Source organism: Myotis myotis, unplaced genomic scaffold, assembly GCF_014108235.1.
Source record: "Myotis myotis isolate mMyoMyo1 unplaced genomic scaffold, mMyoMyo1.p scaffold_m19_p_4, whole genome shotgun sequence".
NCBI lineage: Eukaryota > Metazoa > Chordata > Mammalia > Chiroptera > Vespertilionidae > Myotis > Myotis myotis.
Genome location: NW_023416346.1, coordinates 84,328,336 through 84,400,424, shown reverse-complemented (window position 1 = coordinate 84,400,424; position 72,089 = coordinate 84,328,336). Strand labels below are relative to the sequence as shown.

Below are 72,089 nucleotides of genomic sequence, written 5' to 3'. Positions count from 1 at the left end.
GAATCAGGGGCATAGAAAGGGAGTGGAATGACTATTCTTCGGGGGGAAAGGAGTGAGGGAGATGTGGGAAGAGACTGGACAAAAATCGTGCACCTATTGATGAGGACAGTGGGTGAGGAGTGAGGGAGGATGGTGGGGTAGGAACTGGGTGAAGGGGAGTTATGGGGGTAAAAAGAGGAACAAATGTAATAATCTGAACAATAAAGATTTAATTAATCAAAAAAATAAAAGTTAAAAAAAAGAATTTATAGATTCCTTTGCATAGTATGGTCATTTTAATGATGTTGATTCCACCAATCCATGAACATGGTATATTCTTGAATTTGTTAATGTCTTCCTCTATCTCTTTTTTCAGCATTCTGAAATTTTCTGAGAACATGTACTTTATCTGCTTAATTAAATTTGTTCCTTGGTATCTTAAATTTGTTTTTGTTGCAATGGTAAATGGGATTGATTTTTTAGTTTCTTTTTCTGTGAGTTAATTACTGGTGTATAGAAAAGTCATAGACTTCTGGGTGTTAATTTTGTATCCTTTTACATTACCAAATCTATTTATTAAATCTAGTAGTTTTTCGATGGAGTCATTGGGGCTTTCTATGTACAATATCATGTCATCAGCTTAACAATAACCCACAACCGTCGGACAGCCTAAGTGCCCATCAGCAGATGAGTGGATTAGAAAACTGTGGTACATATACACAATGGAATACTATGCTGCGGTAAAAAAAAAAAAGGAACTCTTGCCTTTTGCAACAGCATGGATGGAACTGGAGAGCATTATGCTAAGTGAAATAAGCCAGTCAGAGAAAGATAAATACCACATGATCTCACTCATTGGTGGATTATAGAGAACAACATAGACTGATGAAAAGGGACAGACCCAAAGACTGAGAAACAGCGATCAGGCTATCAATCCCCAGAAGGAAAGTAGGGGAGGGCGGGGGTAAGGGGAAGAGATCAACCGAAGGACTTGTATACATGTATATAAGCCAAACCAATGGACATGGACAACAGGGGGATGGGAGCATGAGTTTGTGTGGGGCGGGGGGGCGGTTGGGGGTTAATAGGGGGGATGAGGACACATTTGTAATACCTTAACTAATAATAATAAAAAAAAATATCATGTCATCTGCGAATAAGGACAGTTTTACATCTTCTTTTCCAATTTGGATGCCTTTTATTTCTTCTTCTTGTCTGATCACAATGGCTAGTGCCTCCAGTACTATGTCAAACAGGAGTGGTGAGAATGGGCATCCCTGTCTTGTTCCTGTTCTTAAAGGAAATGGTTTTTCATTTTTGCCTATTGAGTATGATGTTGGCTTTGGGTTTGTCATATATGGCTTTGTTATGTTGAGGTATGATCCTTCTATTCCCACCTTGCTGAGAGTTTTTATGAAGAGAGGATGTTGGAGTTTTTCAAATGCTTTTTCTGCATCAATGGATATGATTATATGGTTTTTGTCTCTCAGTTTGTTTATGTGGTGTATCACATTTATTGATTTGTGTATATTGCACCATCTTTGCATCCCCAGAGTAAATCCCACTTGGTCATGGTGTATGATCTTTCTAGTGTAATTCTGGATTCAATTTTCTAGAATTTTGTTGAGAAATTTGGTGTCTATGTTCATGAGGGATATTGGCCTATAATTCTCTTTCTTTGTGTTGTCTTTATCTGGTTTGGGGGTTAGGGCAATGCTAACTTTGTAGAAAGAGCATGGAAGTGTTCCTTCCTCTTGAATTTTTTTGAATAGTCTGAGGAAGATAAGTTTTATTTCTTCTTTGAATGTTTTACAAAACTCCCCTGTAAAGCTGTCTGGTCCAGGGCTTTTGTTTGTTAGATTTTTTTATTATTATTACAGCTTAATTTCCTCTAAAGTTATCAGCCTATTCAGATTTTTTGATTCCTCCTGGTTGAGTTTTGGAAGGTTGCATTTTTCTTTTCTTTCTTTTTTTTTTAAAATATATTTTATTGATTTTTTTACAGAGAGGAAGGGAGAGGGATAGAGAGTTAGAAATATCGATGACAGAGAAACATCGATCAGCTGCCTCCTGCACACCCCTACTGGGGATGTGCTCGAAACCAAGGTACATACCCTTGACCAGAATCGAACCTGGGACCTTTCAGTCCACAGGCTGACGATCTATCCACTGAGCCAAACCGGTTACGGCGTGGAAGGTTGTATTTTTCTAGGAATATGTCCATTTCTTCTAGGTCAGTGGTCGGCAAACTCATTAGTCAACAGAGCCAAATATCAACAGTAGAACGATTGAAATTTCTTTTGAGAGCCAAATTTTTTAAACTTAAACTATATAGGTAGGTACATTGTTATTAACTTAATTAGGGTACTCCTAAGCTGGCCTTTGCTAAAACGTACTCATTTTATAATAATAAAGCCACCAACACAAAATAATTACAATTCTTAAACTGATTACAAAAATACCTGTAGGATTTGAGCTGGTTGGAAAAATACAGGTAACTTTATGCTTCAAGTAGGTACTTTTGTCACCCGCGCGGGATTTGCAGACGCGACTAGCACTAACCACTACACAATGAGACTGCTGACTGACTGGCTCACTCAACTCGTGCATGAATCACGGAGCCTCCCGGGAGCTGCGTATCCTGCAGCCCACCTGCGCTGCGTCTCCGGTCGCCCGACCAACCGACACCCCCCACTTCTTCTAACGCCACTTCTTCAAAATAGACTGGCCCAGGCCGAAAACCAACTTCTGCGCATGGGCCATGAAGTTTCAATCGCACTGTACGTGTGTGCCCGCACATGGTATTTTGTGGAAGAGCCACACTCAAGGGGCCAAAGAGCTGCATGTGGCTTGCGAGCTGCGGTTTGCCTACCACTGTCCTAGGTTGTAGGTCTTAAAATGGGGCCCTCTAGCTCTCTGCCCCATCTGTGCCAACTCCCCTACCACAGCCAAACAATCAAGCAAGCTGCAAATTCTATTTGGTTTAAATCCAGGCAATTATACAGAATCACTAACCTCTTCTGAGTGGAGGTAAAGAGAGCATGAACTCTTGTGTTCAAATTCTGCTTCTGCCACTTGCTAACTGTGTGACCTTAGATAAGTGACTTAACCTGTCTGTCCCTTAATTTCTTCATCTGGAAAATGGAGACAACAATAGTTCCTACCTCATAGAATTATTGTCATGGAATATTAAGTGACTTAATGTATTTAAATGCTTAGAACAGTACACGGTACATACTAACAACTATATAAGTGATTGTTTTTATTGTTATTAATTCACTGTCCCATCCTTCTACTTAATCACTTGATACTACCTGCTTGCTGAAATCCTAACATGAATAACTGCTTTTGATCCTCTTCCTGTGGGGGCTCTTCCCTGTTTACCTCTAGACCAAATAAGTCCAGGTCATTGAACTGTTCCTCATATGATTTGGCTGCTCATGTACCAGTCTAGTGACTCACATTTGGACACTTTGCACTCTGTCATTGTATCCTTGTTTAAATGGAGCACAATGCTCTCTGAGTGGTATTTGACAAGTGTAGAGAAGGGTAGAACCATCTTTTCTCTTGTTCTGGTTCTATACTTCTATTAATGCAGTCTAAAATCTAATTACCTGTTTTGGCATCATCAACACTCTGTTGGCTCGTATTGACTTTACAATCAAATCAAGGTCTTTTTCATATATGTTGTTGTTAAACCAGGCAGGTCTATTCTATCCTGCACTAGAAGAACAAACCAGCTGGTTACTGGGAGAAAGTCAGTTCAGCAGTCAAAGTGCAGTAACTGAGGGGTTTAGTAAGAAAGGAAATGTGGTCTAAACAAGCAGTTGGTGGTTGGGTTCATGGCAGATGCTACCAGTTCCTTTCCCAATAAGTATTTCCCTCTTCCTCCTTACTTTCAGAATCCCAACTTTGTTCAGAGCAACAATGTGCTCAGCTAAAAGCATTAGTTTTCCCAGCTTCCTTTGCATCTAGAAGTGTCCGTATGGCACAATTCTAATCAGAGATGAAGGTGGGTGACACTGGGGAGAGTGTTCCATTCTGGACAAAAGGCAAAGCCTCTCTAGAAGATCCTTTTCCTTAGCCTTTCTGTCCTGTAGCTGTTTCCCTATCTATAATACAGACATGAGGCCTGGAGCTGCAGCACATGTCTTGTGACCACGAGACAAAAAGCAAATAGATAAAAGTCTTCCCTCAGGATGGTGGAGATGAAAAGCCAGGGTCTTGATGACATTGTTGAACTGTCTCATCAGCTCTGGACCATGCCAGGGAATTTCTGTTGATTAAGACAAATAAACCTCTATCGATGTAAGCCACTATTGCAGAGTTGCCTGTTTTTTGTTTGTTTGTTTGCTTTGTTTTTGTGGCTAAAAGTACATTAACTGAAATAGGGCTACAATATAGGAAAACTGGGGATCCAATCAGAGGGTAAACATGACTACAGGAATTTAGCCATTAAGAAATACAAGTGGGCCCTAACTGGTTTGGCTCAGTGGATAGAGCATCGACCTGCGGACTGAAGGGTCCCAGGTTCGATTCCGGTCAAAGGCATGTACCTTGGTTGCAGACACATCCCCAGTGGGGAGTGTGCAGGAGGCAGCTGCTCAATGTTTCTCTCTCATTGATGTTTCTAACTCTGTATCCCTCTCCCTTCCTCTCTGTAAAAGATCAATAAAATATATTTAAAAGAAAAAAAGAAATACAAGTCGGTATTTAGGATCAGAGAAGTCACTAGACTATCAGGCCTCAGTCACTGGGTAAGGGTCAGGGTCAGGACTCTCTCCCTAGATGATAGAGCAAAAGAGCATGACTGGGTCTAGGCATTGACAGGGAACCAGTCAGCATCTCTGACTGGGGGACTCAGACATAGGACATGAGACAGATGGCCAGTGATCAGAAATGAGCAATATGGTAGAGGCTCCTCTCTCTGCCACTTGCTGCTGTGCCAGTAAGGGGGGGGCAGAGGAGCCAAACCTAGGTTTGAAATAAATGACTCTTTGCTTTTGCATCGGAAAAAAAAAAAATATGGTAGAGGCTCATTGGAAACTTGAGGTCAGACTCAGAGGGCAAAAGAATTACTTGATGCCGAGTTCCAGTATGTAGGGTGGGGTTATCTCAATCCTTCGTGTCTTAGGACAGGTGAAGCCTGCAGGTGGGGGAAAATTACTCCAACTATGGAGGGAGGAGGGGAACAGAGAGTGGGATCCAGGGAAAGCTCAATAAGCATCAGCTCAAGCTGTGCTTTAGCAATCCTGACACTCTTTTTACAGGTTCTTAAATTCACCCTTAATTTCTTGTTTCCATCTTTTGCCCATGACCTTTTAAGATCTGAGCTTAACAGAAAGTTAACAAATGTGTAACCATGTTGGTCTCTCTAAATGGCTACCACTTTTTCTTCCTCCTAATTGTCAGAATTTCTCTGTGGAAAACCTTCCCTTCTACCCTCTACTCAAAGGAGTCTTCCCCCTGCCTGGATTGAGAGCACTCTGGGTGCCTTGGGAAGTGACCCACTTTTATCCTCTGCCTTTAGCCTCTGCTGACCTGGAAGTGGGTGGAGAGAAAGGGCTGGTAAGAAAGCTGGCCAGGACCCACCAGTTCTGGGGAGCAGCAATCCCATTCCTACCTGATTATTTTGCTTCAGAAGCCTGGGGCAAATGCCTTCCCTTCCCCCATCCCAATTTCTTGTGTCATCTAGAGTGAGAGAATGAGAGCTTCTCCTGACCACTGGTGTGCTACCTCTTTTCTTTTGTGTGCAGCAAGTACTGTGTAGGTAAGTTATTGTTATATTGTGCTCCTATGAGAAATTGAACTTTGCTGAGACACTTTTTGCCCTGTGTGTGCTGGGGAGAAGGAAGAGGTCTTGCCTGAGTAACTTCTCACAGAAAGCTTCAGAAGTGCTCAGAGCTGATAGCTTAGGCCTGTCAGGCTGCTCTTTCATTGGCACTCAAGGGTGTCAATCACTGTGGCTGTGCCCATCAGCTCTGAACTAGGTATCTCTAAGCCAGTGGTTCTCAACCTACTTAATGCTACAACCCTTTAATACAGTTCCTCATGTTGTGGTGACCCCAACCATAAAATTATTTTCCTTGTTACTTCATAACTATAATTTTGCTACTGTTATGAATCACAATGTAAATATCTGATATGCAGGATGTATTTTTTCATTGTTACAAATTCAACATAATTAAAGCATAGTGATTAATCACAAAAACAATATGTAATTATATATTGTGAAATATTTATTTCTAATTACAAATAAATGAAATTTTGTCTTGAAGCATGGTGTAGCATGGATAACAGTCTTAATATAACAACAGTAAACTACATTGCTACATTTTGCGACAGTATGCGTAAAAAGCCAACGTCAGTGCAAAGGTTGAGATTGCTTCTTTCTCACCAAATCAGAAATTCTCGGGGCAGTCTTTGCAAGAGCACAATGAAGATCATCTTCCACAACAAGTCTACTTCTGTATTTAGACTTGATAACCAACAAGCTGGAAAACCCTGTTTCACAAAGATATGTTGTTGGAAATGGAAGAAGAAGGCACAACACAGTCTCAGACAGAACAGGATATGACTGCAAACACTTGATCCAGAATTTTGTAACTGGTGTCGTAGAGAAATCAGTTCTCGCTGCATCGTTGTTAATAATAAGTTCAATGAACTCCTCTTGTGCTGTCTCAGGAATATCTTCTACTTTGACTGTGAATGGGCTTCTGGCAAGTGCAAATGGGGTGTCAGGTAGATTTTAAAAGTAAAATGAACATTCGTCTTTACCTGCCTGGAATGGTCTCCCCACAACCTTTGCCTAGACAACTCCCACTTACCTTCAGGTTTTATTTTAAATGTCTACAAGGAGAGGGGGAAAAATGGCGGAGGTATAGACGGAGGTGTCCCATGCAGTGTCCCAGAGCAGATAGGTGAGCAGCTGAAGCAGGTAACATACAGCCCCAATAAGCAGAGGATATTCAGCTGAGATACAGTTTGCAGCCGGGCAACGCAGAGGACTCCAGGAGAAAGGAAACAGTTGGAGACTGCAGCTGGAATCTCTCCAGGAGCGCCAGCTCAGCTGCGGAAACCACGCCATCTTGAGTGGCTCTTATTGGAAGCGTATACATCCAAAGACCCGGCATCCAGAGATTGGCTGCTAACCCAGAAACACCTGATCTGGGACAATGCGACTACGTGGAGCCCTGCTTCTCCTCAAGGAAAGCAGAGAGAGAACTACATAACCAAACACCGGGAGAAGAGAGAACATGGGGAGACCAAGAACCAGCCCGCATATGAAAGAAAAACAGCCATCACCAGAAAAGGAAGTAAACAAAACGGAGGCAATGGAGGCAAGAAACCTGCCAGAGAAAGAATTCAGAGAAATGGTCATAAGGTGGATGAAAAGAATGGAAGACAAATTCAACAATATGTGTAAGAACCAAGAGGAAATTAAGAAAAACCAAGAAGAAATGAAAAATGACATCACTGCTATAAAGAACACAATAGAAAGCATCAACAGTAGACTAGAAGAAGCAGAGGACCGCATCAGTGAGCTAGAAGACAAGGTAGAAAAAAATACCCAAGCAGAGCAGCTTCTAGAAAAAAAAAATTAAAAAGCAGGAAGAGAGCCTAAGAGAACTCTGGGACAACACGAAACGAAACAACATCCGAATAATAGGGGTGCCAGAAGGAGAGGAAACTGAGCAAGGAATAGAAAACCTGTTTGAAAAAATAATGACAGAAAACTTCCCTGATATAGGGAAGAAAAAACTCACACAAATCCAAGAAGCTCACAGAGTCCCAAACAAAATGAACCCCAAAAGACTGACAACAAGACACATTATAATTAAATTGCAAACACCAATGACAAAACAAGAATCTTAAAAGCAGCCAGAGAGAGACAGAAAGTCACCTACAAAGGATCCCCCATCAGACTAACGACTGATTTTTCAACAGAAACACATCAGGCAAGAAGGGAATGGAATGAAATATATAAAGTCAGTCCCAGCAATGACAACAACAACAACAAAATCACAGACATTCCAGAAAACTGGGAACTTAAGCAAGCAAAAGGAATGACATTTCAATTTTTCATTTTTATTTTTTTATTATTATTTTGTTAGGTTTTGGGGGGGTTTTTTTGTTTTTGTTTTTGTTTTTGCTTTTTTCTTTGTTCTCCTTTTTTTTGTTCCTTAATTTCCTACTTCTTTTCACATTATTTTTTCAATCACATGAGCAGCAGACACGTGAGTGGCACGCTCTTGTCCAGGGAGCATCAGACCTGTGAGCAGCCTGCTTCGAGCCTAAGAGCAGCAACCTCATGTTGCCTGCCCCTGTCCAAGGAGCAGCAGCTGTGTAGCAGCCCACTTCCCCATCCGAGGAGGAGCAACCATGCGAGCAGTCCGACCTGTCTGAGGAGCAGCAGCCACATGAGCAGTCTTCCTACGTTTGAGGAGCGGCAGCCCTGTGCAGCCTGCCCCCATTCGAGGAGCAGCAGCTGCGCACACCCTGCACTAGTCCAAAGATCAGCAGCTGCACAAGCATCTTGCCCTCATCCAAGCAGCAGCAGCCGCATGAGCAGCCTGCTGAATCTGAGGAGCAGCAGTTCTGCGAGCGGCCCACCCCCATTTGAGGAGCAGCAGCAGCCCACCCCAGTCTGAGGAAGCAGCCACACGAGCAGACTGCCCATGTCCGAGGAGCGGCAGCACTGCGCAGCACACATTGGTCTGAGAAGCAGAGCCACAAGAGTCTGCACCTGTCCGAGGAGCAGCAACCAGTCCTAGGAACAGTAGCCCCACAAGCAGCCCACCACATCAGAGAAACAACAGCAGCGTGCATCCAGGCCCCATCCAAGGATCAGCAGCCACATGAGCAGTCCCCCCCAGTTCAAGGAGTAGCAGCTGTGTGTGTAGCCTGCCCTCATCCAAGGAACAGCAGCCTCGTGATCAGCACACCCTCTATCTGAGGAACAGCAGCTGTGTGTGAAGCCTCCCCCGACCAGCCAGAGGAACCACCACAGCTGTGAACAGCACCCACCAGAGGAGCTGTTATCAACTGAGGAGCAGCAGCTACCACAACCACCCATGGACCAACCACAGCCCGAGAAGCCACTGCCACCCAAGGAGCAGCCACTGAACAACTCTACATCCAGATATGTTGGTGAGATCAAACATGGGTAGACAAAGAAACCCCCAAAGGAAAGAAAAGGAGGACTCACCAGAAAAGCAGCTAAGTGAAACAGATGCATTCAGTATGACAGAAAAATAATTCAGATTAAGGGTCCTAGAATGCATAAACCGGATGGAGGAAAATATCAACAACTTATGCAAGAAGCAAGAGGAAACGGATGAAAAAATCAACAACTCATGTAAGAATCAAAAAGAAACAGATGGAAAAAGTCAACAAATTATGTAAGAACCAAGAAGAAATGAAGAGTGATATAGCTGCAATAAAAAACACCATTGAAAGTTTCAACAGTAGACTAGGAGGAGTGGAGGACCGAATTAGCGAATTAGAAGACAGGGAAGCAAAACACACCCAAACTGAACTGCAATTGGAGAAAAAAATTAAAAGACAGGAGGACAGCCTAAGGGAGCTATGGGACAACATGAAACGAAACAACATACAAATAATAGGGGTGCCAGAACAACAAAAAGAGGAACAAGGGTTAGAAAACCTATTCGAAGAAATAATATCAGAAAACTTCCCTGAGGTGGGGAAAAAAAAGTCACAAAAGCACAGAGTCCCAAACAAGGTGAACCCGAAAAGACCCACACCAAGACACATCATAATTACCATGGCAAATGTTTAGGACAAAGAGAGAATCTTAAAGGCTGCAAGAGAGAGACATAAAGTTACATACAAAGGATCTCCCATTAGATTATCAAATGATTTCTCAACAGAAACACATCAGGCCAGAAAAGAATGGAAGGAAATTTACAAAGTGATGCAAAGCAAAGGACTTAATCCAAAAATATTCTATCCAGCAAGGCTATCATTCAAAATTGAAGGGGAAATAAGAAGCTTCACAGACAAAAGAAGGATAAGGGAGTTTATCACCACCAAGCCAGCACTGCAAGAAATGCGAAAGGGACTGGTGTAAAAAGATGAAATAAAAAGCTAAGAAAGAAAACAGGCACGAAAAACAGAAATGGCTACAAACAAGTACCTGTCAGTAATAACTTTAAATGTAAATGGATTAAATGCTCCAATCAAAAGACATCAAGTGGCTGAATGGATAAAAAAACATGACCTATATATTTGCTGTCTACAAGAGACCCACCTCAGAATAAGGGACTCACACAGACTGAAAGTGAAGGGAAAAATATCTTTCAGGCAAATGGAAATGAAAAAAAAAGCTGGGGTAGCAATATTTATATCAGACAAAATAGACCTCAAAGTGAAGGCCATAAAAAGAGATAAGGAAGGCCACTTCATAATTCTAAAGAGATCAATACAACAAGAGGATATAACCCTGATAAACATATATGCAACCAATGCAGGAGCACCCAAATACATAAAAAAAAAAACTCCTGGAAGATATCAAGGGAGAAATCAACAACAATACAATCATAGTAGGGGACTTTAATACGCCACTGAAATCACTGGATAAATCCTCTAGACAAAAAATCGGCAAAGAAACAACAGTCCTAAATGAGTCACTAGATCAGATGGACTTAATTGACATCTTCAGAACATTTCACCCCAAAGCCACAGAATATACGTTCTTCTCAAGTGCTCATGGGACATTATCAAAAATAGACCACATATTGGGTCACAAACAAAGTCTCCCCAAATACAAGAAGATTGAAATCATAACAAGCATCTTCTCAGACCACAATGGCATAATATTAGAAATAAACCACAATAAAAACACCCCAAATACTCAAACACTTGGAAGCTGAATAGCATGTTATTAAATATTGATTGGGTTACCAATGAGATCAAGAAAGAAATTAAAAACATGCTGGAAACTAATGACAATGAAAACACAACAATCCAAAACCTATGGGACACAACGAAAGCGGTCCTGAGAGGGAAGTTTATAGCTCTACAGACCTATCTCAAAACAAAAACAAACAAACAAACAAAAAAAACAAGAAAAAATGGTAGTAAATCATCTAACTCTACATCTCAAAGAACTAGAAAGAGAGCAACAAGAAAAGCCCAGAGTGAGCAGAAGGAAGGAGATAATAAAGATTAGAGCAGAAATAAATGACATAGAGACCAAAAAAACAATACAGAAAATCAATGAAACTAAGAGCTGGTTCTTTGAAAGGATAAACAAGATTGATGAACCTCTAGCCAGGCTCACCAAGAAGCAAAAGAGAGGACACAAATAAACAAAATCAGAAATGATAGAGGCGAAATAACAACAGACCCCACAGAAATACAAATGACTGATAAAAAATACTATGGACAACTCTACTCCAACAAACTAGACAACCTAGAGGAAATGGACATATTCCTAGAAAAATACAATATTCCAAAACTCAATCAGGAAGAATCTAAAAATCTCAATAGGCCAATAACTGGAAGAAACTAAAGCAGTCATCAAAAAGCTTCCAGAAAACAAAACCCAGGACCAGATGGCTTCACAGGGGAGTTTTACCAAACATTCAAGGAAGAACTAAAACCTATCCTCCTCAGACTACTACAAAAAATTCAAGAGGAAGGAACACGTCCAAGCTCATTCTATGAAGCCAGAATCACCCTAACACCAAAACCAGATATTGACAACACAATGAAAGAGACTTACAGACCAATATCCCTCATGAACATAGATGTCAAAATCCTAGCAAATTGGATCCAGCAGTACATCAGAAAGATCATACACCATGACCAAGTAGGATTTATCCCAGGGATGCAAGGATGGTACAACATCCGCAAATCAATAAATGTGATACATCACATAAACAAATTGAAAGAAAAAAACACACATGGTCATATCAATTGATGCAGAAAAAGCATTTGACAAAATCCAACACCCTTTCTTGATAAAAACTCTCAGCAAGGTGGGAATACAAGGATCATACTTCAACATAATAAAAGCCATATATGACAAACCCACAGCCAACATCATACTCAATGGACAAAAACTAACACCATTTCCCCTAAGAACAGGAACAAGACAGGGATGTCCACTCTCACCACTACAGTTCGACAAAGTACTGGAAGTATTAGCCATTGCAATTAGCCAATAAGAAGAATTAAAAGGCATTCAAATTGGAAAAGAAGAAGTAAAACTGTCTTTATTTGCAGATGACATGATATTATACATAAAAAACCCTAAAGACTCCATCAGAAAATTATTAGACTTAATAAATGAATTTGGCAATGTAGCAGGATACAAAATTATTGCCAAGAAGTCTATGGCATTTCTATACACCAATAGTGAACTTACAGAAAGACAGACTAAAAAAACAATCACATTTACCTTCGCACCAAAAACATTAAGATACCTAGGAATAAACTTAACTAAAGAGGTAAAAGACCTCTACTCAGAAAACTACAGGTCGTTGAAAAAAGAGATAGAGGAAGACATAAATAGATGGAAGAACATAAAGTGTTCATGGATTGGTAGAATCAACATCATTAAAATGCCATACTACCCAAAGCAATCTATAAATTCAACGCATTTCCCATTAAAATCCCAACGACATATTTCACAGACCTAGAACGAAATCTCCAAAAATTCATCTGGAATAAAAAAAAAAAGACCCCGAATAGCTGCAGCAATCCTGAGAAAGAAGAACAAAGTAGGTGAGATCTCAATACCAGATATCAAGCTGTATTACAAAGCCACTGTACTTAAAACAGCTTGGTACTGGCACAAGAGCAGACATATAGATCAATGGAATAGAATAGAGAGCCCAGAAATCAACCTGAACCAATATGCTCAATTAATATTTGACAAAGGAGGCAAGAACATAAACTGGAGTCAAGATAGTCTCTTCAATAAATGGTGTTGGGAAAATTGGACAGGTACATGCAAAAAAAAAAATGAAACTAGACCACCAACTTACACCATACAGAAAAATAAACTCAAAATGGATAAAGGACTTAAATGTACGATGGGAAACCATAAAAATACTAGAAGAATCCAAAGGCAACAAAATCTCAGACATACACTGAAGCAATTTCTTCACCGATACAGCTCCTAGGTCATTGGAAACTAAAGAGAAAATAAACAAAAGGGACTACATCAACATAAAAAGGTTCTGCACAGCAAAAGAAACCATCAACAAAACAACAAGAAAGCCCACTGCATGGGAGAACATATTTGCCAATGTTATCACCAATAAGGGTTTAATCGCCAACATTTATAGGGAACTCATACAACTTAACAAAAGGAAGGTAAACAATCCAATAAAATAATGGGCAAAGGACCTAAATAGACACTTTTCAAAAGAAGACATTCAGAAAGCCAAGAGACATATGAAAACATGCTCAAAGTCACTAATCATCTGAGAGATGCAAATCAAAACAACAATGAGGTACCATCTCACACCTGTCAGAATGGCTATCATCAACAAATCAACAAACGACAAGTGCTGGAGAGGATGTGGAGAAAAAGGAACACTCGTGCACTGCTGGTGGGAATGCAGACTGGTGCAGCCACTATGGAAGACAGTATGGAGTTTCCTCAAAAAACTAAAAATGGAACTCCCATTTGACCCAGTGATCCCACTTGTAGTAATATATCCCAAGAAAACAGAAACACCAATCAGAAAGGATATATGCATCCCTATATTCATAGCAGCACAATTCACCGTAGCTAAGATCTGGAAACAGCCTAAGTGCTCATCAGTAGATGAATGGATTAGAAAACTGTGGTACATCTACACGATGGAATACTATGCTGCTATAAAAAAGAAGGAATTCTTACCATTTGCAACAGCATGGATGGAACTGGAGAGCATTATGCTAAGTGAAATAAGCCAGTCAATGAAGGAAAAATACCACATGATCTCACTCATTTATGGATACTAAAGACCATTATAAACTTTTGGGAAAAAAAGGATACAGAAGCAGAGCAGCCTTGAACAGACTGTCAAACTACAGCAGGAAGGCCGGGGAGGGTTGGAGGGCAGGAGGGGAGGGTAAGAGATCAACCGAAGGACTTGTATGCATGCATATAAGCATAACCAATGGACATAAGACACTGGGGGGTAGAGGAGGCCAGAGGATTGTCAAGGGCGGGATAAAAATGAGACATATGTAATACTCTTTGTAATCCTTTAAGCAATCAAACAATAAAAAAAGAAATATATAAAGTCATGCAAAGGAAGGGTCTGAATCAAAGAATACTGTACTCAGCAAGGCTATCAATCAAAATTGAGGGTGAAATCAGGTGCTTCACAGACAAAAAAGGACTTCGAGAGTTTATTACCACCAAACCAGCTATGCAAGAAATGCTAAAGGGTCTGCTGTAAAAAGAAAAAAAATAGGAAAAAAAGAAGGAACACAGGGGTAAAGAATAAAAACGGCGACTAACAAGTATCTATCAATAATAACTTTAAATGTAAATGGATTAAATGCCCCAATCAAAAGACATAGGGTAACTGAGTCGATAAGAAAACATGACCCACACATCTGCTGTCTACAGGAAACACACCTCAGAAAAAAAGACTCACACAGGCTGATGGTGAAGGGATGGAAAAAGGTTTTTCAGGAGAATGACAATGAAAAAAAAAAAAAAAAGCCAGGGTAGCAATACTTACATCTGACAAATTAGATGTCAAATTGAAGGACATAAGAAGAGATAAAGAAGGCCATTTCATAATACTAAAGGGAGCAATACAACAAGAAGAAATAACTCTGGTAAACATATACGCACCCAATATAGGAGCACCCAAATACATAAGAATTCTTCTGGAGGTGATCAAGGGAGAGAATGACAGCAATACAATCATAGTAGGGGACTTTAACACCATTGGACAAATCCTCTAAACAAAAAATCAGCAAAGAAACATCAATCCTAAATGACTCACTAGATCAGATGGAATTAATTGACATCTTCAGAACATTTCACCCCAAAACCACAGAATATACCTTCTTTTCAAGTGCACAGGGGTCATTTTCAAAGATAGACCATATATTGGGTCACAGACAAAGTCTCTTAAAATTCAAGAAAATTGAAATCATATCAAGCATCTTCTCAGACCACAAAGGCATAAAACTGGAAATCAACTACAATAAAAACAATCCAAAAATATCAAACACATGGAGACTAAATAGCATGCTATTAAACAATGACTGGGTTACCAGAGAGATCAAAGAAGAAATAAAAAACATCATGGCAACAAACGACAATGAAAACACAAGAATCCAAAACTTATGGGACACAGCGAAAGCAGTCTTGAGAAGGAAGTTCATAGCTCTACAAGCCTACTGCAAGAAACAATAAACAATGAGAATAAATTACTTAACCCTACAACTCAAAACGTTAGAAAGAGAGCTACAAGAAAAGCCCAGTGTAAGCAGAAGGAAGGAAATAATAAAGATCAGAGCAGAGATAAAAACATAGAGACCAAAAAACAATACAAAAGATCAACAAAACCAAGAGCTGGTTCTTTGAAAGGATAAACAAGATTGATGAACCTCTAGCCACGCTCACCAAGAAACAAAGAGAGAGGACCCAAATAAACAAAATCAGAAATGAAAGAAGAGAACAATTCTTCTCCAACAAACTAGACAACCTGGAGGAAATGGACATATTCCTAGAAAAATACAACCTTCCAAAGCTTAATCAGGAAGATTCTAAAAATCTCAATAGGCCAATAACTATGGAAGAAATTGAAGCAGTCATCAAAAAGCTCCCAGCAAACAAAAGCCCGGGGCCAGACGGCTTCACAGGGGAGTTTTACCAAACATTCAAGGAAGAACTAAAACTTATCCTCCTCAGACTATTCCAAAAATTCAAGGGAAGGAACACTTCCAAGCTCATTCTATGAAGCCAACATCACCCTAATACCAAAACCTGATAAAGACAACACAATGAAAGAGAATTGCAGGCCAATATCCCTCATGAACATAGATGCCAAAATCCTCAACAAAAGCCTAGCAAATCGGATCCAGCAGTACATCAGAAAGATCATACACCATGACCAAATAGGATTTATCCCAGGGATGCAAGGATGGTACAATATCCGCAAATCAATAAACGTACTACATCACATAAACAAATTGAGAGATAAAAACCACATAGCCATATCAATTGATACAGAAAAAGCATTTGACAAAATCCAACACCCTTTCTTGATAAAAACTCTCAGCAAGATAGGAATATAAGGATCATACCTCAACATAATAAAAGCCATATATGACAAACCCACAGCCAACATCATACTCAATGGACAAAAACTAACATCATTTCCCCTTAGAACAGGAACAAGACAGGGATGCCCACTCTCACCACTCCTGTTCAGCATGGTACTGGATGTACTAGCCGTTGCAATCAGACAAGAAGAAGAAATAAAAGGCATCCAAATTGGAAAAGAAGTAAAACTGTCCTTATTTGCAGTTGACATGATACTGTACATAGAAAACCCTAAAGAGTCCATCAAACAATTATTAGACTTAAATGAATTCAGCAATGTAGCACGATACAAAATTAATACCAAGAAAATGCCGAAACCAGTTTGGCTCAGTGGATAGAGCGTCGGCTTGCGGACTGAAGGGTCCCAGGTTCGATTCTGGTCAAGGGCATGTATCTGGGTTGCGGGCACATACCCAGTGAGAGATGTGCAGGAGGCAGCTGATCGATGTTTCTAACTCTCTATCTCTCTCCCTTCCTTTCTGTAAAAAATCAATAAAATATATTTTTAAAAAATACCAAGAAATCTATGGCATTTCTTTACACGAATAATGAACTTACAGAAAGTAAGACTAAAAAAGCAATCCCATTTACCATCGCATCAAAAAAATTAAGATACCTAGGAATAAACTTACCCAAGGAGGTAAAAGACTTATATGCAAAAAACTACAGGACACTGAAAATAGAGATAGAGGAAGACATAAACAGATGGAAGAACATACCGTGTTCATGGATTGGTAGAATCAACATCATCAAAATGTCCATACTACCCAAAGCAATCTATAGATTCAATACAATCCCCATTAAATTACCAACGGCATATTTCACAGATCTAGAACGAACGTCCCAAAAATTCATCTGGAATAAAAAAAGACCTCGAATAGCTGCAGCAATCCTGAGAAAGAAGAACAAAGTAGGTGAGATCTCAATACCAGATATCAAACTGTATTACAAAGCCACTGTACTTAAAACAGCTTGGTACTGGCACAAGAGCAGACATATAGATCAATGGAATAGAATAGAGAACCCAGAAATCTACCCAAACCACTATGCCCAATTAATATTCGACAAAGGAGGCAAGAGCATACAATGGAGTCAAGACAGTCTCTTCAATAAATAGTGTTGGGAAAATTGGACAGATACATGCAAAAGGATGAAACTAGACCACCAACTCATACCATACACAAAAATAAACTCAAAATGGATAAAAGACTTAAACGTAAGACGGGAAACCATAAAAATACTAGAGAAATACGCAGGCAGTGAAATCGCAAACATATGCCGAAGGAATTTCTTCTCTGATAATGCTCCTAGGGCAAGAGAGAATAAACAAATGGGACTACATTAAAAAAAAGCTTTTGCACAGCAAAGGAAACCATCAACAAGAAAATAAGAAGACCCACTGCATGGGAGAACATATTTGCCAATGATATCACCGATAAGGGTTTAATCTCCAACATTTACAGGGAACTCATGAAACTTAACAATAGAGAGATAAACAGTCCAATCAAAAAAATGGGCAATGAACCTAGATAGACACTTTTCGAAAGAGGACATACAGAAGGCCGAAAGACATATGAAAACATGCTCAAAGTCACTAATTATATAAGAGATGCAAATCAAAACGACAATGCGGTATCATCTCACATCTGTCAGAATGGCTATCATGAACAAATCAACAAACAACAAGTGTTGGAGAGGATGTGGAGAAAAAGGAACCCTTCTGCACTGCTGGTGGGAATGCAGACTGGTGCAGCCACTGTGGAGAACAGTATGGAGTTTCCTCAAAAAACTAAAGATGGAACTCCCATTTGACCCAGTGATCCCACTTGTAGGAATATATCCCAAGAAGCCAGAAACACCAATCAGAAAGGATATATGCACTCCTATGTTCATAGCAGCACAATTCACCATAGCTAAGATTTGGAAACAACCTAAGTGCCCATCAGCAGATGAGTGGATTTAAAAACAGTGGTACATCTACACAGTGGAATACTATGCTGCAGTAAAAAAGAAGGAACTCTTTCCTTTTGCAACAGCATGGATGGAACTGGAGAGCATTATGCTAAGTGAAATAAGCCAGTCAGGGAAAGATAAATATCGCATGATTTCACTCATTTGTGGAATATAGAGAACAACATAGACTGATGAACAGGGACAGATCCAAAGACAGAGAAATAGCGATCAGACTAGTAATCCCCAGAGGGAAAGTAGGGGAGGGAGGGGGCAAGAGGAAGAGATCAACCAAAGGACTTGTATGCATGCATATAAGCCAAACCAATGGACAGGGACAACAGGGTGATGAGAGCATGAGTGGCGGAGTGGGAAGGATGGGGGTTTAATGGGGGGAGGGGGGTAATGAGGACACATTTGTAATACCTTAACTAATAAAGAATTTAAAATAAAATAAAATAAAAGTACATTGAAATTTCGTCTGCAAGCATGTGCAAGTGTTCTTTCATAGAAATTATCATCGTAATCCTTTTTCTGGTTCAATGTCATGTTCCTCAAAGAAAGCAGATAAGGTAGGCAACATGTAAATTGGATTTTCATCCAATTTTTTTTTTTTTTTTTTTTGCCAAAGCTGAAGTTTCATTTGGAATGATTGGATCTTTTCAAACAAATCGAGGCATGTTACTTTTGGTCCTTGCAGTGATAAATTTAACTCATTCAAGATGGCAAAGATGTCAACCAAGTAAGCTATTTTCAGCAGTTCACTTTTATCACCGAAAAGTGCTTTGAACTGTGGTCTTGCTTTCTGATTAAAAATCTTCCTTTCGACAACCATCTCACTTCAGTGTGAAATAGCAGAGCATTGTTTGGTGCATCCAACTGGTTGCACAGTTGCGAAAACAGTCGACTATTTAAAGTGCTCGCCTTTACAAAATTGACACAACTTATGACGTTTTTCATTACTTCTTGTAACTCTTGTGGCAGCATCTTCATTGCTAATATTTGCCAATGAATCATACAGTGAGTTCCAATGACTTTTGGTGACTCATTCAGTACCAAACGTTGAAATCCAGATCGACATCCTAGCATAGCTGGAGCACCATCTGTGCAAACACCACAAACCTTTTCCCAAGAGATCTTATGCTCTTTCAGAAATGAACCAACTGTGTCAAATACATCACGTGCAGTAGTTGTCGTTTCAAGAGGTTTGCAAAAAAGAAACTCATCTTTAAAGTCGCCATCATTAATATACCTCACATAAACCAGTAACTGTGAACAGTTTGCAACGTCTGTAGATTCATCGAGCTGGATACTAAATATTGGAAGTGGAGCAGATTTAATTTCCTGGATTACCTGATCAAGAATATCAGCAGACATGTCATCTATTCTTCTGCAGACAGTGTCGTTAGAGAAGGAAATTGCACTCAATTTTGTAACAAATTCGTCTCCGATCATAACTCGAACAATGTGTTTGGCCGCTGGCAACAGTAAACCCTCAGCAATGGTGTGAGGTTTCATAGCTCTGGTGATTCTGAGTGCCACCAAATATGAAGCTTCAATGGCTGCTATGTTTTGTTTGTGGTACTTGCCACCAGTGTCAAGTCTGGCTTTCTTGAGTCCATTAGCTTTGCTTCTAAAATAGTTGGTATCCTTGCCAGCAAAGCTCGGATGCTTGCTATCAAAATGGCATTTTAGTTTGTTCGCCTTCATAGATTCGGCTGATAGAACTTCACAACAAATAACACATTGCGGTTTCCCAATTCCTGCTGTAATTATTGAGGTAAAACCATACTGTAAAAAATCATCACTATATTTTCTTTTCTTAACATTCTTCTCTACACGATCCATTGTCGTGGGATGGTTTGCTAATGAAAATAATATATATCAATAGCTTTAATAATACAAAAGAAGATACATGGCATAGTTCAGTCAATACAATTCATTAAAGTTCCCTATGATTTACCATTCTCTGTGTTGTTTTTTTTTACATACCTGCTACTATCACAAGAGGGCAGTATTCACATCAACCACAGCTGAAAAGACTAATCAGCATTCAGATTAAGTTCCCATGGTACAGATTTTTATTTTTTTTTGCAGTAGTTGATGATTTTACATTTACCCAGTAATTATAATTCACGAAGTGTCGTTTTACCTCCAATACTGCTGCTTTCAACACAGTAGCTGCTTTTAACAGAGTAGCTGCTTTCAACACAGCAGCTGCTTTCTACACAGTAGCTGCTGGTCTGCATAAGTACATTATGGCGCTAACCCTGTCACATACATCTGTATTTGTACCGGGTGTATGTGATGGGGTTGGCGCGATGATGTCATCACGCCGGGTACTCGTATGTGGGCGTATCTGCATGTGGGCGGACCCGCCTGGAGACAGATAGAGGAGTGGTGTCTCTGTTCCTAAGACCATCGAAAATATGTGTTTTCCGATGGTCTTAGGCGACCCCTGTGAAAGGGTCGTTGGACCCCCAAAGGGGTCGCGATCCACAGGTTGAGAACCGCTGCTCTAAGCGATTTTCATTCTTTGTTATACAGAACACTGAACCCTCCAAGGACTGAACAAAGAATCATTCTAGAAAGAAACAGTTGCTAAGTGGGCAGGGGCAGTCGTGCCAATGTCACTAAATCAAACCCTTTGGTTTCATCCTCCTTCTTCAGGCCCTGTCTCTACTTTATGCCTTACATTTAGGCCAGTCCCAGGTCCTTTCCATTCTACCTCTGTCATTTCCCTCCCATGTGCATTTCCTCCCCCTACCCCTATGCCGGAAGCCAATTCCAGCATGTCAGCAGGGCTGAATCATCTGGAAATGTCTGAGGGCATTTCCCCAATCCTGAAAAGGATGCATAAATGATTGCTTGCTGCCAGACAGCTGAGGGCATTTCAATCTACATGTTATTGCCTCCTGCTGGCCAAACACCTGAACAGCTGTAGGCAGTTTCCCCCCAATCTAATAATGGATTCTGTATACTAAACCTTGTCTTTGATATCTATATCTACCTTGCCTTAGGACAATTTGTGTTAATAAAAAGCAAGGAGTCCAGAGAGACAGAAGAACTTGGTTTCTTTAGCTAAGTTTTCTCTCGCTCCCCAAAATGCCTTCCAAAATTATGTTTTGGCTCTGGACTCTTGATTAATTTACACACAGCACCTTCTCCAGATTCCTGAACCCTTTCTGGACGCTGGATTAAGACCACCAGCACCCCTAATGCTGCATTCTTTGTTCAGTTCTTAACACCTCTCACCTGGACTACCCTAACCAGTCTCCTAACCAGTTTCCTTGCCTCAAGTCTCCTCTCACCCCCCACTCCAATCCATTCTCCATCCTGCAGCCAAATCAACCTTCTAGAAATACAAATCTGCTGAAAATCTTTCAACCTCTTCTGTGGCTCTTAGTACCCTTGGGATAAAGTCCAAACTGCTTAGCATGGCACCCAGGGCCTTTCATGATTGGTTCCTGCTAAATCCTCATCCTCATTTTTTAAAGTGCTTCCCTTTCACAACTAGTCACAATGAATTACTTTGCAGGTTTCTGAACATGCCATTCTTGACTTGGCTTCTGGGCCTTTACACATGACATTCCCTCTGCTTGGGACATCCTTCACACACCACCTTCTCTCTTGTCTAGGCAATTCTTACTCAGTCCTTAAGACTTCAACTAAACTCCTTCAGCCCAAGACAGGTATTTCACTCAATTCTATATCTTGGATGCCTAATACAGCATCTGGACCATAACATATCGTCAATAGACATTTGCTGAATAAATAAATGAATGGATCCCTCCCCCCAACTCAAGTGGCTGTGTGCAAAATGATCTCTGAGGGAAGCTGACAGAGTTGATCAGTGCCCACCTCTATGAGAGGAAGCCCTCTCCTCCCTTACATTCATATCATTCTTATTTCAATGGATTGCAATGCCTCCTTTAAAATGTCTGCATCCCTAATTCACCACTGATCTTTAGAGAGAGTGGGAGGGAGGAGGAGAGACACACACAGAGAAACATAGATGTGAGAGAGACACATCGATTAGTTGCCTCCTGAACGCACCCTGACCAGGGCTAGGGATCGAGCCTGCAACCAAGGTACATGCCCTTGACTGGAATTGAATCCGTGAACCCACCAGTCTACAGGCCAATGCTCTATCCACTGAGCAAAACCCGCTAGGGTGAATCCCACTACTTCTTTAGGAACCAGCTCAAACTCTCCCTCCTCCAGAAACTTTTCCTGCATCCGCCCCAGCCCACCCTGGCCCACCTCTGAATAGTACTAATGATTCACATCCATCTTATTTAGCCATTGGCATTTCCTCATGTTACTCAGGGGAAAACCAAGACTCAGTGAGAGAAATGACTCTCTCTAGGGCACATAGCATGTTCAGTGGTAGAACTATTACCTGAACCCAAGTCTCTAGTCCAGGGGTGGGCAAACTTTTTGACTCGAGGGCCACAATGGGTTCTTAAACTGGACCAGAGGGCCGGAACAAAAGCATGGATGGAGTGTTTGTGTGAACTAATACAAATTCAAAGTAAACATCATTACATAAAAGGGTACGGTCTTTTTTTTTTTTTTTTAGTTTTATTCATTTCAAACAGGCCGGATACGGCCCGTGGGCCGTAGTTTGCCCACGGCTGCTCTAGTCCATGAATCCTCGCCCTAGCCAACATATATGCCTTGTTTCGTCATATAGACTATAATTTCCTGTAAGGCAGGAAGGACTGTGTCTTCCATCCCTTCATTCCCCCCCCCCCACCCCCCAGGGTTTACTGGAGTGTTAAGAGAGCTCTAGAACCAGACTGCCTGGGTTTCTATCTTGGCTTCATTGGTTACTAGCTGTGTAACCTGAGGCAACTTAACCACTCTAAACCTCAGCTTCCTCATATGTAAATAAAGATAACAGTAGTGCCTACTTCATAAGATTGTTGTGAAGATTAAATGAAATAATGTGTGTAAAGTGCCTAGAGCAGTAATCAAACACCTAGTATATATGCAATAAAGAGTATTTTATTGTTTTTATTCTCAATATTAGCAAATCCTTACTGGTAATGGTTGATTAAAAATTAGAATGTGGGAGTTACTGGGAGTGGGAGGGAGTGAGAAAAGGAAGTAGACAACCAGACCACTCTGAGATTTGGTGAAATCCAAACAAGGTTAGTGGCACAGCAGGACGTTTGTTCATCAGAGTTCTTAGTGCCATGTGACTCTGAGGGCCCCAAGCACATGGATCCATCTGGGCGGCACTGCTTCCCTAACTATTGCTCAGCTATTCTCAGCAGCCTATAGGGGGAGCCAGGAAGCTAAGACGGGGAAGAGGCTGCTGGAAATCTTACTAAGGGCAGAAAAGACACCCCATCACTAATAACCATCTTAGCCCACTGTCTTGCCCCCTCAAGGACGCTCTCCAAGCTCTGTCCTGCACAGCTGCTAAGCTGGGAGCTATCCTTCAGCATCAGGGGCCGCCTTGGCCTCGGGCAGGACAGGGGAGTTAGGGACAAGGGACTGGTCCCATCCGCAGCCAGCTCCAGCTCCGCCTAATCACGGTGACTGGAGAGGCAGCGAGACGCTAGGGAGATGCCTCCTGCCTCCAAGAATCACCCCCAGAAAGCCCCCGAACCCTCGGGAGCAGTGAGCAGCCCCCGCGGGGAGGAAAGGGTGCTTGGATTGGTGAGGGTAGGGGAGCGCTAGGACCTGGGACTCAGCGTGTGGCGGGTGCACGCGGGTGGATGAACGGAGGCACTGAAGTGAATGGAGTTGGGGGTGGACTGGAAACATCCCCAAACAGCACAGACTGTGGCCAGCGGGAGCTGGGGGGCGAGGGGGGGGGGGGAGAGAAGAGTCCTAAGGCGCAGGCGCAGTCGGGGCCCCAGTCCCGTTCCCTCCTCCTCTTCGTGCCTCTTTCTCCGCCCCGTTCCCCACCAAACACACTCGCACACAGGCTCTCAAGGTGTTCTCCTCACAGCGGAAGATGGCGACAGACTGAGGGGGCATGGCCAGCGGGAACCAGGGGCCGTGCCGCTTGGCGGCCACCTCAGCGGTTCGAACGAGAGGCGGAAGCGAGAAGCGCTCTAAGTAAAGCCCGGCGTCCGCGTCCGCGTCTGCGTCCGCGTCCGGCGCCTGTGGCGCTGCTGGGAGCCAGGTGGCCCGCCGGAGCCGGAACTCCGGGAGCAGCCTGCAAGGAGCCAGAGCAGAGCCGGCCCAGGACCGGCACCGGCGAACGGCCAGAGCGACAGCGAAGCCCGAAGGGCCGGGCAGCGGGCCGACCGGCGGGCCTAGGAGGGCGGGAGAGAGGCAGGGAGCGGAGCGGAGCAGCGCGGGCGGACGGGCGGGAGCAGAGCAGCGCGGGGAGAGCGAGCGGAGCGAAACGCGGCGACCGGGCCCGCACGGCGGCGCTGAGGGGCGCAGAGGTGCGCCAAGCCCAGCCGAGACGGCCAGAACGGAGAGTGAGGAGGGCTGCCGCCGGCCCCGAGTGGAGTGTCGCGGAGCAGAAGGCAGCTGAGGGGCCCGACACTATGAAGAGCGCGGCGCTGCCGCCGCAGCCGCCACCGCCTCAGTGCCCCGCACCGCCCCCCGCCGGGACGCCGGGCAGCGCCTAGCGGGCCGGGCGGCCGCGCCCGGGCTACGAGCGAGCGAGCGCGGGAGGGGCGCGGGGACGACACAAGAGCGCTCCGCGACTCCGGCCTGAGTGGGGCCCCGGGCTGGCCGGCCTGCCTCACCATGCAGCCCCCGAGGTAGAACCTGGACGGCGCCGAGGAACGCGGAGCGGCGGGCAGTCCGCTCGCTCGCCCGAGACGGCCGTCCGGCCTCGTGCCTGCCTGCTTTCTCCAGCCCGGACCCCCCTGAAATATGTTCAGGGGCGCTTGGATGTGGCCCGGAAAAGACGCCGCCGCGCTGACTATCTGCTGCTGCTGCTGCTGCTGCTGGGCTCCCAGGCCGAGCGACAAACCTTGCGCCGATTCCGAGCGGGCGCAGCGATGGCGACTGTCCCTGGCGTCCCTGCTCTTCTTCACCGTGCTGCTCGCTGACCATCTGTGGCTGTGCGCGGGGGCCCGGCCCCGGGCCAGGGAGCTGAGCAGCGCCATGCGGCCACCCTGGGGGACCAACCGTGAGCGGCAGCCAGTCCCTCCTCGTGCGGTGCTGCCACTGCTGCCGCCGCCCGGCGAGCCCAGTGCGCCCCCAGGCACCTGCGGTCCCCGATACAGCAACCTGACCAAAGCCGCCCCCGCCGCTGGTCCCGGGTTGGACTGCAGCGGCATCCCAGAGCCCACGGGGCTGGACGCAGCTTGCACCAAATTTCAATCTTTGCAGAGATTTTTCGAACCGACTACCCCAGCCCCACCTCTGCGGCCCCCTGACTCCCCTTCCCGTGCTCCGGCCGAGTTCCCCTCCGCCCAAAAAAACTTGCTCAAAGGCCACTTTCGGAACTTCACTCTCTCCTTTTGCGACACCTACACGGTCTGGGACTTGCTGCTGGGCATGGACCGCCCCGACAGCCTGGACTGCAGCCTGGACACCCTGCTGGGAGACCTGCTGGCCATAGTGGCCAGCCCGGGCTCCGGGGCCTGGGAGGTGTGTAGCAACTGTATCGAGGCGTACCAGCGGCTTGACCGACATGCTCAGGAAAAATATGACGAGTTCGACCTCGTGCTGCATAAATACTTACAGGCGGAAGAGTACTCAATTCGGTCCTGCACAAAAGGCTGTAAGGTAGGGACTGGCATCCGTGGCCACGAGGCGGGAGCAGTGGGGGTGGGCCCGAGAAAAAGAAAAAAAGGAGGTCTCCCCCTCTGCCCACCACACCTCCTCCCAATACCCCTACCTTTCAAGCTCTGCTTTGGAACCCGCCCTGGAGGAGCCTCAGGGATTCAGGTCAGGTCACCACCTGGCCAACTTCTATTAATTCCAGGTTTGGGCAAGGTCTGACTGGGGCCTCCTGGCGCCCCGCCCCGCTTGAGGAGGGAGGGGTCTTGGGGCCCTTGTCTGGCAAAGGGGTGGAAGAGGGATCTGGCCTCCATCTTCAGCCATAGGTACCCTCTTTCCTGGGCTGGAATTGAAAGTCTTGGGAGTGGCTGGTGCAGGGGGAAGGCCAAAGGTGGAAGGAAGAATATTTGGCAACCTAGCCCTCATCCTTTGGGCCCTGGGAATGGGCTAGAGGAGGGGCACCCCTGCTGGTGGGGCACAACACACTGTTGACCTTATGTGACCTGAGGTGGCCTGTCAGAACCTAGGTAGGCGGAGCCTGTCTTCTCCCAAGGAGAATCTCCTTGCCAACTCCTCTTCCCTGACAAAAGGAGCTGGAAACAGAGCACAGCGACTTGTGGGAGGGACACTGAAGGTTGGTGCATTACCAAGCTCCCAGTGCTTTCCCAGCGCCCTGGGGTGGCAGAGGGGGGACAGCTGGCTTTCTGGCTTATGGGAACAGGAATCCAGAGGAGAGGCGACGCTGCTGCAGAATGGGCCTGCCTAGGGCAGAGCTGAGTTGAGAAACTTCTTGACCCTCAGCAGGGTAGTTCTGGGCAGTAGGTGTATGGGGGCTGGAAACATTGGTGACATCATGCTACTGCTTTGTTGGCTCAACCTGGCCAGGTGGTCTGCCTTTGGGAGGAAAGAGAACAGCAAGGTCAAAGGGTCAAGTGAAAAGGAGATAGGGTGGGGTGGTTGCCTCACCCATCCTCAAGCAAGGACTGGGGGGAGTGGGAGAGAGACTGGGAGCTGTAAAGGGAGATGGTTGCCTCTTAGTCTAGCTTGTCTCCTACCAAGGCTTTAGAGAGGGTCAGAAAGTGCCCCTTTCCATCCAATGTGACCCCTGTGGACTTCAGTAGGATTCCATGCTCTTGGTGGGCTCCTTCTATGGTTGGGTAGGAAAGGGGTAGCTCCTTGCTTCTGACTTCACTTTCTCATTCTCCTTTTCCGTTTTCTCGTAACCTACCTATCTTTCTCCCGCCTCCCTCAGCCTCAGCTGACTCACTGTCTCACTCACACTACCAAATGAGATATTTCATTTCTTAAAGGTGTACACACACACACACACACACACACACACACACACACACACACAGAGTCATACACCACCATCACTACCCCAGGCAAAGTCACACAGATATAGAGAGTTTGTCACACCAAACAGTGCCATAGAAGCAGACACCCACACGTACATCTCCCCACCATGTTAGAAACACAAAGGCAGAAGTCCTATCACATGAAGGACACATTTTGTCATAAAGAGATAGAGACATACATACACTCAGTGGGAATAGATGGATATGATCTAATAGTAGAAGGAATATAGAATGTGTGTCTTTTGTGGCCCTCAGTTCAACCCCGTGGCCCCAACCTTTCCTTTTTTTCAATCACCAGGATGAATGAGAGACCATGCCACAACTTTCTCATGGGTTATCCCCATGTTATAGTTGGCTTCAAGCTGTGTCTGATCCCACAGTATATAATAATCACTCATGTTGATTATTTTTACCAGGCAGTTTGGTATAGGAGAAAGACCACCGATCTCCAGGATTTAGGCCTTATCAGCCTCTACCACTTGTTAACAGAGTGACCTTAGGCATGTCACTTCACTTTAAGCTTTCATTTGCTCAGTTGTAAAACAGGGATAATCCTTGCTCTGCCCACATTCTGAGTCTTTTGTGTGAGATTCAAGTAGGAAGAGAGGTAGCTGATCATATTTTAAAATAATAATATAACATCCAACATTGTTCTCCCATATATTATGAGATCACAACTGCCCAAGGAGACTGTTAATACCAGCACCATTATCCCATTTCACAGATGAGGAAACTGAGGTGCAGGGGGATCAAGCAGCTTGCCCTAAGGTTTCTCAGCTAATGAGCAGGAGTGCCAGGCCTCCAACTCACATGCTCTGTTGCTAAGCCCATGTTTTTTCCAGTGTCTCCCATCAAGTTCCCAGTGGCCAGGGTGCTCCCTCCTCTGCTATTTCTCCTTGTCTGTCACTGTTGCTCTCCCTCTCTCGCTCTCCCTCTCAAGCGAACTCTGCCTGCTCTCTTGCTGCCTGCTGTGCCAGGAGGGCAGTGCCAGCTCTATAGCTTTCTTCCTGTCTTTCCCACCCCTTTCCAATCCTCTCCCCCTCAACTGAGGCCTAGACCTAAAGGGCTCTTGATTCCGGCTGTATTATGGGCACTCCTTTTTCCTGCAGCCCCTCTCTCTTCACCTTATCACACCACTTGTATCCCAGGCCTTTTCTGCCGATCCCTGATCCTACCCCCAGGCTCCAAGCCTACCTGTTCAGCTCCTACCCCAAACGGGATCCCTTGGAAATGATGACCATCCTTAAAGCTTCTCCGGGGTGGAGGGCCCACAGCCCCAGGCCAGGATGAGGGGGCTTCCTCTACTTCTGGAAGCCAAGTCTGAACCTGTTTCAGGGCCAGGTGACCCCCATCCCTGGGACCCTGACTTAAGTGTCTCAGTCAGATCTTTCCTGGGAAGCCCTCAGAAAGCCTCTTCTCTCCCTTTGCAATGTCTGCCCCTGTTTTGGGCCCCACAGCGCCCCACAAATCATACCTGTCCTCACTGCTGCTGCTTGTGACACCTCCAAATTTAGTACCAGTTGCAACATTCCTTAATGTGAGACTTACTTCCTCTCACACAGCAGGGCAATGTTAACTGAGGCAGGCCATGCCTATCTCCACCCTGGCCTCTCCCAACCCCAGGGGCCATGCTCCACCCCCTAATCTCCTTATGCACACCCCAAAACACTTACCTCTCCATCTCCTTGGCCCTTCTGGCCCTGCCTAGGGTTACTGGACAGCCACCTCACTTCCCACAGCTCTCCATCCCCCCAGCCCTGCCATGCCCCTGCCTGGTTCTGATTGCCTCTTCCCCCACCTCTGTCCTTCCCTTCTCTAATTCAGGGGTTGAGGGGAGTGGTGGAGATAGGAAAAATATCTGTCTTCTTCTGTCATAGCTCTGATCCGAGAGGGGAAACTCAAGAGAAGAATAGTTCTCAGCTTTCTTACCAGTCATTTGACGACAACAGTAAAGGTTAGTGCCAAGGAAGGATGTGATAGTTCTACTCTGTTCTGAACTGGCCCAAACACACCTGGAAGACCATGTGTTTGGTTCTGGGTCATACACTGAGCAGGTCTAGAGGAGGCTGGAACCCATGTTCTCCTGGACAAAGTTGAAGAAGCTGTTTTACCTGGAGAAGAGGACACTCAGAAGGCTGTGGTTTCTGCTTTCAAACCTCTGAAGAATTGTCATGGTGCAAAAGAAGAGGCATGTCCTACTTAGCCCCAGGGGCACTTCATAGTTAGAAAGTCCTGGGTTCAGACCCTGCTCTTTCATTTATTATCTATGTGACCTTGAGCTAGGGACTTTTTTCCTCAAAGCCTCACTTTTCTCATCTGTAAAATGAATCTCAACCCTGTGAGGTCATTATTAATGAGAAGTCCACAACGGTACCTAGGCACAGCAGAGTTACTCAGTTAACAGGTATTTTTTCTTCAAAGAGGGACCAGACTGTGTTAGGGGGAGGTGAGCTCCTATTCTCTAGGAAATGTCTAGCCTAATTCAGTCAGACCCCTGGAAGAAATGCTGTGGAAATAACTCTAATTCCAGATTATGGAGATAGTTGGACTAAGTGACCTCTGAGGTCTGTTTCAGCTGAGTTAAGGCCCATGAGCTGAGCCTGCTCCATGAACACCAGCACTGAATGGGAAGGGCTGGGGCAGGAAGCCTAACACCCACACACAGTAGGGAGGGTCTGCCAGATCCAGTGCCTTGCCTTCTGTCCATACCCTTTGGGGTCCTGCTCTTCCTCCACTCTGGCTGGCAGCTGTTTCTGCCTCACAGCCTTCCTCTCTTTTCTGATGTGCCATAGCTTTCCTGCCAAGCAGGACTTCTGGGCTAATGCTGGTGCTGAGAGCAGGGGGCTCAGGGTGCTGGGCAAAGAGCAGGTGTCCCAAGTTGGCCAGTGGTCCCTCTTGTCACCCAAGCTCACAGGAGGGGACTAGTGCTCACAGTAAGCCTCCCCAACCCAGGGTTCTTGTGGGCAGAGAAGGTGCCCTGGTCCCTGTTTTGGGGTGGAGGAAGGGGGCGGCAGTCAAGAAGCTGCCTCCTGGGGACCATGGCAAAGCCTCCTGTGGGGAGGGGCCTCCAGATTCACAGAAGCCTACTGCCCAGGAATTTGAGCCTTGGGTTTTCTAGAAGGTGCAAGGACAGAAAAGAGGCAATGTTTATAGCTCAGACAAGGATACAGTGGGTCAAACAAGGGACTGGGAAAGTGGCCCCATGCTACCCATGCCTCTCCAGGCATCTGACCCAATCGTGACCCCCCACTATTACCCCTCATATTCCTCTTAAATTTTCACCCACACTCAATACCTCCCATCCACATACCAGTGACCCCACAACCTTCCCAATCTTCTACTCAAAGATCACCCTAGACAAGCATGTCAAACTTGTGGCCAGCGGGGCACATGCCTCATTTAAATCCAAACCACATCCCACATCTCACTCTCTAGTCCTTACCCCTACACCTACACTCCTCCTACCCCCACTCTTCACAATTGTTATTCCTTCCCTCCCCCATCCCTGCCCCCTCCTCTTGACCCTTTCCCATTTCCTTTCCCTCTCCACTCCTTTCATCTCCCACCTCTTCCTCACACCCATCCCAACCTTACCACAGGCCCTTACCCCCAACTTTCCTGGCACTGCACCTCTTTCCCTTGACACCTACATGCCTCCTTACCCCTGGCATCCCTCATATCCCACTCACGCTTAACCTCCCTTTCCCCATCCCTCCTCCTGCCCCCCTTTCATCCTCTGGTCCCCTCTCTTCCTGTCCCTTTTATCCCTCCTCCCTCTCTCTCTGCTTTTTTCCTCCCTCCCTTCTCTCTTCCCCACTTAGGGCAGACATACATGCATGCATACACGTACACTTAGCCACATAGACTCACACAGACACGCAGTCTTCTTCATTGCCACTTACCATCCTTCCCACAGGCTGGTTCTTGACTACTATAGTCACCATAGCAATGGGAACTTCCGAGAAGGATACCTGGTATCTTCTGGAGGTGGGGATAGGGGAATTAAAAGGAGGAAGGGAGCCTAGCAGCCTCCCACCCAATCTCATGGCCTGGCTGGAAGTCTACTGAACACAGTGGGGGTAGGGAGTGAGGAAAGGGAAGACAGTGGGTGGGGGTGAGATTAAAGGAGGGTCAGGGATCTCCAAACTCATCATGAGCATGAGAGAGTGCATTATAAGCCATATAGGGATCTAGACTAATATGGGCTTTGTACTCTGATGCTGACCTGGGAGATCTCTGGGGAACAGGCATGTAATGAATGAATATTCCTATGGTTATGCAGACCAGTGTATGTGCAGATGGCCAGGGACACTGGACTAGACTTTTCTCCGTGGGCATAACAGGGGGTTCAGAAAAGCCTGAATTTTGGACACCTTGAGCCAGGCAGGTTGTTAGAAGAGAGAGCGAGGGAACCAGGTGAGCTGAAGCTGGCCCTGGAAAGAGAAGTAGTTATTATGGAGTGATATAATCCATTCCAGGGCTGCTTGAGTGGATTCTGGAGAAAGGAGCTGGAATCTAAACCACAAGTCTCTGGGCCAGAAGGCTGGGTAGGCTGGCATCGGAGAAGAAGGGGGTAAGAAAAGGGAAGGGGGAAAGGAAACAGCAAGCTTTTGACCCACAATGTGCCTAGGAGATGCCAGGGCCTTTGCATGTGTCCATGGACTCATTTTATTCTGACAATGGTCCTATAATTATCCCCATGTTGCAAGTGAGGAAGCTGAAGCTCAGTGAGGAAACATGACCTACCCAGGCCACATAGCTAAAAGGTGGGAAGACTGGGATACACAACCAGGTCTGTCTGTTCTTTCCCCAGTGCACACATGTATAAAAATGTTAATAATCTCCTCCAACTGTCCAAGGCAATCAATGCCAGGCTGGCTGCTGAAAGACTGGGGCAAAAAGCTGAACTGTCGGCAGGTGCCATCCGGCAGGGCCTTTTGATAGCTTGTAGGGGGCCCCTGGAGCATTTCAGACAGAGAATGGGGACCCACCAATATCCTCTTTGTTCAATACCCTAGTCTCATGTCCTTGAGACCCAGTGCCAATCACCAGTATCCTTCTAGGATGGTGATGGAGGAAGGCATGAGGAAGGGGAATATTTACTACCTCTTTTTTTTCTGTAGACTCTGCAAATGAGATAGGAGAAGCTGGGCTCCTCTTGCCTAGAGAGAAGGTATCTGTTATAGTCTCAGCCTCAATCTGCTGGAAGGATCAACTGGGGCAGCAGAAACGAAGGTCCCCTAGGCAGGCCTAGTGCAAGCCTGAGCCACGTCCACCTGCTGGGTGGGAGAGCTGAAAGAGGAAAGAGTGACACTTGTCACCCCACAGCCTGATTAGGCCTGGCCTGGGCTTTGGGCACCTAGTTCCCATGCCAGAGTTTAAGTGAGCCCTGGTCTTGGATGGCTATGCTTCTCTTGGGGGTAGAAGGAAGTACCAACTCACCAAGCTTTGCCTGGAGAGGGACATGTGGTAGTGGTAGAGGTACCATTATTTCCTGTCTTTTTATTTGGTTTTCAGAAGATAGTATGGCCACCTGGCTGGTTTGTGAAAGGTGAACCTGTCTGCTTAGTATTGAACTCAACTAAAATTTCCATGTTAATCCTTCAGAATTATTATAGTCTCAGAGTCTTTTTTATAATTAAAAAAAGGTCTTTGAGAAACTTTGGAAAATAAAAGTACAACAGAAAAAAGGTCGCAGCAACACTCTTAATGTTATAGTGTATTGATATGTCCTTTTGTGGCACATATGATACAGAGATATAGATATATAATATTTTTAGTTTTTTATTGTGGTAAAATATACATATAAAATTTACCACTTTAACCACTCTTACGTGTATAAATCCAGTGGCATGAAGTACATTTGCACTGTTGTATAATTATCACCACTATCCATTTCTAAAACATTTTTATTCTAATCAAAAACTCTATTAGTATACCCATTAAGCAATTACGTCCCTCCCTCTCTTCCCCCAGCTCTTGATAGCCTCTATTCTACTTTCTTTCTCTATGAATTTGACCACTCTAGGTACCTCATATAAGTGGAATCATACAGCATTTGTCCTTTTATGTCTGGCTTATTTCATTTAACATGCTTTCAAGATGCCCCCATTTTATAGCATGAATTAGTACTTCATTCCTCTTTATGGTTGAATAATATTACATTGTCTGGATATACCACATTTTGTTTATCCATTCATCTCTATGGACACTTGGGTTGTTTCCACTTTGGGGCAATTAAAAATAAAGTTGCCATGAACATTCATGAACAAGTTTTTGTGTGGACATATGTTTTCATTTCCTTCCACCTCTTTCTATTGTGAATGAGGTTGTTATGAACATTGGTATACAAATATTTGTTTGAATCCCTGCTCTCAATTCTTTTGGGTATATACCTAGATGTGGACTTGCTGGATCACATGGTAATTCTATATTTAACTCTTTGAGGGACCATAACACTGTTTTCTACATTGGCTCCATCATTATACATTCTAACAGCAATGCAAGAGGATTCCAATGTCTCCACATCCTCATCAACACTTGTTACTTTTCATTTTTTGTAATAGCCATCCTAATAGGCGTGACTATATGTTTTTACAAGTTGAAATCACATCGTTTTTTACTCTGGTCTTTTTAACATGGTATTAAAAGTTATACTGAGTATATTTCCATGTAATTAAATATTTGTAAACATCATTCTTTTTTTTAATCCTCACCCGAGGATATGTTTTTATTTATTTGAGTGAGAGAGAAATGGAAACATCAATGTGAGAGATCCTGTACATGCCCCAACCTGGGATGGAACCTATAACCTAGGTAAGTGCCCTGACTGGGAATCAAACCTGCAACCTTTTGGTATATGGATGACATTCCACTCATCTGAGCCACCTGGCCAGGGCCATAAACATCATCCTTAATGAGCGTACAATATTTCATCACATGAATATAATGCCATATATATATATGGCAATATAGTCCTCTTGTTAGATATTTACTGCCAACTTTTACTCTTATAAATGATTCTGTGATGAATATTTTTGTTCATAAATCTTAGACCTGTTTCCTTTTTTTAAATAATACTATCTCAATTATTTTTTTTCTTATTTCTCTGCTTTGCTGAGTTTTGTAAATCACAAAGTAATGCATACTCATTGTACCAGATATAACAATACAGAGGCTAATAAAGAAAACATTAATAATCCTCCCAGTCCCTTCCCTCACAGTCCCACTACCCTGAGGTCACTGATGTTAACAAATTTTGGAACCCTTCTCTCAGAGCTACAGAAACATTTGCACACAAAATGCCTTTTCCTTTCCTTTGTTTTGCATACAAATGGGATCATAAACTTTAATTCTGCAGGATGAACATTTGGAACTAGTCTTAGAAAATCAGAGTAAGAACCTTTTTTTAAGGCTTTTGACGTACAGATTGCTTTCTTACCCAATTTCTTTCTAGAAGGATTATTCTAGTTTATACCCTGGCCAAAAATGTGAGACTAATTTACCACTCTTTTTCAGCATTATCATATTTTTGAAGTTTTACTAATTTGGAGTTGAAAATGGAATAGCGCTGGCTTTTAATTTGCATTCCTTGGGTCAAACATTCATTTTTCTTGCTTATAGTCCATTTCTATTGTCTGTTTTATAAATTGTCTGTTCATGCCTTGTGTTTTTCTTATTGATTTCTATGTACTCTTTTATGTGTATTAATGGTTTTAACCTTTTCTGATCACATTTGTGGTAGGTTTTTTTTTTTTTAATTTGTTATTTGTTATAGAGATGAAAGGAAGGAATAGGGGGTAAGGAACTATCCCAGCCACTTTTTACATACTTTATCTCACTTAATTCTTACATCTGCCTTGTGATGCGCATATGTATTTCTCTCCATATAACATAGGAAGACAGGATCAGAGAGGTTAAATAACTAGCCTAAAGTCATTCAGCTAGTAAGACTTGGAGCTGGGATTTGAATCCAGGTCAAATCTAGGGATTTGATTGCCAGAAAGCAATGGTACTACCCAATCTGTGTCAGAGTAATTATACTATAGGTAAAGCCTTGTGCTAGTTGCTTTACAGGCATCATTTACAGAAAGGTAAGGATAGGTGCTTTTATTATCTCCATTCTACAGATAAGGAAAGTGTAGATCAGGGAATTTAGGTAACTTGCTTGAGGTTTCATAACTGGTAAGAGCAGATTCAAAATTTGCCTGCTGGACTGTTTGAGTTTTAAAATGTTTGATCCTGTCTTCTACCCATACATGCTGTCCCCCTAGGGATCATCATTTTGATTCCAAATTGAGCCCCAGATAGAGAAAGTATTTTTCTTACAGCTACACAGCAAATTAGTGGCTGAGTACCTGCCTCTTTATTGGTGATTTGTCCAGGACCACACAGCTAGTTGGTGGCAGGCCCAGCTAGTTAGTGGCAGAGCCCAGCTCTGGCTAACTCTCCATCTTAACTGGAGTAAAAGATTTGCAGTGAAGAATATTTATGGGACAGGCTGGGAAGAAGGAGCAATTAGGTAGAGTATGCAGCTGCCCTAAGACCTTTCTGAACAAACAGACTCTGGCATTGGAGTTCCAAGGTAAGGCAGTTCCAGAAGACCCTAAATGATAGGACCTGAAACAGGAGAACTCACTTTCAAAGGCAAGAAGATCTTTTCACAAGGAGACAGCTGCCCTCCCTTCACCAGTTGCCAAAGATGATAGCAGGAATAATGAGCCCGGGGCTCTGAGTAGGAAGCTGGTGGGTTTGGAAGAAACAAAGCAGCAGTTGCCTCTTTTAAACATCTCTATCTCCCAGGTGTGTGTGTGTGTGTGTGTGTGTGTGTGTGTGTGTGTGTGTGTGTGTGTTTAGAGGAAGGAGAGAAGGGAGTGCTTTGATAGAGGAAATGATCATTTGTATTCCCTACTACCCAAATGTTCTCCCCCCAACAAACACACCTTTACAAAGACACCATTACTCATACAGGGAATGGGCTGAATATACTCATTTTAGAAAAGTACCCTCCCATCCAGTCCTAGAAATTTCTCCCTAACTTGACCTGAAATTCCATCAAAATGATTTGTTTGTGTAACAGGCTAATTACTTCCATGGTGATAGTGAAATTGAAGGAACCATCCGAGGAGCAATATGGCATATAAGAGCTTGGGCAATTGAAGTCCAGGTAAACCTGGCTTCAAATTCCAGTTTGAAATATGTTTTCTCCATAAAATAATTGTTGACACCTTGAATATATTCTTTTATCTCTCTTGAAAACTTCCTTTCTCTGTATTTAAAACTAAGAAATAGGGCCATTTACAAAGCTTAAATTACATACAACATGGTGATCTCTTTTTTTTATTATTGTCTAAAGTTTTACATGTATCTTCAGTTTCCCTGACATGCTGATCTCTTAAGATCACAGTGTCTGAAATCAAAGTGCTCAAGAAATAGTAGCGCCTAGTCAGTGTAGCTCAATGGTTAAGCGTTGACCCATGAACCAGGAGGTCACGGTTAGATTCCTGGTCAGGGCACATGCCTGGGTTGCGGGCTCAACCCCAGTGGGAGCATACAGGAGGCAGCCAATCCATGATTCTCTCTCATCATTGATGTTTCTATCTCTCTCCCTTCTCCTCTCTCTAAAATATCAATTAAAAACACACACACAAAGAAATAGTAGCCACCTTTATTATTATTGGCTGTGTGGCCTTGGGCAAGTTTATTTAAACTTTATTCCTGTCCTCACCTGTAAATATGTCTCCACCCCAGGGAGTGGTTGTGAGGATTCAATGAGTTAATAAATGTCAGTTGCTTAGAACAAAGTCTAGCATATAGTAAGCACTTAATAAATGGTACCTGTTATTCTCACCTTAATTAGATCTTTTAATCCAAATGACTGCTTAATACCCAATTGAGATTGACAACACTGGAGTGGACTGCTTAGGAAAAAGGAAAGGTAATTTGGGAGCAGGGGGTGAAGTATCTGATGTGGGGGTCAGAGGTCAGGAGCCAGAAGGCAACTGGAGAGATTCTAGTCACTAGAATCTAGTGAGTGAGGGTACAAATATATGCTTAGGTGGGCCAACGCCTTGATTTACCTACCCCCTTGACTTACCTACCCCCCTGATTTACCTACCCCACTGATTTACCTACCCCCCTGATTTACCTAACCCCTAGAGACAAGCACAGCTGACAGGTCCTGTTATCAGGTCTCTGCTCTCCCCAGCCTCTCATCTGTCTAGCAAAGCACCACATTTGAGTAAGGTGGTAAGGCAAAGACAGGAAGCTTATTTTATGATGATCCCTGCAGAAGACTGGAGATTGCTTCCAGGAACTTGATTCAGGACTAGCAATGCACAATGCATGGCAGACAGGTATGCCTGGGATGGGCATTGGGATTTTATGCCAGGCACATCTGTGTGCAGCTCAAAGGAAATGATGGTTTTCACTGTCACACAGGCACCATTCCTGTGGTGGCCTACACAGCCATTGGACAGACGCCCCCAAAGCTCCTCTTCCCTCATATTACTTCCTTTCTTTGGATATTGGACCACTCATTCATTCTCTTGGCGTGTTAAGCTACCTGGCCCAAGCCTGTGGCCCAGAGAGTGGTGATGGAGCACTGATCCAGCACTGGGCAGGCAGTACAGGACATGGGGCTTTAGGGTTTTGAAGCTGAGTCTGGTGAGATTGGTCAGGTCAAGTCTTAGGGATTTAGGGATTTTTTTATTGTTTTTGAGGTACATGGCTGTTAAACAGTTCATATTTTTATTTTATCAGAGTGATATATTTTCATAATTTTAAAAGATATGTATAAGCTACATATATATAATCACTCTTCAGAGTAAACATTTGAAACTCTCTTAGCTTTTTCTTTTGATATTTATCTCAATGTTTCTACCAGTACTCCTATTTCTTGGCTTTTCTGTTTTAAATATCTGGGTGTGTATGTGTGGGTGTGTATACACACATACATATATACACATGTGTATATCTATCCTATATATATCCTTGTTAGCATATATATGTGCTAATATATATGACACATAGAGTGTCCCCAAAAATGTATACACACTTTAACAGCTGATAACTCACTTAATTTTCACTCCTTTTCAGATTTAACTGATGTGAAATAATTAGTGAATCCAGGCTACCAGCTTTCAACAAAGAAAATTTATCCTAAAGTGCCACTAGACTTTTTTATGAGGATACATAAAAGATAAAGTTTATGGCACAAACCTGGTAACAGCCGACAAATTGAGGGCTCCCAAAAACCGAACGAAATTATTCTTGAGGTTTTTTATTCCATTGTTTCGCGTTATCAGCAGTGCCTAGACCAGATAGTTATCAGTTTGAAAACAGGCTTGAGCCCTGACCGGTTTGGCTCAGTGGATAGAGCGTCAGCCTGCGGACTCAAGGGTCCCAGGTTCGATTCCGGTCAAGGGCATGTACCTTGGTTGCAGGCACATACCCAGTAGGGAGTGTGCAGGAGGCAGCTGATCGATGTTTCTCTCTCATCAATGTTTCTTTTTTTTAAAATATATTTTTTATTAAGATATTACATATGTGTCCTTATCCCCACGTTACCCTCTACCCGCCTCCCCCCCACCCCCGCTCATGCCCTCACCCCCCCCCCCCCGTTGTCCGTGTCCATTGGTTAGGCCTATATGCTTGCATATAAGTCCTTTGGTTGATCTTTCCCCCTTACCCCCACCCTCCCCTACCTTCCCTCCAAGGCCCGACAGTCCAATCAATGCCTCTCCGTCTCTGGATCAGTCCTTGCTCATCAGTTTATGTTGTTCATTAGATTCCACAAATGAGTGAGATCATGTGGTATTTATCCACTCTCCAGTTCCATCAATGCTGTGACAAATGGTACGAGTTCCTTTTTCTTCTTCCTCTTCTTAAAGAATACCTTTCAGCATTTCATATAATGCTGGTTTGGTGGTGATGAACTCCTTTAGCGTTTTCTTATCTGTGAAGCTCTTTATCTGACCTTCTATTCTGAATGATAGCTTTGCTGGATAAAGTAATCTTGGTTGTAGGTTCTTGGCATTCATCACTTTGAATATTTCTTGCCACTCTCTTCTGGCTTGCATGGTTTCTGTTGAGAAATCAGCTGACAGTCGTATGGGTACTCCCTTATAGGTAACTGACTGTCTTTCTCTTGCTGCTTTTAAGATTCTCTCTTTGTCTTTTGCTCTTGGCATTTTAATTATGATGTGTCTTGGTGTGGTCCTCTTTGGGTTCCTTTTGTTTGGGGTTCTCTGCGCTTCCTGGACTTGTAAGTCTATTTCTTTGACCAGGTGGGGGAAGTTTTCTGTCATTATTTCTTCAAATAGGTTTTCAATATCTTGCCCTCTCTCTTTTTCTGGTACCCCTATAATTCTGATGTTGGTACCCTTGAAGTTGTCCCAGAGGCTCCTTACACTATCTTCATATTTTTGGAATCTTTTTTCTTTTTTCTTTTTCGGTTGGGTCTTTTTTGTTTCTTCATATTTCAAATCTTTGACTTGATTCTTGGGATCTTCTTGTCTGCTGTTGGATCTCTGTATATTATTCTTTATTTCAGTCAGTGTATGCTTAATTTCTAGTTGGTCCTTTTTCATATCCTCCAGAGTCTCACTAGATTTATCGAGGATCTCACTAAATTTATCAGCGGTTTCCATAAAATTCTTGAAAAACCTTATAAACGTGGCCTTGAACTCTATATCCAGTAGTTTGCTTTCCTCCATTTCTGTCATTTGTGACCTGTTTCTTTGTCTCCACATTTTTTATGCTTCCCTGTGTTGGTAGAGTGGTTTTGTGTGCTAGGTGTCCTGTAGGGCCCAGTGGCTCAGCCTCCCCAGTTACCTGAGGTGGACACTCTTGGTGTACCCCCTTGTGGGCTTTTTGCACAGTCTTATTGTAGTTATGCCTTGATTGTTGTAGGATCACTGGGAGGCATTGACCTCCAGGCCAATTGGCAGTGAGAATCAGCTGTGTCTGCAGTGGGAGAACTTCTGTGCTGAAGACACCCTTCTGGGGCAAGACTTGCTTCAGTGGGGTTTTGGTGCTTACTGAGTCTGCGCCCTGAGTGTGTCCCTTATGGATCTGAGGAGTAGTAATCTGGATGGTCCCCCTCTGACCACTGGGTACACTGGCTCTTGGATCTAAGGAGGTGCTAATTTAGCCTCTGCCTGAGGTTACACAGCAGGAGCTATGAAGAGAACTGCAGATTCCCCTTCCTTTTTTGGAGTTTGGAGGTACCCTGATGAGGCCCAGCTGTGAAGCAATGCAAGCTGCTGTGGGACCTTGGGCCTTCTCTTGGAAGTTCTGGGTCTGTCTGGCCCAGCTGCAGTTAGGTAATTTTCAGGTTGCAAAGGGCAGGGGCATTCATATGCAAAAGCCTCTGCTGCAGCCTGGGTGGGGCGGGGTCTCAGGGAATCAAAGGGCAGAGCAAGCAGCTATGGCGGATTCTCAGCCCTGCCCTAAGGGGCCCCATGTCTCAGTGTCCCGGTAATTGCTGCAAGCACCTCTGAGGGAAAGCCGATCTCAAGTTACGAGTTCTGCCCGCTGCCAGACAGTCCAGTTTCTCCCCGTATGAGTCCTGGGTCCCCAGAGACTTCCCGGAACTGGAGTTCAGAGCAGTCGGGAGCTTGTGACTCCCTCCTGATTCAAAAAGACAGCCGCGTCCTCAGGTGCCAGCCCCTTTCTGCGCGCGCGAGCCTCCGTACCTCTGCACTTTACTTCCGCAGCTCCTCTGGCTCTCAGTGTGCTTTTTTTTCCTTCTAGTTGTAGAATTTCCACTCAGCCAGCTTTCCTGTAGTTCTGGATGATGTCCGTTTTGACTTTATGTTGTTTTTTTTGAAGTTGTTGTGGGAGGCAGCAATTTCCCGGTGTTTATCTATGTCACCATCTTAGTTTCCCCTCATCGATGTTTCTAACTCTCTATCCCTCTCCCTTCCTCTCTGTAAAAAATCAATAATATATATATATATATATATATATAAAAGAAAACAGGCTTGACAAAAAAAAGTATTTAATTCTGTAGATTCCTGTAAATTTTGAAAATGAACTGTATGTTAATAAACACTGACTTTATAATCATTCAAAGTATGTGTACATTTTTTGGGATAGCTGTGCATCCTTGTAGCTTGTACCTATCTTTTAAATAATAAATATAGATCTCAATGCTTATAATTAAAACAAAAGCCCTGTGCTCCACACCTGAGCCTCACTCTTCAGAGTTAAATACTTCCAAATCTCTTAGCTGTTACTTCTGATATTTACCTCAACAACTCAAAATGGCATGCTAATTTTTTTAAATATCTGTTGACTTTATTTTATTAAAAGGATTTAGCTGTCTTACTACAAGCAGAATCATATGTGCACACATACTTCGCCTCCCCTTAGACATCCGATATGGATGTATCACAATTTCTTTTTTTAACAGTAGTCCATGTTTACATTATTAAGATTATAAATATTGTTCGCAGCTGAATCATGTAGAATACTGTGATTACATTTCCTTCCTTGGTCATCTTGTTTTTCTGGAGTTAATAATTGCCTCTTTTTTTTGTTTCCCATGATGTTTTGCTAGTGCATCCCCAGTGTCTTCGTCAGAGCTATCAAAATCCATGCAAACACATTAAATGACCCATTACTTCCACCATTTTCTTGGAGCTCTTTACCTTGCTCCAGTGTGGGCTCAATGCTAGAGGCTTGGTTTTTAAGTACTTGGATTTCAAGTACATAGCAAACACCTCTTCTTTAGACCCAGCTCAGTGTGAAATGCTGAGGGCAATGCACAGATAAATAAGGTACAATCCCTATCTTCAGGGACCCTACAGTCTCAAGGATGTTTAATTTATACAGATATCTCATCAGAAGGCTTGGGCTCCTTGCAGGGACTTTTACTGAACTGTCTTTGATCCCATACTCTAGGGCAATGGTCGGCAAACTCATTAGTCAACAGAGCCAAATATCAACAGTACAACGATTGAAATTTCTTTGAGAGCCAATTTTTTTAAACTTAAACTATATAGGTAGGTACATTGTTATTAACTTAATTAGGGTACTCCTAAGGCTTAGGAAGAGCCACACTCAAGGGGCCAAAGAGCCGCATGTGGTTCGCGAGCCGCAGTTTGCCGACCACTTCTCTAGGGAGGTCTTCCCCTTTCAATCTCAAATGAATACCAGAAGAAAACAGTACTGTCAACAGGAGGGTTGATAATTCTACTTGACTCTGTGTTGATAAACTCTATCTGGGGACACAGTTGCAAGGGACACAGGAAAATAGGAACTCGTCTGACTGTGGGCAACCAGTGTAGAGAGAACTGGAAACCATGTTCCATGAAATAGTAGAGAAAAAAACTGGGAATCTTTGGCTTATTGGAAGAGTAGTCTACATTTAGCTATATACATTTTTCTTCCCTCATGCTCCCTTTTATATTGGCTAGTCTGGTTTCTGTCCCCACTGCTCCACAGAAACTGATCTCACCTTGGTGAGACTACCAACATGATACTGTCAAAGTCCTTATCTGTTGACCATTCCCTATTCTTTGAAACTCCTCCCCTAATTTGCAGAATGTCACTCTCTTCTGTTTCTCTTCCAGTCTCTTAAACCACTCCTCCATCTTCATCAGATTGCCTTCTTCCATCTGCCCCTTAAATGTTAGTGTTTCCCAGGGACCCACTGTTGATCCTATTTCTCTCTGTGATCACTATCCCTAGACAATATCATAACTTTCTTGGCCTTCACTATTGCTTTATCAGTTGGGGCGGGGAGGGGGAAGGCTAGTTTATGCTCTGGTAACAACTCCCAAATATCAGAGGCTTAACACAACAAACAGTTATTGCTTGCTAACAATACATGTCCAAAACACGTCAGCAGGGACCAGTGCTCATGATAGTCACCAAGAGACCCAGGCTAGTAAAGGATTCATTTCAACACTGCTTACACAGTCAGCAGCAGAGGGAAAAGAATGTGACAGATTATATACCAGCTCTTAAAGCTTCTTCCAAGAGTTATCCATGTTACTTCAATTCACATTTCATTGTCATGCCTACTTCAAAGAGTGTGGGAAAGTATAGCCCTACTGTGTTCATAATGATTAACCTCTTAACTCTTGATGACTCCCAAATTTTGAGGTCTAGTTCAGACCCTCCTTCTGGCTCACACCAGTATGTCCAATGGCCTCCTTGGCATTTCTACTTAGCTGACCTACATATGCTTCAAAGTCAACATGACCAAAACGGAATTCATCTTCTTCACTCCTAAATCTATTCCTCTTCCTGGCTTCCTACCCTTAATGAATGAAACTACTATTCATCCTGCCACTGAAGCCAGAAACCTGGTAGTCACCCCAGACCCCTCTTTCTCCCTCACTTCCCACATCTAGAAGTTATCATGTTGATTATACCTCCTTGACATCTCTCCTTCTATCCACCCCCTTCTCTCAATTTCTGAATTCTGCTGCTGCTGCCTTCATTGAGATCCCCAGCACCTTTCCCTCAGATTGTTGTAATAGTCTCCTAACTGGTCTCTCAACCAATCTTGATGCCTAAAGTCCCCATATGTCTGAAAAGTTAGTCACAGAAGTGGTAAGCAATCTTAAAGAAGCAATTATTTAAAACTTGTTAAAGGTTCCCCTTGCCTATAGGGGAGAAACCCAGCTCTTCCTCAGCATCCAGAGCATATTATAATATGGGCATGGCCTTCCATGGTTGTCCCTCCTGCTCCTTGAAGATGGTAATCTTGTCTTACTCATCTCTGTGATCTATAGCTCCCAAGCACAGTGTCAGGTACTCAGAAGATGTTCAGAAAGTGATCATTGCATGGACAAATGGATGGGAAGACATTTTTCAGATAAGTTTATAAATATCTACAGGGCTGGCATGGGGGACAGGAAGCCAACTATTCTGTATGGTCTTGGAAGAGGTATTAGGAGCCATGAGTAAAGCCACAGAGGCATTCTCTCAACTCAGAAGGAGGGAGAACTTATTTAACTGCTAGAGTTGTCTGAAAGTATGGGCTGCCCTAGGAGACGTTGAGTGCACTGTGACAAGAGGTTCACAATAAGTAGCTAGATAGAGCTTTGTGGTGATGTTGGAGTGCAAATTCCAAAAGCAGATAGAAAAGTGGAGTGATGCCTCTTACAGTCCCTTCCATTCTGGAGTGTTCATGGACCTGCCTCCTCTGCTCACCTGATTGATATGGATCATCTAGGCCCCTTAAGAGCTGCCCCTGTGTTAGGGACACTGCTTCTCCATTAACCAGGCTGACACTGGCCAGGCCCACCCAGCCACTGGCCTTTGAACAGGTGGCCTAAGGGGCTTGAAGGCACCAGGGCTCTCTGGAACTGTACTTGGTCTAGGCTGTCACCTACCTCTCAAGCCATCTCCCCCACCTTTTCTCTAAACCAGGCCAGACCACTTTGACTCAGGACTGCTCATTCTCAGAAAGCTGTTGCTTATTTTTATAGCCACTTAAGTAAAGTCATGTCATGTATCTGGATTTGCTTCGTAATGCCTCTAATCCCAGAATGACTCTGCGAATCCCAGTGAACTGCTGTCACCAGAGTTATGTCCATGATCTCCCCTGGATTGGAGAGACTGACTTTGACTTTACCCTGTTCTGATTCAACTCTTTGAAAGTCCAGAATCAGGAGTAGGTGCACAATTCTAGGTGTGCTGATGGATGCAGTGCAAAGAGACATCAGATTAATCATCAGAGTACCTCCCTTCCAGCCCTGGCTTTTCTGGGCCTCAGTTTCCCCCTAGGTAAAATCTGAGAGTGGGGTAGTTACTTCTGTGCTGTGGACAGTGAGTTTCATTCCCAAGCCCAGCCCAGATTGCTGCTCTGCCTCCACAGGCTCTGCAGCTACAGCTCCTGGCCAAGGATCCCAGAGGTGCATTAAGAAAGCAAGCAGCCGTGAAGGGAAGGTCTGTAGGGAGGATTTGGATGGGGAAACAGGCCTTAAGGAGGGGAGCTTGTTGGAATCCAAGAAGGAAACTGCCAACTTCCTTGTTGGCAAGAACTGACGCTCTCCTCTCTACAGGCTTTTCCAGACTCCAAACCAAGAAGTCCAGGATGGCCTCTTTCTAAACCCTCTGGCCCTGAGTCTTGGCTTTGGGCTGTGTATACACATGCACTTGTGTGCATTCATGCAGCACCCTGGGGGCCAGAAGTCAGGCGCTTCCTTCCAGAGGAGGATAGGGATGAGAATGCCCTGTCCAGGGCTTTGAGATAGGGAGCAGAAAGGTGAGGCTCTCCAGGTCCCCTGCTCCTCCCTAAACTAGCAGCTACAGAGCCCAAGAGGGGTAGGGATCCCCTTCATCTTGCCTGCTCTCATTTCAAGAGTAGCTTAACAGCCCAACTGGGAGGAGTGGTGGGACAGCCTTTCCAGCTTCCTTTTTGGGTTAATTGGTGTTCCCTCTAGTTATTCCTTGCTTCCTTCCCATCTCAGTTCCCATAGCAACTTGTCTGTAGCAGCCAGAACTTGATTGAGCCCAGCGGTGGCCTGACTGAAGTGGGAAAAGGGGTTCTATAGGGAAAGGAGGGCACTGCCAAGCCAAGGTTTCCTACCCCTTTCCATCCTCTGCCACTACCTCAAGGATCCAGGATGGGTAAGCTCAGAGGACAGGGCCTGATGAAGAAGTCTTTCTGCCACAGCTGGAGTTGAAGAGCTGGAAAATCCAGGCAGGCCTGGTTTTTAACTCTTCCACCTACACATACCCTTGTGTCCTGCCCCCCTGAGTTTGAACTTCAAAGTCACTGGTAGGATTGCTCAGTAGAAGGAACTCTGGAGCTGGAGTGGAGAAACCAGGTTTCAAGTTTCTCCCTCTGCCATTATTTTACATGACTGTAGACAAGTCCTCCCCCTTTTCCTAGGCCTTTGTTTCCTCATCTCTAAAATGGGGTACTAGGGCTGAGCTGATAGTTCTCTGCATACTGAAATAACCCCAGATGTTTTGAGAAACTACAGATGTGTGGGCCCCACCCACAAGGATTCTGACTTAGTTGGTCTGGAGTGTGATGTGGGCCAAGCAGGAGCATTTTAAAAAGACTGTCTGAATGATTCTGATATGCAGCCAGAGTTTCATCTTAGAAAGCAAAAAAAAAAATATCCAACCCTCTGGCCCTGAGTATTGGCTCAGTGGGTCTCTCAACTGCCTATTGTCTGGTTCTAAGACATTTCCTTTTCCCTGCATGCCCCAACTCCAACAAGCACCACAGCTCTCCTAACCTGGCTCTTCTCCATCCTTGTGGATGAGTGCCCAGGGTCTCTGTGCCTGTGCAAACAAGTCAGCCAGCCCACTGTGGCTCAGTCCTAACACTGATGAGACAGGGCAAGCTACTTAGGCCCATCTAGGTGAGAGGGCTGCAGAGACTAAGGAGGCTGTCCAGGTGGTAGCACTGAGAGCCAGATTTTTCATCTGAGAAGGACCCCAGGCCACCCTTGAAGCAGATGGGCCAGCAATGGCCTCAGATGGCTGTCTGTGGGACCAAGGAATTGAATTACCTCTCAGACCCTTGTTGATCGTCTTCTTCCATTCCCCTCATTAGCTCCTTGCCTGTTCCTGCCTCACCACCCACAAGCCTGGTGTCCTCCTCAGGCAATCTGCTCGCCTACTTGTTGCCATGGTGACTCTGGCTGGGGGTGTGGGGTTTGATGGAGGGTCCTCTAATTAAGGAGAAAGGTCACACTCCCACCGTCAAGCCATCCATCTCTTGCTCCCGCCTTCCTCTCTCCCTACATTCCTTTGTAAATACCTTTTATTCCAATAATTTCACTTTTCGTTCCTCCCTCTTTCCCCTAGCAAATGAGGGGAGAGCCCAGCTACCACAGCTTGCCATTAGGCTAATTGCAGTTTTCTGGGAGGAGGGCTGGAACCTCCTCACCTAGGTGAAGAAATGTTGAATTGGAAGAGCTGAGGGAGAATCCCTTAGGGGTCTCTGAGCCCCTCTGGTGGAAGAGGGGGTGATTCCACAGAGTTTGGGGTGAGGCTTGAGGTGGACTCTGGTTCCATGCTGTAGAGATTGTGGCAGAGACTGTGTAAACAGCCTCATCTTGGCACTCTGGGGCCCAAAAGGTGGCAGGGGTCTCTGAGGTACTGGGGCCCTTAACTCTAGGGGTTTTCTTTTCTTTCCTGCCTTACTTTTATGTCTTCTCCTAGTCTCCTTATGCTCTTGTATTTCTTTCTTACCCCTGCTTTCTTGTACTCCCATCTTCCTCACCCATTTTTCTTCCCTTGTTCACTCTTACCCCATCTTTCTTATTCTCTCTTTCTTGGCCCTCATCTTCACAGTCTCACTCTTAACCCCATCCTCTTACCCTCTGCTTTCTTATCTTTATCTTCTTTCACTCTCACCGTACCTCTTTATTTCCATACACCCTCCATCTCTTATTCCCGTGTTCTTTCTCCTACACCCTGTTTTTTCCTACCCCTGTTATCACCACTATTTCTTACCCTCCAATTCCATACTCTTTCCTATTCTCTCTTTCTTACACACCCTTGTACTCCCTTACCCCACTGGCCCTCTCTCCTACCCCTTGTCCCCATCTCTGAACCTCCAGCTCTCTCTTTCCCTGCCTCTTACATTCAGCTGTTCTTTTCCACCTTCCTCTCACACCCTTCTCATTCCTTTGTAAATATCTTTTATTCCAATAATTTCACTTTTCATTCATATAAATAAAATGTAACACAGGTATGCAAGAAACATGTGTACAAAGATATTCACTGAAGCATTGTTTACTATAATATACTTTGGTATAGTATAATTTAGTATAATAGTGAACACTTAGTAATAACTTAAATGTCCATCCACGGGAGATTGATACCATTTTCACTCCATTCATACAAAATCATTCTCTGTTCTTTTAGCACACCATGTGTTCACTCATCTCCATTGCTTTGTTAAAGCTGTTGCCTCTGCCTGAAATTCCCTTTTGTCTTATCTCTACCCAACCATCTAAAATCCTACTGTGAGTCCTATTGTCCCCTGGCTGAAATATATTTTTCTTTCTATCTTTTTTCTTTTCTGTTTTTTTATACTTTTAAAAAATGTTTAAAATTTTTTCCATAGCTAAAATACCAACTTTTATATTTTCTTCCTTCCAATGTTTGACCGTTTAATCTCTCCTATAGTATGGATCATATGCCAGAGATTCAAGTTAGATGTGTCTATCCATGAAAATGGAATTTCTCTGAGAGTAGGGACTTGTCCTCATTTACTTGTCCTGTTCATTCAATCAACAGACATTTTTTACATATATTGTGCTAAGTACACAATGGTTAATACGACAAACCCATGTCTGTTTTCATGCATCTCACATTTTAGTAAGGTTGACAGAAAAAACAAAACAAGGATGAAGCCAAAGTCATACTTGTGGTGAACAGTTAAGAAAAAGGGAGAATGATGAGGGGGCATCCTAGCTAGACTAGTCAGGGAGACCCCCTCTGAGGAGGTGATATTTGAACTGAGGCATGAAAAATGAGAAGGACCTAGCTATGGCAAAAGCAGGGGGAAGAGCATTTCAGGCCAAGAGAACAGTATGTGCCAAGGCCCTGAGTTGGGAAGAAGTAGGTCATGTCCAAGAAAAAGAAAGATAATCTCTCCGTGTGGAGCATGATGAGCTTGAAGGGAGAGGTGTAGAAAATGAGGCTGGAGAGACAGAGGGGTCAAGTTTTGCAGGGGTTTGAGGTCTGTGGTCAAAAGTTTGAGTATTATTCTAAACTAGAGGCCCGGTGCATGAAATTCGTGCACTGGGGGTGGGGGCGAGGGTCCCTCAGCCCAGCCTGTGCCCTCTCATAGTCCAGGACCCCTCTCTCCTTACCGCCCACCAGCTTGCTGCTCCCTACTGCTTGGCTCACTGCTCCTTAGTGCTGCTGTGGAGGTTCCTGCCACCTCTGCTGCACTCGCCAGCCGTGAGCCCGGCTTCTGGCTGAGTGGCGCTCACCCTGTGGGAGTTCACTGACCACCAGGGGGCAGCTCCTATGTTGAGCATCTGCCCCCTGGTGGTCATTTCCTAGCGACCAGTCATCTACCGTTTGGTCGATTTGCATATTAGGGTTTTATTATATAAGATAGGATATTGAATGTGAACTGTAAATGAAAAATAAAATTTAAAAAAGAACCTAATAAAATTTTAGATCTGAATTTTTTAAAATAAATATAGCTAATCTAATAAAAGAGAAACATGCAAATTGACCATACCTTTGCAACACCCAAGCCACGCCCACCAGCCAATCAGAGTGACTATATGCAAATTAACCCAACCAAGATGGCGGCCAGCAGCCACGGAGCTGGAGCAAGCAGGAGGCTTGGTTGCCCTGGCTATGGAGGAAGCCAAGCTTCCTGCCTGCCCTGGCCCACTGTGGCCTCCGCTAAAGGCAACAAAGTTTCAATTATAGAAGATAAATAAATCCCAGATACCTGCTTCCAGCCAGCCTCCACTGGGAGCTTGGGTGGCTGGGAGCCATGGCCAGCCTGCAAACAGCCATCAGCCCCTCACCCAGGATGGCCACACCCTCATGGGGTGAGAGTCTCTGCTTGGGGGCTTGGCCAGCCTGCAAACACCCATCAGCCCCTCACCCAGGCTGGCCACACCCTCATGGGATGAGGGTCCCCGCTGGGGGGCTTGACCAGCCTGCAAACAAACCTCAGCCCCTCACCCAGGCTGGCTAGGCACTCCAGCAGGGACTCCCACCCTGAAGGGGCTGTGGCCAGCCTGCAAACAGCCATCAGCCACTCACCCAGGCTGGCCAGGCACCCCAGCAGGACCCCTGTCCCTGAAGGGAGTGTGGCCAACCTGAAAACAGCCCTCAGCCCCTCATCCAGGCTGGCCAGGCACTCCAGCGGGACCCCACCCTTATCCAGAACACCCTTCAGGGCAAACCAGCCAGCACCAGGCATATAATAAAAGTGTAATATGCAAATTGACCCTACCAGCAGAACAACTGGGAATGACTGGTCACTATGACACACACTGACCACCAGGGGGCAGACGCTCAATGCAGGAGCTGCCCCCTGGTGGTCAGTGCACTTCCACAGGGGTAGCTCTGCTCAGCCACAAGCCAGGCTGATGGCTGCCAGCACAGCGGCGGGAGCTTCTCCCGCCTCCCCAGCAGCTCTAAGGATGTCCAACTGCAGCTTAGGCCTGGTCCCTGCTGACAAGTGGACATCCCCCAAGGGATCCCGGGCTGCCAAAGGGATGTCTGACTGCCAGCTTAGGCCCAATCCCCTGGGGGGAGCAGGCCTAAGCCAGCAGGTGGACATCCCCCGAGGGGTCCCAGACTGCGAGAGGGCACAAGCTGGGCTGAGGGACCCACCCCCGAGTGCACAAATTTTTGTGCACCGGGCCTCTAGTGTGTGTGTATGTGTGTGTGTGTATGTGTGTGTGTGTGTGTGTGTGTGTGTGTATATATATACACACACACATATTTAATTCTCACCTGAGGATGTTTTTTTTTTTAAATATATTTTATTGATTTTTTTACAGAGAGGAAGGGAGAGAGATAGAGAGTTAGAAACATCGATGAGAGAGAAACATCGATCAGCTGCCTCCTGCACATCTCCCACTGGGGATGTGCCTGCAACCCAGGTACATGCCCTTGACCGGAATCGAACCCGGGACCCTTCAGTCCGCAGGCCGATGCTCTATCCACTGAGCCAAACCGGTTTCGGCCTGAGGATGTTTTTAAGATTGATTTTTAGAGAGAGAAACATCCATGTGACAGAGAAATATCAGTAGGCTGCCTCTGCACCTGCTGACCCAGCGGGATCCAACCTAAACCTAAGTATGTGCCCTAACCTAGAATCCAACAAGAAATCCTTTGGTGTACAGGTTGAGACTCCAACCAATTGAGCCACCTTGCCAGGGAAGATTTGAAAAAAAATTTTTTTAATATACCTCCAGGCCCTGGTCAGTGTGGATCAGTAGTTAGAGTGTCCTTCCACACACCAAAGGGTCGTGAGTTCTATTCCAGGTGAGGGCACATACACAGGTTGTGGGTTCCATCCCTGTCGGATTGCTTGGGCAACTGATCGATGTTTCTCTTTCTCTTCCCCTCTCCCTTCCTCTCTCTCTAGAATCAATGAAAAGGACATATCCTTAGAGGAGGACTTAAAAAGAAAAAAATAATATGCTGGTTTGGTTCGCTTCTGCAGGCAGACTGAAGGGTACCGGGTTGGATTCCGATCAAGAGCACGTACCTGGGTTGGAGGCTTAATCCAGGGCCCTGGTCAGGAATTCAGCAAGAGGCAACCAATTGATGTCTCTCACATTAGTTTCTTTCTCCCTCCCTTCCACTCTCTGTAAAATAAATAAATAAATAAATAAAAATCAATACAAAAATGTCCTCAGGTGAGGATTAACCAAAACAAACAAACAAACACCCATTCCCAGTGTGATTATTGAAGGAGCATATGAAGTACTTGTTGAATGAACAGGAAGGGATGAGACTTCACTTTCTAACTGTTTTAGCAACTCTGCAAGCCAGAGGGTTTATTTTTACTTCATTTTGTTAATATATTTTATTGATTTTTTACAGAAATGAAGGGAGAGGGATAGAGAGAAACATCGATGAGAGAGAAACATCGATCAGCTGCCTCCTGCACCCCCCTACTAGGGATGTACCTGCAACCAAGGTACATGCCCTTGACTGGAATCGAACCTGGGACCCCTCAGTCCACAACCGATGCTCTATCCACTGAGCCAAACTGGTTAGGGCCAGAGGGTTTATTTTGTTTTAATTTTTTGTCTTTTTTATTTTTTTAATTTCTTTATTGATTAAGATATTACATATGTGTCCTTATCCCCTCATTACTCCCAACCCCTCCACTTATGCCCTCACCCCCCTGTTGTCTGTGTTCATTGGTTAGGCTTATATGCATGCATACAAGAGGGTTTATTTTTTATTTTAATTTTTATTGATTGATTATTTTAGAGAGAGGAAAGGAGCGAGAGAAACACCAGTGTGTTGTTCCACTTATTATGCTCTCTTTGGTTGCTTCTTGTCTGTGCCCTGACCAGGGATCCAACCCACAACCTTGCTGTATCAGGAGGATGATCTAACCCACTGCGCTGTGCACTGCCTATCAGGGCCCCTCAACAAAACCCCTCTGGTTGCCTTGGCTGCTGCTGTGGGCTGGAGCTCCTCTGCCACAGCAAAGGTTTGGGGTTCCATTCTGTCAGGGCACCTACTTAGGTTTTGGGTTTGATCCCCAGTCCAGGCTGACTGCTGCTCAGGAAGTGACCAAGGACCATTGAGGTCCGTGTGCTCTAGTCTTCGGCAGGGAGTTGGGGTTCCATTGCTGACATGGCTGACTCTGATCCCAGCTACCCCCGCTCCTCCATCGAGGGCGACTTCAACTATGGCAGCTGCGTGGCCTCTAGGTAGGTCGCCTTCTCCGTGGCTCGCCAGGCCTGGCTGCTGTGCAGTCGCCCTGGGAGGCAGATTTCCAGGTTCCCAGGGAGAGCGCCCTCCGTGCCAGACTCCCAGGGAGAGTGGGGTCCTGGAGGGAAAGCACTTTGCTTCACCTCCCTTCGGGGCTTCCAGGCAGAGCAGAGCGCCTGTCCTGCTCAGGGCTCCAAGGGGAGAGCCGCCCCAGGGAGTCCTCCTAGCTGGGTGTGAGAAAACGAAACTGGAGCCCTTCCTCCTTGAACCCTGTCGTCTTCAGGCATGTAAACGCATTTTATTTTATATGATGCAGCCTCAGGAGCCTGGCCTCTTGTGGCACACAGCCACACCCACCTGCTCCTGCCAGACATTATCCGTGAGGGCGTCCTGGCTAATTAGCATATTTCTCTCTTATTATATAGGATTATATAAGATGCTTTGAAGAGTTGAAGCAAGGGAGTAACATGATGCAATGACATTTTGAGATCACTCTTAATCCTGTGTGAACAGTGGACTGGAAAGACCAAGAGTGGAGGCAGGAAGGCCAGATAGGAAACTGTCATCCAAGTGACAAATGACAGTGGCCTTCATAAAGCTGTGCAAGAGGATAGACTGCATGTGGGGACTCAGGGAAAGAGGAATGAAGGCTTACACCTAGGTTTCCAGCTTGGACATCCAGGTGGATGGTTGTGGTACTTACCTGAAATGGCCAAGACTTTGGGGTGAGAGAGATTTGGAATGAAAAAGAAAATGGAGAATTTCATTTTAAGATTTAGAGCATGTTAAATTTCAGATGCCGGTGAAGTATCAAAGTCCCAAGCAATGCTTTGTTCTTCACGGGGTTGATTTGCACCATAACCCACTACTACCCATCACTGATGGCTTTGGAAAAGACCAATGTGAAATTACATTGCCAGAGTCCATGTTCACAGTGGAATTATTTGTATTTTAGTGTAAATGTTTGAAATCCGGTGTGAGAAGCTCTGACCATGTTGTTCAGAGTGTGAGTGAAAGGCCTTTGGCAGCAGAATAACCTAGATCAGTGATGGCGAGCCTATGACACGCGTGTCAGAGGTGACACGCGAACTCATTTTTTGGTTGATTTTTCTTTGTTAAATTGCATTTAAATATATAAAATAAATATCAAAAATATAAGTCTTTGTTTTACTATGGTTGCAAATATCAAAAAATTTCTATATGTGACAAGGCACAAGAGTTAAGGTTTTTCAAAATGCTGACATCCCGAGCTCAAAAGGTTCCCCATCACTGACCTAGATCCTTATCAAAATGCAGATCCCTGAACCCACCTCAGTCTTTTTGAAGGTTAATTGGAGGGGCCGGTTGCATATTAACAGGTGCCCCAGGGATTCTCTCTGAGAACCATTGCTGTGAGAAGCAACCACTGCTGTGAGAAGGTGCTGAAGAGATGAGGACTGAGTGTGGGCAGGACTGTAAGCCTAAGCTTGAATTGCAGATGCTGACTTGAGTTTAGGGAAGAGCCAGGGATTCTGCACTTCTCACAAGCTTCTAGATAGGTGATAGTATTGCTGCTGGCCTGGGTCCACACTTTCAGTAGCAAGGAGCAGATCAGTGATGATCAATGGGAGATGATTTTGCCACTGCCCCCTACCCCCTTCAGGGGATATTTTTTGGTCATTACAGTTGGGTGGTGCAACTGGCAACTAGTAGATAAAGGCAAAGGAAGCTACTCAATATCCTACAATGCACAAAACAGTCCTTACTACAAAGAATTATCCCAGCTAAACTGTCAGTAGTGTCACTGTTGAGAAACTTTAGGCTTGATGATAGCCAAAGAGTATAGAGCAGGGAACCTTTCTTGGCTAGGATCCAGCACCTGATAGGAGTGGGCTAGATAAGGGACAGGAAATATACCCATGAAGTGAAACTGCAAAACAAAGTTTCCAAATGAAGCATGGTGTCTGCCCTACACCAGGGTTTAGCATGGATTAAATAGAGCTTGAAGGCACATGTAGTGCCTGGTAAGGCAGATTCCTGTTTTTATTAAAAATAACCCCTCACAAAATAAAAAATAACCCCTCACATTTGTATCGCACTTTAGAACTTACCAAACATTTTCATGAGTTATATTGTTTTTTTAATATATTTTTATTGATTTCAGAGAGAGAGGAAGGGAGAGAAACATCAATGATGAGAGAGAATCTTTGATCAGCTACCTCCTGCACACCCCCTACTGGGGATGGAACCCTCAATCTGGGCATGTGCCTTGACTAGGAATCATGACTTTCTGGTTCATGAGTCAATGCTCAACCACTGAGCCATACAGCTGGGCTGTGTCATACTATTTGATCCACATAACACCCTAATGAGATAGAGCAAGGATTATTATATCTATTTCTTGAAAGTTAACCATCAACAGCCAAATAAATGTTTGCTGAATTGAATATAACTCAAATTGATCCCATTATGGGTGACCTCAGACAAGTCAGGACACCTCTTTGGACCAACTGTAAAATGGTAGGGTTGGATGGGATGATTGGTAAGGCCCATTCCAGTTCAGACATTGGAGTCATTTTGTGATTTTACCAATGAACAAATTCTAAGTCTTGGATTATTGCAGACTCAGGGACTCAGGAGTCCTGGCTATGAGATGGGAGACCTTAGGGTAGGATGTAGTGGTCTTGACCCAAACCCTTCTTCTTCTCCTGGATCCTGGGGTTGGGTTGGTGAGCACATACATCCCCTCCCCAGAGTACAAGTACACCCTCCTCATCCCTTTTGTCTGAGGTGGGAAGGGGCTGACTCCTGGGCTGATGCTCTTTACTTTCCCCACAGGCTGTCTACAAGGCCTGGCTGTGCTCAGAATACTTCAGCGTGACCCAGCAGGAATGCCAGCGCTGGGTGCCCTGCAAGCAGTACTGCCTGGAGGTGCAGACCCGGTGCCCCTTTATACTCCCTGACAATGAAGAAATGGTGTACGGAGGGCTCCCTGGTTTTATCTGTACAGGTAAAGGCAGGGCACTGGGGAGGAGGGAGGAGGCCAGAGCCCAGGGCAGCACCAGGTCCGGGGTGTGGTAGCAGGGAGGACACCAGGGAAGTCAGATTAGAAGAAGGTAAGTGGCTGGAGGAGCGGGCAATGAGGTCCCCAAGTTGGTTGGGATAAGGGCAAGTGGAATAGGGGCAGAGAGTAGAGTGGTCCTCTCTACCCAAATCATGCCCATCCAGGGAGCTATCCCAGAGAAATGATCTGGAGTCCCTGGGAGAGAAGACTCCAGAAAAGGAAAGTGGTAAGGGGCAGGGGGAAAGGAGTCTTGGGCACGGCTATCTGAGCAGTCAGTCCCAGCTTTGAAAAGCTCATCTCTAGGAAAGGCCTAAGCCTGAGCCCCCTGAGCACCCCACCACACCTTCCTTATCCATTGGCAGGGTTGCTGGATACTTCGCCAAAGCAGCTGGAAAGCAAGTGCTGTGACGTGCAGTGGGTCTCCTGTGAGTCGGAAAAGAAGAAGTTCAAGGAGTCTGAGGCCCCCAAAACCCACCACCAGCAATTCCACCACTCCTATTTCCACCACTACCACAAACAGTACCGTCACTACCATCCCCGCCATGACCCCCCAGGCCATATCAGCCACAAGCCCTCCCTGCTGCCGGTCTCTGGGGGCTCCCGCCTCAGCCCCAGCAGGATCCGGCTCTATGTCCTTGTTCTCATGCTCCTCCATACCATGGTGTCCTTCTCCAGCAACCAGAGTGGTGGGGGACTGGGGCTGGAGGCACTGCCTGCCCTAGATGAGGGCCTGACTCTGGAAGAGTGACAGCAGGGAGGGAAGACAGACCTCCACCACACACTGACATCAGTTCCAGCTCCCCCAGGGGCAGCGGGAGGGGGCTCCTCCCATGGGAGATATAGGACCAGGTGGGGGGGTGGGGGGAAATGAGGGACTACACATGGTCCCCAGCCTACTCCCACTCCAAAAGCAGCCCCAGCAGAATGGCCAGAGGGCCCCAGGGAGCTGCAAAACTCATCCAGGAGAAGGCAAGAGCAGCAGGCGCCCCATCCTAGGCCCCCATTTATGGGGCTTCGCAAACAAAAAGGGGGGGAGTGGGGGCTGGCATTGTCCACCCCTGCTGAGGACCCTCACCCCAGGGAGGGAGGCTGCTATCCCAGCATTGGCCCTGCAGGGAATGTTGGGGGGCCCAGAAGGGAGCAGCTCTTTCCCCCCTTCACATTCCTTTTGTTGCCAAGATCCTTAATTCCCTTCTGCCCATACCCCAACACGGACGGTGCAGTGGCCCTCCTCCAGTTCACCTTGGCCCACATGAGACCACAGTAGGGAAGTGCCAGGCTGGGAGATGAGGTGTGCACAGTCACAGCTGGGTCAGGACTCCAGTTAACTGCCCCACCACCCTAGGCAATGAGGGGTAGGAATGGGATGCAGAATGAGTGGTGAGAGAGTGGAGATAGGAAAGAGGGAGAGGAGAGTTGTAGGCAGAGGGCTTAGAGCAGCGGTTCTCAACCTGTGGGTCGTGACCCCTTTGGCGGTCAAACAACCCTTTCACTGGGGTTGCCTAAGACCATCCTGCATATCAGATATTTACATTACGATTCTTAACAGTAGCAACATTACAGTTATGAAGTAGCAATGAAAATAATTTTATGGTTGGGTCACAACATGAGGAACTGTATTTAAAGGGCCAGAAGGTTGAGAACCACTGGCTTAGAGAGATGGCTAAATGGGCTATTGCTACCAGGCTTTGGGGAGGTGGATGATCAGTGTTGAGGCAGGCTCAAAGACAGCTCCCAAAATCAAAAAGTGATGTATAAGGAGCCCTGTTGGGGGAAAGTGCCAGAAATGGGTTGCTGGGCCTTGAAACAGAAGGCTGAGGTCATATGGTCAGACTGCCGCTGTCTGGAGGGCCATATCTTACAGAAGGTGCACATACTCCCAAGAGCCGCTCTTGCCCTGGAGATCTTAGCCTTGAGGACAAAGACATTTCCATTTCTGATCTCCATGGGGAGGAGGGACTTAAGCCCAAGTAGGTCAGACCTGGCCTGGATCCCCATAACTCCCCCATCTTGCCCTAACCCAGACCTCCATGATGGAGAATCTGGTGGCATTGCCCCAGGGCTTTCCAGAGATGAGCCCCCACCACCCATCCCTACCCTGTCCCCATCCCCAGCCTACCAAAGAGTATTCATCTCTTCCCATCTCTGACCCCATGATACACTATTCCAATAGTGAAACAACCAGGCTCCTCCTCACCCTGTACCTGGTCCGCTGATCCAGCCACCCTTGCTCCTTGCTGGAGAACATCCAGAAACTGGCAAAAAGGACCCACTGAATAAAGAGAATGTGCTGTCATCTGTTGGCTGACAGACTTGAACTATTTAGCCAGGTTAGAGGGCTGAGTGAGAGAAGAGTCATCAAGAGCCCTTTGGGAGCCATTAGCCTTGTGCTGATCTCTTGGGAGTGGGAGACCACATTGCCTGGACATCTCAAAGCCAATAGGAAGCCAGAACTGTTCTGGAACAGGCCAAGCGGCTTTGGTGCCAGAAGAACCTGTGTCCTAGGATGTGATGCCAGTGAATTAAGGGGATGTGTAGCCATGGAGCCACATTAGGTAAAACAAAGAAGGGAATCGAGAGGGGACAGCTGAAATTAATTGGCTGGGGGATAAATGGGAGACTTCCCTTGTAGAGAAGGAATCATTCAAGGGCCTCAGCTGTGTCCCAAATAGACTTCATGAGACTGGGGAGTCCTTCCCTGCCAGTTTTCTCATTTCTCACAGCATGCCCCCTTCCCCCACCCATATGCCCTGCCCACACACTCCCCTGTTTGGCCCTCAGCACTTTGGGCCTAGCCACATACCCCATCCCTAGAGTGCTCTTTTCAGCTGGGGAGGGAAAGAGGTGCTGGCTCCTTTCCAGAGATGCTTATGTAGACATGAGAGACCCTAGGTACTGCCTTCTAACTCCTGCATCCTCAGGAGGGGAAAAGGGGACTGGGAAGTAAAGGGGGACCTAAGGGCCCTAGGGAATGGATCCTTGGAGACTCCCATCCTCTCTTCCCCCTCACCAAGTGCCCAGGAGACCCCTGGCTCAGACCAGCCCAGGGCCTTGCCCGGTGGCAGGGGAAAGGGGCACCTCACTCCACCTCAAAGTCATTTGATTGTCCCTATCCACCCCACCACCCAGATCTTACACTACTCCTCAAGCTGCCCTGCCCTCCATCACAGGCAGCAGAGCTGGACAGCTTTCTTACGCCATTTTCTACACTGTGCTTCATGAGTAGGACTTTCTTGCACTAGTTTCTATGACTGAGTCTCCAAGCTGGATTCCTAGTAGTCCCCTGTTCCTTCCTCCCTTACCTGGCTGATTCAGTTGTCCCCCTTTCCCCGCCTCTGTGTTTCGGTGAGAGTCTCTGTATGTGTACTGCTTTCTGTTTTGTTGCATTGTGGAGCAGAGGCCTTTCTGCTCTTGTTTAACCCCATAAAGAAATAAATTGTAAGACTTGATGATAACCCTTCCTTCATGGTTGTGTTCTGTGGAATCAAGTGCTACCAGAGGAAAAAGTCTATGGCTTGGGGAGGAGGTGGGACAAGAGGATGCTGACACTGTACCTGGCTCCTTGATGGCTCAAGTGGGGGGGGGCAAGGAGAGGCAAACTCTGTAGTAGGCCATTATAGACAAGGAATCACAAACTCAACCTCCTGCCGGGATCAGGTGGGAAGGGGTGAAGTGCAGACCCCAGCATTGTGAGTGGTGATGAATACAGGGCACTGCAGGCTACAGGGGCAGCTGAAGCCCAAGGTTGTCTTTGGGAATGTGGGTTCAATGTTGCCAGATCTCATTCTTTAGGGGAAATCAGGACTCAGGGTTTTTACGTGAAGCTTTCTAATTTCTAAATGTTGGTTTGAGTAAAAAACAAACAAACCTCTGTGGGGACTAAACACATCTGCAGGCCCCAAATAGCCTGGGGATGAGCAGTTTTGTACATTTGTTTCAGCCTTTGGTTCTAGTCTTCCAGCCTCATCTCCTATACTGCTTCACCAGGCCCATCTTCCCACCACAGGAGTGAAGGGGGCTCAGGAAGAACTGATGGAAGAGCAGCAGGCAGAGCCCTCCACAACTACCTCTTCGCATAAACAGGGAAAGGGAGAGCATGAGTTCAGAGGAAACTGGTGTCCTCACTGAACTGCTGAATTCCTTTGCCAAGAAAAGACAAATCCCCCAGCTCTCCAAAGTCAGCATAGCATAGAGGTTAAGTACTGGTCTCCACAACCAGAATGTATGAGTTCACTATCTAGTACCACCATCTCCTACTTATATGACTTTGCACAAGTTCCTTGACTTCTTTGAGCCTTAATGTCTTCATCTATCAAAAGGGTTATTGTGAAAATCAGATGATGTACACAAAATACAATAATGGTTGGTTATTCAAATACTGATGATTATCATCATCATAATATGTCTTCTCTTTCCTTCACCTCCACCTAAAATAGTCACCAAGTTCTATCAATTCCACCTCTGTAATAAGGGCCAGTCCTTCTCTTTTCTACCCCCACTCCCACTCAGCCACTTTAGGCCCTCAGTAGCTCCTGCCTGGACTATTGCAATGACCTACCAAGTAATCTCATGTTCAATTACTTGGCTCCAACCCACCTTCCCCCAGCACAGTGCACTTAGGCTATTAGGAGACACTCCACAAATACTTTGTTGAAAGAACTGCTGCCATAAAGTATACATCTCATCTTCCTAAAGCAAACATATTACTCCAGTGATCGAGAACATCAGATGGCTCCACATGGCCTGTAGATTCAAGTGTAAACTTCTTAGCATGACTGTCAAGGCTCTTAGTATTCTGATCCTATCCTTCCAGTTTGATCTTCCACCACAGGCTATCACACATTTGTCCCAGTCACATTTTACTGCTGGTCATTCACTTAATGAGCTCTGCACCTTCTCATCAGACCTTTGCTCACATTGTTTCTTCTGCCCTTAATGCCTTCTTTCCATCTCTGCCTATCACTGCCTTACCCAGTTTTCAAAGTCCAGCTCAAATGACCACTCTGCTATGAAGACTTCCACATTCCCCCTCTCCCAAGCTGAGAACAACTTCATCCTCTTCTGTACTTCTATAACATTTTGTGCCTTGATCGTGGTACTTATTACATCCTACCTGTATTCAACTTAGTCATTCATTCATTTACAATATACCTATTGAGCAATTACTGTATGTGAAGCACTGTGCTGGGTGCTTGGAATACAGCAGTAAAAGAAACATATTGGGGATCCACAAGATAACATGATGTTATACATTTGGCAACCATGATATGCTTACTAGAACACTGAAGTTTTTATCTCACCAAATGTCCATGAGGAGACCCAAGCTTTCTTGGTCTTGGGGATAGAGAAGAGATGTAAGGAATTGGAGGTGGCTGCATAACCATAGTTCTAAGGCAGTAAAGGGCACAATGGCTGTGCCAAGGAAGTAGCCCTACCAGCCACATGCCCTTTGACCCTTGCAGCCACCCCTCTGAGCAACCCCTTTGACCCAGGCCCAGGCCTTAATGTTCTCCCTTCAGTTCTAACTGCAGACAGTCTCAGTGTCTCCCAGCCTCAGCATTGCAAGGAAGGATGATGGCAGTGGCTCATAATCCTGCAAGTGCAACAGTGTCACCTGGAGAGTTTTCACTCTAGCCCTACCAGCAGAGATTTGGACTTAATTAGTCTAGGTTGGAGTCCCAGCTTCAGTATTGTTTAACAACTCCACAGTGATCCTAATGTGCAACCAGGCTTGCCAATCATGGATGAAGAGAAGGCTGGAGCTACATGAAGTTCTTGTTATTTGAGGATAAGAGGTGCTAGAAAAAGGCCACTTGCCATGAATCTACTCGAAGCAGAGATTGACATTTCACAACAGAATAGGGGAAAGAAAGAGGAAAGGGTTTGATTGGGACTTTGCCTTGAGAAACAAAATTGAAAATGTGGAAAATATTTGTTTAAATTTAAAATGAATAATTGCAAATATGCACTAATTCTTAGAATGAACAAAAACAGAATCAAGCATTGGGGAAATAACATAATTTTCCTGTCCAAAGTGCATGAGAACACAACATTGACTTTTGACATACAATCATAATCACATAATCAGTTTTTTTTTATTACTGGTTCAATTTCATTGCTAATCATCTGTTTAGATTTTCTTTTCTTTTTTTAAAATATATTTTATTGATTTTTTACAGAGAGGAAGGGTGAGAGATAGAGAGTTAGAAACATCGATGAGAGAGAAACATCGATCAGCTGCCTCCTGCACATCTCCTACTGGGGATATGCCCGCAACCCAGGTACATGCCCTTGACCGGAATCGAACCTGGGACCTTTCAGTCCGCAGGCCGACGCTCTATCCACTGAGCCAAACCGGTTTCGGCTGTTTAGATTTTCTTATTTGTTCCTGGTTCTTTGGGAGATTACTCGCTTCTAGAAGTTTGTCCATTCTTCTAGATTGTTGAATTTGTTGTTCATAGTATTCTTTAATGATTCTTTGTATTTCTGCAGTGTTGGTTGTAACTCAATCATGAATAGTCTTGCTTTGTTTTTCCAAAATTAGAGAGCTTCTTCAATTATCCCAAGGGCCTCTTGCTTGTTATCTTTTAAGAGTTGAATAATTCTCTTTGAAGCCTTGATCTTTACCCCGGTCAATTTTCTGTTCTTCCTGTGGTAACTGATCTATCTCTTCCAAATCCCCACTTACCAAGGACTTTACATGACATTAGAGATAGTCTTCAACATCACTTTTTTTGAGAATACAAGATTTTTTTCCTATCACCGTTTATCCCCCCTATACCCTCTTCTACAGCATCACTTTCATTGACTTCATGAAAACCTAGATCTATTTCAAAACCTACAGTTTCATTCTGAAATTTATTGCATTGTATAATGCTAACAATTAACAAAAGGCTGAAATAATGGGTATAGATAAATAGTATTAGGGTGTGGTATGAAGGGAGGGACTTATGGAGTATACAAAATATCTTGTGCTATGACAACTTTGGCCTTTCATAAAGTCCTTTTTCCTTTGTGGATTTTTATCAGCTTATCTTTAAAATGAAGGGATAGGATTATATGTTGTTATAAAGATTAAATAAATTAACTTAAATGAAATAATATATGTGAAAGTGTTAAGCACAGTTCCTAGCACAGAAGAAGAACTCATAATTCCTGCTTTGCCTTCTCTCCCTAAACATTTTTAGATTCTTTTAAATGACACTAAGGACAAAGAAGAAAAAAGGGAGAAGGGCATCAGTGTAACTAGAAAGAAGACCCAGGACTTCTGTCCCAGGCTAAAGTTTCTGTCTTATTGCCATTTCCTCTTGTCATATTCTCTGTGGAGATGCACCAAACACCGAGCATCTATTAGACTAACTGCGTAGACAAGTGGTTCTCAACCTGTGGGTCGCAACCCCTTTGGGGGTCGAACAACCCTTTCAAAGGGGTCGCCTAAGACCATCGGAAAACACATATATAATTACATATTGTTTTGTGATTAATCACTATGCTTTAACTATGTTCAATTTGTAACAATGAAATTGGGGGTCACCACAACATGAGGAACTGTATTAAAGGGTTGCGGCATTAGGAAGGTTGAGAACCGCTGGCGTAGACTAACTGCGTAGGTGTATTAAAATCCAAAGATCACTCAGACAGGGAATCTGCCCTCAGTAAGATCCTGGGTTGGTTGGAAAGGAAACACATTCCTGGGTTGGTTGGGAAGAAAACACATGAACAAAATTTGTTCAAAATACCTCTAGAATCTAACAGTTTCTCTTAACTCCATTGTCATCATTTAGACCAGTGGTCGGCAAACTCATTAGTCAACAGAGCCAAATATCAACAGTACAACGATTGAAATTTCTTTTGAGAGCCAAATTTTTTAAACTTAAACTATATAGGTAGATACATTGTTATTAACTTAATTAGGGTACTCTTAAGGCTTAGGAAGAGCTACACTCAAGGGGCCAAAGAGCCACATGTGGCTCGCGAGCCGCAGTTTGCTGACCACTGATCTAGACCAACTCTCTCCTGGAGCACTGCAATGGCCTCCTAACTGGTCTCCCTGCTTCCAATCCATCTCCCCCCCTACACACACACCCCACCAACCCAACATTCCACCCAGAGTTATCTCTAAAAACTGCAAATCAAATCCTGCCTCTCCTCTGCTAAAATCCTCCAGTAATTTCCCATCTTGATTGGAATAAAATCTGAAGTCCTTACCATGGCCCATACTGCCCTACATGACTTGTTGCTTTCCAATCTCACGCAGGACATCCTTTTCACTATCCTCCAGCCACCCTGCCTTATTGGTTTTCTTCTGATGTAGAAGAATTGTTCCTGTTTCAAGACTTTTGTATGTGCCCTTGCTAAGCCTGAAATGTACCCCCTCCCATTCTTTCCAAGGCTCACTCCTTCTCATTATCAGATCTCAGCTCACATGTTATTTTCTCAGAAAGGCCATTCCTGACTATTCTAGGTATGTATGGTAGTGCCCTTCTTGCCCTGGACACTCTATCATATTGCCCAGATTTTTATAGGATCTAGTGCTGGTAACTATTTGAAATGAGCTTGTTTATACATTGGTTTTCTTGTTCATTGCCTCTTTATTTGAATAAGCTCTGAGCAGACAAAGATCTGTGTGTTCTCTGTCTCCCCAGTGCTTTAGTAAAGGTTCACTGAATGAATGGATGGGGATGCAGGGGAGTAGAGGTTTATTTGGGCAGAAGTGAGTGGTGGCAGGATGTGGAGTGGGTGGCAAGAGATGAAGCTTGACAGATGGCTTGAAGTCAAAACATGGAAGGCCTTTAAAGTCAAACTAGGGAATTTGTGTTTTATACAGAGACCCACTAGGAGCCATGGAAGATTGTTGAGCTTAAGAGGAATATTATTAGTTGACCTATAGTAAGATTCATCTAATGCCATGTGCCGGATGGATTGGTGGGTAAAATGAATGGATGGATTGCTTTAAGGGTCCATCAACTACTATGTGCTCCACCTTTACATTCACTTGCCTCCAGGCCTTCCACGGAGGAGCTGAAGGATGCATTCTATTCAGCTCCCCCACTCTTCTGGGGCCACACAAGAGCCCTGACTGCCATTCCCCGCCACCGGCCGCTGGGTGGCGCTGTGGCTCCTCTTACCCAGGATGGAGACACCAGGCAGGCTGAGGAGCAGCCGCCTAAAGGGACCTGGCGCGGGGTCCCCTTGCGTGCCTGCCAAGCAGGCTCTTTCTTGTTGGCCTCTTTCTCCCATTTCCGTGCTGCCAGGAGTTTCAAGCCCGTTCCAGCCTCCACTCCACCCCACCTCCACCCCATCCCCATTGCCTGCTTCCCTCTCTCTTTGGTGATCCTTGGCTTTCTGACCCTCCAGACCAAAGTGGGGCCAGAGATGGGGGCCCGAACAGGACACAGGAGCTGCTGGGGCCATATGGCTCTCTCTTTTCAACTCATCCAGGCCTCAGGCCTCCCTGAACTCCAAGGACACGCTGGATCCAGCCAGGCCTGAACTAAAGGGAGGTGAGGGCTGCAGGGGCAGCCTTTTGATGAAAAGGGGCCTGAGCCATTAAGGGCCAACTTACCATTTATGTTAATACCACTGCCTTTCTTCTTGGCCTCTAGAGCAAGAAGCCAGTCATCTGGGACTCTCGCTTTGGTCCCTTCCACTCCCCTACTATATGACCTGATAATCCTAACTCTCTCTATGTGTAGTCCATATCCCAAGCTGATCCCTCCATCGTCACTGCCCAGATCCTGGCCTCCCTTGCCTCCAGCCTCCAGCCCCAGATTTCGTCTCACAGTGTGGGCAGCTTCCTGGAGCACTGGCCTGGCATCATACCCCAGCAATGGCTCAATTGCGTGGAAAATCTAAAGCTGGCATTCAAGACCCTGCATACTCTGACCTCACCATTTTGGCCTCACTTCTACTCAAATCTGAAATAAAAGGCCTACCCCTGGTAGGATGCTTGAGTAGAAGAGCTAGAACAGGAACTGAACACAGTACAGGGCTCCACAGGCATCTATTTGGACAGCCCTAACTCATGATCACGGACTGCAGAGATGCGGAGAACACAGAGCCTGCCTCCCTTAGAGCACAGGAGCTCATCCATGTTTATTCTTTTGACCCCTCTTTTTGTCTCCCCATCCCCTGGATCTGTTCTGCTCTCCTGCAATCTCCCTGTCCCCCTCCCATCCATGTTGCCCACTCTCCTATAATCCTCCTGCTGGTGCATGAGGCTTTTTATCAACAAGGACAGAACATTATTTCACAAAGTGGTTGATGACATGCATGACCAGGTTTCTCCATAATGCTGAGTTTCAGTTTCAGAAGGTTTATTTTTTTTTCTTAAGGAGCCTAATATTCACAGATGCTAAGACTATGGGTAGCTCTTCGTGAGCAAAGGTTGGAGACACCGGAATTTGAATTTAGCCTTGTTGAATCCAGCACACAAACAGGTAAATTAATATGGAAAAGCATACAAGTGAACAGGAAAATTAGCAAAGGCAGATTTATTGACAAACAAAGCACTAATGGTCAATTTAAGGCTGCCCTGCACCCCTGGACTCCAGGAATCTGTGCCCAGTTAAATATGGCTCAGTTATAGTCATAGAAGTGGCCTGGTGGACAAAAGAGCTTGTAATAAAAAACATAACCATAAGAAGGGTGGGCAAAGAGGAGACAGCTCATCTTCTCTGACTCCATCTTGGGGTAGCTTTTCCTGGAAATTACAGTTTTCTGTCCCCCGAACAAACTCTACTGCTAAGACTATTCCTTTTCCATGTGTAGTACACATGGATACAGTATCTCACTGCTTCTCAAAATAACCCTGTGTAGTATGGATTATTATTTTGTGTTTTCAGATAAAGAAACCAAGGTTAATGAGAAAAGAAAAACTTTAAAAAAAAAAAAAAAAAAAAACTTAAAAAAAAAAAAAAAAACACCTCAGCACAAAAAGCCAGGACTAGAATCCAAGAATTCCAACTCCAAGATCAGTGCCAATGTCTTTTCACCCACAGTTTCATGACCTGTTGAGAAGTCAAAGCTAGGCCAACCAGCCCTGTACCCTCACTCTGTTCTCAAGAGTGAATATAAACTCAGGCAGTGTAACTGAAGCAGCATAAAGGGCTTTCACCTGCCTCCTAGACTGATCCCTGGCCTGGGTCTAAATGGCAGGGGGACTCAGTTGAAGTTTGTAGAACCAGCAGAGCAACAGCCAGCCTCCAGTCAGATGCCTCGCAAAACCAAGGTCTCCAACTAGAGGCTTTCAGAGGCATTTTGTTTGGCTTGGCAGTCAGTGTCAGTTGGTGCAATGCTTAAATTTGACTTATATTTCCTCAATAAGACATTCAGTTTAATAAAAGTTCAATGAGAGTATAGTCACTAACAGCATTGCCTTGGTTTGCATCCTGACTCTGTTACTTATTCTGTGTGATTCTGAAAAGGTTACTTAAATTCTCTGTGCCTCAATTTGCTCATCTGTAAAACTGAGATAAACAATAGTACTCTACCTCATAGAGTTACAATGAATACTACTAGTAAGTTATGATATTTAAAGCACTTAGAATGGTGCCTGACACATAGTAAGTGCTGTATGAGTATTTGCTATTGTTATCATTATTATTATATAAATTGAGGAGAGTTCGCATATAATCCATATTTCTAGCTTCTTAACAATTTGGAAGATCTGACAGTACTGGGCCACCATTGCCAGCTGGAACTGAATCTGCCCTCTGTAGGTGGTGTGTTCTCTCCTGGTCAGCATCAGCCCCACGACTTCCCATTTGGTAGTCCCTAACACTGAAGAGAGGTGTCAGTGGCCTTTTATCATATTACATGCAGGTCACTTCATGGGTTTCCATTTTCTATCTGGTTTCTAAAATCAGTCTATCATCCCGCTGCTGCTTAAGTGGTTCAAGGGGGAAAAATTTGACCAAGTAGAAATTGTTAGCCAATGGGGACATTGTTAGCCAATTTGGGTTAGACCCCTACCAGGCTTTGACTTCTTCTAATGTCCCAGATGGCACTTAGATGCATCAGCTTGAAGATCAAGGAAAGAAGCAAAGTGGTAAAAGGAGGCAAAATTAAGCTATAACATTCCAGAGCATTCCCTCCTGCAGCCTCTCAGTTGGGTTTAAAATTTGGTTCAAGGGTAGTAAGATATACCCACACATATGCCAAATTATGTATGTTCAAGATACATTTTTGAAACATTGTGAATAATAGAAATGATTAGAAGGAACCCAAACTCCATCAATAAAAGACTAGTTAAATAAATTTTGATGCATACATATAATGGAATACTATGCAGCCATTAAAAAGAACATGAGCAGTGTGTACAGAATCCTTCCATTTTTGTGGGAAGAGAAATAGAAATATACATATTTGCCTATATTTGTATAGAATATCTCTGGAAGGCCATATGAATATAGTATAGGCATAAAATATCTGTGGAAGATTACATCAAGAAATTGGTGACCATGGTTGTCTATGGGAAAAGGAATTGTGTGACTTGAGAAAGAAGAAGACATACTTTTTTTCACGGTATATATTTTTAAATTTTACACCATGAAGCTAATAAAAAATATCTCATTTTAAGAAATTCTGCAGTAGATACAAAAGGAAAACTACGATGAACAAACAAACAAAACTAACTCCACAGTTTCTCAAGAGACAAACTGAAATCGCCTGCCAGTCAAGGATGGCTGCATGGGAAACAACCTGCCTCCTGTAGCACCCAAACCCTTGCTTAGTAAGCGGCTTTGCAAAATCATTTCCACAGTCATCATTCCATGTCCAAGTGTACTTAAAGCAGTTTTACTCTAGTCCTTTTTGCCCAGGCTACCGCCTCTACTCTGGTCAACTTGGCTTTACTCAATCTCTAAAAAAAAAAAAAAAAAAAAAAAAATCCTGGTTTGGACTGCCTCTTGGGCACCCAGAAGTGAAGCCTTCTGAGAATGGATGCTGAAATGGAAAGGGGTTTGACAAGAGTGATACACCTGAAGACCAGGACTTAAATCCTCCTTCTCCAAAAGTGTTTCTCCCAGTTATCTGAAAGGGAGCTCCAAAGGGGGCAGAGCTCTTGTGTCTGGGTTGGGCACCCTTCCAATCAAGACCTACCTCCGTTACCTGACCAAAGGTCCCCAATTCATTCCAGCAGACTTTTTAAACTTTAAAAAAAAAAAAAAAACTCTACAAAGTCATGGGCCAGGTATAAAGGTCCCAAGGTCCTAGGGGAGCAAGGTAAAGGACACAGAGTGCCTGCTTTCTAGGGACACACGTCTAGATTCTGAAAAAGTCTAAATTGGAAGAAATCTGGGGAGATGACGGAGGTGATGGTTTTCACCCAGAAGTCTGTGGGCGCCCTTGAGCTGTATAGAGGAGCTTCAGGAGTTCTGCAAACATTAGATGTGTTGGCAGATTTCAGACATCTTAAACCATTGATTTGATCAAAATTGTCTCATCATTCTGATTGACTCACTTGATATAAGGTAAATGACATAAATCTGAACTCAATAAACACATTTTTATTAACAAAGCACTGCTTTTATCTGTTCTATATAAGTAGGGTTCTGTGTAAGATTTCACTAAAAGGGGAGGGGGGTTCCCGCTGCTTTAAAAGGTTCTCAGAAACAGACTCAGAGGAAAGGAAAGGACTTGCCCAGGGTCATACAGCCTTGCAGAAGTAGAGCCTGGTCCAGTAGGGCCCCTGCCAACCTATACCTCTTATGTACTGAATACAAAATCTGAATTAAGAATTGAGTTGAGTTAGGAGCATCCTACCAAGGGATGGGAACAGATATCCCAAGATTCTTTGGAGCTCAACAAGCCCAGCAAATCACCTTTTTTTCCCCATCACATGACATTTTTACAGGGTCCTAAGCTTTCAATAAGCCCCAAGTTTAGGCTTCTTTCTGTCAGAGGTGCCCTGGGAATTCCAGGGATTTCCTCAAGCCAGGGCCTGGGCTAAGAAAGCCTGAATGTATTACCTACTCAACATGGCTTGACTCCCAAAGGTTGGGTCTGAGCTCTAAGCCTCATTCTGCACCCTCCCTCCCACGTGTTTGCCCCCTTCAACACCCACTTGCTGGCAAACATTCTTGTGGCCCCTCCCCCTTAGCCATCACTCCTCCTGAAACCACTACTTCGGCCTCAGACCTCCTGCCTTTTATCTTGCCCCAAAAGCTGAGCCCTCAGGTCCTTTAATTGTTCAGGTTGCTCTTTTTTGAACTCACTCCAATTGAGCTTCATAAATTGAAGATAATTGGACTGTCTCACTCAGGTTATGAGCCCCTGGGGCAGTGTCTTCTTGGTCTGCTATAGCCCTGCCCAGAAAGGCGGGTGGTGAAGGGAGGGGCACAAAGCAGGCCAGCCTAGGGATCTGGTTCAGACCCCTGGGGAGAAGGCACAGGGTCACAGTGCAGACATTCACCTTCCATCAGCTAAGCTTTGCAGCCTTGATTCCTGCTCTCTTCCCTAGTCCTCACAGGTCAGCAACTGTGTGAGAAGCCAACCCTTCTCCACCAACAATGTTGAAAACAATTGTCTAGTATATAAGGTGCTTTTGCAAATAGTATCTGAGAAGTTCTAGGACTCTGGTTAAAAGGCCCTCTTTGGGAAGACACCTGAATGAGTCATCAGTGAAGAAGAGCTAGAGGCTTATTGAAGGGAAACTCAGACTGAGGAAAATGCCCAGTGAATATGTTCCATTCCACACAATAACATCTTCCCAGAAAGTTTATGTTGCCACCCATCCTGAGCACTGCTAGGAAGGTTGACTTGGCTACATCTAAGGTATCCAGGGAGATGGGGATAATTGTTGCTCGCAGTGGTTCTCAACCTTCCTAATGCTGCGACCCTTTAATACAGTTCCTCATGTTGTGGTGACCCCCAACCATAAAATTATTTTCGTTGCTACTTCATAACTGTAATTTTGCTACTGTTATGAATCGTAATGTAAATATCTGATATGCTATATGTGTTTTCTGATGGTCGTGACCCACAGGTTGAGAACCGCAGCCTAAGGGGCAGTTAGAGCAAGGAGTGAGGGGCTAAAGAAATAAGGTTTTGCTCCAGATTCAGTACTCCCTCTCTGCCCACCATCTCATGACATCTCCTTGCCCTGGTACTGCAGTGGGCCAGAACATGTCCTGGAGCAGCTTTTTGCCCATTGTCCCTGGACAAGGGAGTTGCTCTCTCCCCGCCACCACCAAAGTCATGCTCCACAGGCTTATCCTTTTCTAGTTCTCATTTTGTCAAAAGCTCCTGTCACTGTCCATCAATACACCTGAAGGCAGCAGAACCCACCATGGTACCCTTAAGGCCTGGCATGGAGCCTGGTACAAAGTAAATGTCTGTTGAGTAAATTAATGAATTAATGAATTCAGTAATTATGATTTGAATTCTTCCATGCTTTAGCCAGTGGTCGGCAAACTCATTAGTCAACAGAGCCAAATATCAACAGTACAATGATTGAAATTTCTTTTGAGAGCCAAATTTTTTAAACGTAAACTATATAGGTAGGTACATTGTTATTAACTTAATTAGGGTACTCCTAAGGCTTAGGAAGAGCCACACTCAAGGGGTCAAAGAGCCGCATGTGGCTCGCGAGCTGTAGTTTGCCGACCACAGCTTTAGACCTTTACAAAATCTACCTGCTTGCTTTCCTTATGGGTCTAACATTATAGCATTCCCTCATGGGGACTGACAAGGGGAGATCATATCGTCTGTCCTCTTGCCTCCAGTTGGGACTGCATGCAAATGCCCCCAATCAGAAGGTTTCCAAGACTTTCATAAAACTAGGTAAAAAGGGAAACAGTTGAAAGAACACTCAAACTTGGAATCAGAAGACTTGTTATGAGATCTGTTCTTGTACTCCCTAGTTAGAGCCTAAATTACAGGAAAGAAAATTAGGCTGGAAAATAGGAACAGGCTTTGTATATCAGCCCAGAGAGCATTTGGACATCCATTCATTCAACATCACCTTACTGAATACCTACTATGTCCCAGGTACTTTACTAAAGGCTGCTAGGTGAAGCAATCACTGAGGAGCAAGAGTGCAGACAGGGAGACAAGTTAGGAGATTATATCACTGGTGTTGAGAGATAAAAACCTGAATGAAGGCAGTGGCAATGGAGAGAAGCAGACACACTGGAGAACTACTTAGGAAGTAGAATTGTTAGGACTTGATGATTAATCAGATGTGGCTGTTGAGAGAGAGAGGACACGCTAGCTACATCCAGGTTTCTGTTGAGAGAGACTGAATGAATAATGGTGTCATCAATAAAAATGAAAAAACACCTGGCTTGAGTTTCATAGTTTGATGCAAGAGAATTTAAGAAGATAATGAGCTTGTTTTGGAACTTGTAAAATTGGAGGAGGAGAAGGAGGAGGAGAA

The 72,089-nt window shown here is 44.8% G+C and overlaps 1 protein-coding gene across 1 annotated transcript; it reads left to right on the top strand.

Moving 5' to 3' along the window:
• Positions 1-24,143: 24,143 nt before the first annotated feature.
• FAM155B (family with sequence similarity 155 member B) lies at positions 24,144-57,233 on the top strand. Its single transcript, XM_036304859.1, has 3 exons — positions 24,144-25,951; positions 55,486-55,657; positions 56,074-57,233. Exons 1-3 carry the CDS (start codon positions 25,091-25,093, stop codon positions 56,457-56,459), a joined length of 1,419 nt encoding a protein of 472 aa, XP_036160752.1. The 5' UTR covers positions 24,144-25,090; the 3' UTR covers positions 56,460-57,233.
• The last annotated feature ends 14,856 nt before the right edge of the window (positions 57,234-72,089 follow it).

What these genes read in the sequence shown, in the direction of transcription:
- FAM155B (XM_036304859.1), top strand. Translation starts at nt 25,091, where the DNA reads ATGTTCAGGGGCGCTTGGATGTGGCCCGGAAAAGACGCCGCCGCGCTG. An exon ending in CCTGCACAAAAGGCTGTAAG is followed by an intron (nt 25,952 to 55,485) that starts GTAGGGACTGGC and finishes CTTTCCCCACAG; the next exon opens with GCTGTCTACAAGGCCTGGCT. An exon ending in CCCTGGTTTTATCTGTACAG is followed by an intron (nt 55,658 to 56,073) that starts GTAAAGGCAGGG and finishes ATCCATTGGCAG; the next exon opens with GGTTGCTGGATACTTCGCCA.